The sequence below is a fragment of the Mobula birostris genome, chromosome X (genome assembly GCF_030028105.1).
Source record: "Mobula birostris isolate sMobBir1 chromosome X, sMobBir1.hap1, whole genome shotgun sequence".
Taxonomy (NCBI): Eukaryota; Metazoa; Chordata; class Chondrichthyes; order Myliobatiformes; family Myliobatidae; genus Mobula; species Mobula birostris.
In genome coordinates, this window is record NC_092402.1 from 83702914 (window position 1) to 83775002 (window position 72089).

Here is a 72089-nt window from a genome sequence, read left to right on the forward strand (position 1 = left end):
AGATATAGTCAGTGTGACTGAGCAAGATGCAGATTGATGCAGTTTGGGAGATATCGTCTGTGTGACTGAGCAAGATGCAGATTGATAAAGACTGGGAGATATAGTCTGTGTTGCTGGGCAAGATGCAGGTTAATGAAGATTGGGAGATATAGTCAGTGCGACTCAGCAAGATGCAGACAGTTGAAAATTGGGAGATATAGTCAGTGTGACTCAACAAGATGCAGACTGCTGCAGTCTCGGAGATATAGTCAGTGTGACGGAGCAAGTTGCAGATAAATGAAGATTGGGAGATATAGTCAGTTTGACAGAGTAAGATGCAGATTCATGAAGACTGGGAGATATAGTCAGTGTGACTGAGCAAGATGCAGATTAATGCAGATTGGGAGATATAGTCAGTGTGACTGAGTAAGATGCAGATTGATGAAGACTGGGAGATATAGTCAGTGAGACTGAGCATGATGCAGATTGATGAAGATTGGCAGATTTAGTCAGTGTGACTGAGCAAGATGCAGACAGATGAAAATTGGGAGATATAGTCAGGGTGAATGAGCAAAATGCAGATTGATGAAATCTGGGAGATAAGGTCAGTGTGACTGAGCAAGATGCAGAATGATGAAGATTGAGAGATTTAGTCAGTGTGACTGAGCAAGATGCACATTGATGAAATCTGGGAGATATATTCAGTGTAACAGAGCAAGATGCAGATTTGTGAAATCTTGGAGATATAGTCACTGTGACTGAGCAAGATACAGATTGATGAAGATTGGGAGATATAGTCAGTGTGACTGAGCAAGACACATCTTGATGAAGATTGGGGGATATAGTCAGTGTGACTGAGCGAGATGCAGATTGATGAAGACTGGGAGATATAGTCAGTGTTACTGAGCAAGATGCAGATTGATGAAGATTTGGAGATATAGTCAGTGTGACAGAGTAAGATGCAGATTCATGAAGACTGGGAGATATAGTCAGTGTGACTGAGCAAGATGCAGATTAATGAAGATTGGGAGATATAGTCGGTGTGACTGAGTAAGATGCAGATTAATGAAGACTGGGCGATATAGTCCGTGTTACTGAGCAAGATGCAGATTGATGAACATTGGGATATATAGACAGTGTGACTGAGCAAGACACATCTTGATGAAGATTGGGGGATATAGTCAGTGTGACTGAGCCAGAGGCAGATTGATGAAGACTGGGAGATATAGTCAGTTTGACTGAGGAAGATGCAGACAGATTAAAATTGGGAGATATAGTCAGTGCGACTCAGCAAGAAGCAGACAGATGAAAATTGGGTGATATACTCAGTGTGACTCAGCAAGATGCGGACAGATGAAAATTGGGAGATATAGTCAGTGTGACTGAGCAAGATGCAGACAGATGAAAATTGGGTGATATACTCAGTGTGACTGAGGAAGATGCAGACAGATGAACATTGGGAGATATAGTCAGTGAGACTGAGCAAGATGCAGACTGATGAAATCTGGGAGATATAGTCCGTGTGACTCAGCAAGATGCAGGTTGATGAAATCTGGGAGATACAGTCAGTGTGACTGAGCAAGATGCAGATTGATGAAGATTGGGAGATATAGTCAGTGTGACTGAACAAGATGCAGACTGAAGAAAATTGGGAGATATAGTCAGTGTGACTGAGTAAGATGCAGATTGATGAAGATTGGGAGATATAGTCAGTGCGACAGAGCAAGATGCAGATTAATGAAGATTGGGAGATATAGTCAGTGTGACTGAGCAAACACATCTTGATGAAGATTGGGAGATATAGTCAGTGAGACTGAGCAAGATGCAGACTGATGAAATCTGGGAGATATAGTCCGTGTGACTCAGCAAGATGCAGACAGATGAAAATTGGGAGATATAGTCAGTGTGACTGTGAAAGATGCAGATTGATGAATTCTGGGAGATAAGGTCATTGTGACTGAGTAAGATGCAGAATGATGAAGATTGGGAGATATATAGTCAGTTTGACTGAGTAAGATGCAGATTCATGAAGACTGGGAGATATAGTCAGTGTGACTGAGTAAGATGCAGATTCATGAAGACTGGGAGATATAGTCAGTGTGACTGAGTAAGATGCAGATTCATGAAGACTGGGAGATATAGTCAGTGTGACTGAGCAAGATGCAGATTAATGAAGATTGGGAGATATAGTCAGTGTGACAGAGCAAGATGCAGATTAATGAAGATTGGGAGATATAGTCAGTGTGACTGAGCAAGATGCAGATTGATGAAGATTGGGAGATATAGTCAGTGTGACAGAGCAAGATGCAGATTAATGAAGATTGGGAGATATAGTCAGTGTGACTGAGCAAGATGCAGATTGATGAAGACTGGGAGATATAGTCAGTGTGAAAGAATACGATGCAGATTGATGAAGATTCGGAGACACAGGCAGTGTGACTGAGCAAGATACAGATTGATGAAGACTGGGAGATATAGTCAGTGTGACTGAGCAAGATGCAGATTAATGAAGATTGGGAGATAAAGTCAGTGTGACTGAGTAAGATGCAGATTGATGAAGACTGGGAGATATAGTCAGTGAGACTGAGCATGATGCAGATTGATGAAGATTGGCAGATTTAGTCAGTGTGACATAGCAAGATGCAGACAGATGAAAATTGGGAGATATAGTCAGTGTGAATGAGCAAAATGCAGATAGATGAAATCTGGGAGATAAGGTCAGTGTGACTGAGCAAGATGCAGAATGATGAAATCTTGGAGATATAGTCAGTGTGACTGAGCAAGATGCAGATTGATGAAGATTGGGAGATATAGTCAGTGTTACTGAGCAAGACACATCTTGATGAAGATTGGGGGATATAGTCAGTGTGACTGAGCCAGATGCAGATTGATGAAGACTGGGAGATATAGTCAGTGTGACTGAGCAAGATGGAGATTGATGAAGATTGGGACATATAGTCAGTGTGACAAAGTAAGATGCAGACAGATGAAAATTGGGAGATATAGTCAGTGCGACTCAGCAAGAAGCAGACAGATGAAAATTGGGTGATATACTCAGTGAGACTCAGCAAGATGCGGACAGATGAAAATTGGGAGATATAGTCAGTGTGACTGAGCAAGATGCAGATTAATGAAGATTGGGATATATAGTCAGTGTGACTGAGTAATATGCAGATTGATGAAGACTGGAAGATATCGTCTGTGTTGCTGGGCAAGATGCAGATTAATGAAGATTGGGAGATATTGTCAGTGTGACTCAGCAAGATACACACAGAAGAAAATTGGGAGATATAGTCAGTGTAACTGAGCAAGATGCAGATTGATGAAGACTGGGAGATATAGTCAGTGTTACTGAGCAAGATGCAGATTGATGAAGATTGGGAGATATAGTCAGTGTGACAGAGTAAGATGCAGACAGATGAAAATTGGGAGATATTGTCAGTGTGACTGAGCAAGATGCAGACTGATGAAATCTGGGAGATATAGTCAGTGTGACTGAGCAAGATGCAGATTAATGAAGATTGGGAGATATAGTCAGTGTGACTGAGTAAGATGCAGATTGATGAAGACTGGAAGATATAGTCTGTGTTGCTGGGCAAGATGCAGATTAATGAAGATTGGGAGATATTGTCAGTGTGACTCAGCAAGATACACACAGAAGAAAATTGGGAGATATAGTCAGTGTAACTGAGCAAGATGCAGTCAGATGAAAATTGGGAGATATAGTCAGAGTGTCTGAGCAAGATGCAGATTGATGAAGTCTGGGCGATATAGTCAATGTCACTGAGCAAGATGCAGATTGATGAAGATTGGGAGATATAGTCAGTGTGACTGAGCAAGATGCAGATTGATGAAGTCTCGGAGAGATAGTCAGTGTGACTGAGCAAGATGCAGATTGATGAATATTGGGAGATATAGTCAGTGCAACAGAGCAAGATGCAGATTGATGAAATGTGGGAGATATCGTCAGTGTGACTGAGCAAGAAGCAGATTGATGAAGATTGGGAGATATAGTCAGTGTGACAGAGTAAGATGCAGATTGATGAAGATTGGGAGATATAGTCAGTGTGACTGAGCAATATGCAGACTGATGAAGTTTGGGAGATATAGTCAGTGTGACAGAGTAAGATGCAGACAGATGAAAATTGGGAGATACAGTCAGTGTGACTGAGCAAGATGCAGACAGATGAAAATTGGGAGATATAGTCAATGTGACTGAGCAAGATGCAGATTGATGAAGTCTCGGAGATATAGTCAGTGTGACTGAGCAAGATACAGATTGATGAATATTGGGAGATATAGTCAGTGCAACTGAGCAAGATGCAGATTGATGAAATCTGGGAGATATAGTCAATGTGACTGAGCAAGAAGCAGATTTATGAAGATTGGGCGATATAGTCAGTGCGACAGAGCAAGATGCGGACAGATGAAAATTGGGAGATATAGTCAGTGTGACTGAGCAAGATGCAGATTGATGAACATTGGGAGATATAGTCAGTGTGACTGAGCAAGATGCAGATTGATGAAGATTAGGAGATATAGTCAGAGTGAGAGCAAGATTCAGATTGAAGCAGTAACTGAAATATAGTCAGTGTGACTGAGCATGATGCAGATTGATTAAGACTGGGAAATGTAGTCAGTGTGACGGAGCAATATGCAGACAGATGAAAATTTGGAGATATAGTCAGTGTTACTGAGCAAGATGCAGACTGATGAAAGCTGGGAGATATAGTCAGTGTGACTCAGCAAGATGCAGGTTGATGAAATCTGGGAGATAAGGTCAGTGTGACCGAGCAAAATGCACAATGATGAAGATTGGGAGATTTCGTCAGTGTGACAGAGTAAGATGCAGACAGATGAAAATTGGGAGATATAGTCAATGTGAGCGAGCAAGATGCGGACAGATGAAAATTGGGAGATATATTCAGTGTGACTGAGCAAGATGCAGATTGATGAAGATTGGGAGATATAGTCAGTGTGACTGAGCATGATGCAGATTGATGAAGATTGGCAGATTTAGACAGTGTGACTGAGCAAGATGCAGACAGATGAAAACTGGGAGTTATAGTCAGTGTGAATTAGCAAGATTCAGATTGATGAAATCTGGGGAATAAGGTCAGTGTGACTGAGCAAGATGCAGAATGATGAAGATTGAGAGATTTAGTCAGTGTGACTGAGCAAGATGCAGATTGATGAAATCTGGGAGATATAGTCAGTGTGACTGAGCAAGATGCAGATTGATGAAATCTGGGAGATATAGTCAGTGTGACTGAGCAAGATGCAGATTGATGAAGATTGGGAGATATAGGCAGTGTGACTGAGCAAGGTGCAGATTGATGAAGATTGGGAGATTTAGTCAGTGTGACAGAGTAAGATGCAGACAGATGAAAATTGGGAGATATTGTCAGTGTGACTGAGCAAGATGCAGATTGATGAAGACTGGGAGATATAGTCAGTGTGAGAGCAAGTTGCAGATTGATGCAGTTTGGGAGATATAGTCAGTGTGACAGAGTAAGATGCAGATTGATGAAGATTGGGACATATAGTCAGTGTGACTGAGCAAGATGCAGTTTTATGAAATCTGGGAGATATAGTTAATGTGACTGAGCAAGATGCAGATTGATGAAATCTGGGAGATATAGTCAGTGTGAGAGCAAGATGCAGATTGATGCAGTTTGGGAGATCTTGTCAGTGTGACAGAGTAAGATGCAGATTGATGAAGATTGGGACATATAGTCAGTGTGACTGAGCAAGATGCAGTTTGATGCAATCTGGGAGATATAGTTAATGTGACTGAGCAAGATGCAGATTGATGAAGATTTGGAGATGAAGTCAGTGTGACTAAGCAAGCTCATCTTGATGAAGATTGGGAAATATAGTCAGTGTGACTGAGCAAGATGCAGATTAATGTACATTGGGATATTTAGTCAGTGTGACTGAGAAAGATGCAGATTGATGAAATCTGGGAGATATAGTCAGTCTGACTGAGCAAGATGCAGATTGATGAAGATTGGGAGATATAGTCAGTGTGACTGAGCAAGATGCAGATTGATGATGTTTGGGAGATATAGTCAGTGTGACTGAGCAAGATGCAGATTGATGAAGACTGGGAGATATAGTCAGTGTTACTGAGCAAGATGCAGATTGATGAAGATTGGGAGATATAGTCAGTGTGACAGAGTAAGATGCAGACAGATGAAAATTGGGAGATATTGTCAGTGTGACTGAGCAAGATGCAGACTGATGAAATCTGGGAGATATAATCTGTGTGACTAAGCAAGATGCAGGTTGATGAAGATTGGGAGATATTGTCAGTGTGACTGAGCAAGATGCAGATTGATGAAGACTGGGAGATATAGTCAGTGTGACAGAGTAAGATGCAGATTGATGAAGATTGGGACATATAGTCAGTGTGACTGAGCAAGATGCAGTTTGATGAAATCTGGGAGATATAGTTAATGTGACTGAGCAAGATGCAGATTGATGAAGATTTGGAGATAAAGTCAGTGTGACTAAGCAAGCTCATCTTGATGAAGATTGGGAAATATAGTCAGTGTGACTGAGCAAGATACAGATTAATGAAGATTGGGAGATTTAGTCAGTGTGACTGAGAAAGATGCAGATTGATGAAATCTGGGAGATAAGGTCAGTGTGACTGAGCAAGATGCAGAATGATGAAGATTGGGAGATTTCGTCAGTGTGACTGAGCAAGATGCAGATTGATGAAATCTGGGAGATATAGTCAGTCTGACTGAGCAAGATGCAGATTGATGAAGATTGGGAGATATAGTCAGTGTGACTGAGCAAGATGCTGATTGATGATGATTGGGAGATAAAGTCAGTGTGACTGAGCAAGATGCAGATTAATGAAGACCGGGAGATGTAGTCAGTGTGAGAACAAGATGCAGATTGATGCAGTTTGGGAGATATAGTCAGTGTGACTGAGCAAGATGCAGATTAATGAAGATTGGAAGATATAGTCAGTGTGACTGAGTAAGATGCAGATTCATGAAGACTGGGAGATATAGTCAGTGTGACTGAGTAAGATGCAGATTCATGAAGACTGGGAGATATATTCAGTGTGACTGAGCAAGATGCAGATTGATGAAGATTGGGAGATATAGTCAGTGTGACTGAGCAAGATGCAGATTGATGAAATCTGGGAGATATAGTCAGAGTGACTGAGCAAGATGCAGATTGATGAAAGTTGGGAGATATAGTCAGTGTGACTGAGAAAGATGCAGATTGATGAAATCTGGGAGATAAGGTCATTGTGACTGAGCAAGATGCAGAATGATGAAGATTGGGAGATATAGTCAGTGTGACTGAGCAAGATGCAGATTGATGAAATCTGGGAGATATAGTCAGAGTGACTGAGCAAGATGCAGATTGATGAAGATTGGGAGATATAGTCAGTGTGACTGAGCAACATGCAGATTGATGAATATTGGGAGATATAGTTAGTGTGAGAACAAGATGCAGATTGATGCAGTTTGGGAGATATAGTCAGTGTGACTGAGCAAGATGCATACAGATGAAAATTGGGAGATATAGTCACTTTGACTGAGCAAGATGCAGATTGATGAAATCTGGGAGATATAGTCAGTGGGACTGAGCAAAATGCAGATTGATGAAGATTTGGAGATATAGTCAGTGTGTCTAAGCAAGCTCATCTTGATTAAGATTGGGAGATATAGTCAGTGTGACTGAGCAAAATGCTGATTAATGAAGATTGGGAGATATAGTCAGTGTGACTGAGCAAGATGCAGATTGATGCAGTTTGGGAGATATCGTCTGTGTGACTGAGCAAGATGCAGATTGATAAAGACTGGGAGATATAGTCTGTGTTGCTGGGCAAGATGCAGGTTAATGAAGATTGGGAGATATAGTCAGTGCGACTCAGCAAGATGCAGACAGTTGAAAATTGGGAGATATAGTCAGTGTGACTCAACAAGATGCAGACTGCTGCAGTCTCGGAGATATAGTCAGTGTGACGGAGCAAGTTGCAGATAAATGAAGATTGGGAGATATAGTCAGTTTGACAGAGTAAGATGCAGATTCATGAAGACTGGGAGATATAGTCAGTGTGACTGAGCAAGATGCAGATTAATGCAGATTGGGAGATATAGTCAGTGTGACTGAGTAAGATGCAGATTGATGAAGACTGGGAGATATAGTCAGTGAGACTGAGCATGATGCAGATTGATGAAGATTGGCAGATTTAGTCAGTGTGACTGAGCAAGATGCAGACAGATGAAAATTGGGAGATATAGTCAGGGTGAATGAGCAAAATGCAGATTGATGAAATCTGGGAGATAAGGTCAGTGTGACTGAGCAAGATGCAGAATGATGAAGATTGAGAGATTTAGTCAGTGTGACTGAGCAAGATGCACATTGATGAAATCTGGGAGATATATTCAGTGTAACAGAGCAAGATGCAGATTTGTGAAATCTTGGAGATATAGTCACTGTGACTGAGCAAGATACAGATTGATGAAGATTGGGAGATATAGTCAGTGTGACTGAGCAAGACACATCTTGATGAAGATTGGGGGATATAGTCAGTGTGACTGAGCGAGATGCAGATTGATGAAGACTGGGAGATATAGTCAGTGTTACTGAGCAAGATGCAGATTGATGAAGATTTGGAGATATAGTCAGTGTGACAGAGTAAGATGCAGATTCATGAAGACTGGGAGATATAGTCAGTGTGACTGAGCAAGATGCAGATTAATGAAGATTGGGAGATATAGTCGGTGTGACTGAGTAAGATGCAGATTAATGAAGACTGGGCGATATAGTCCGTGTTACTGAGCAAGATGCAGATTGATGAACATTGGGATATATAGACAGTGTGACTGAGCAAGACACATCTTGATGAAGATTGGGGGATATAGTCAGTGTGACTGAGCCAGAGGCAGATTGATGAAGACTGGGAGATATAGTCAGTTTGACTGAGGAAGATGCAGACAGATTAAAATTGGGAGATATAGTCAGTGCGACTCAGCAAGAAGCAGACAGATGAAAATTGGGTGATATACTCAGTGTGACTCAGCAAGATGCGGACAGATGAAAATTGGGAGATATAGTCAGTGTGACTGAGCAAGATGCAGACAGATGAAAATTGGGTGATATACTCAGTGTGACTGAGGAAGATGCAGACAGATGAACATTGGGAGATATAGTCAGTGAGACTGAGCAAGATGCAGACTGATGAAATCTGGGAGATATAGTCCGTGTGACTCAGCAAGATGCAGGTTGATGAAATCTGGGAGATACAGTCAGTGTGACTGAGCAAGATGCAGATTGATGAAGATTGGGAGATATAGTCAGTGTGACTGAACAAGATGCAGACTGAAGAAAATTGGGAGATATAGTCAGTGTGACTGAGCAAACACATCTTGATGAAGATTGGGAGATATAGTCAGTGAGACTGAGCAAGATGCAGACTGATGAAATCTGGGAGATATAGTCCGTGTGACTCAGCAAGATGCAGACAGATGAAAATTGGGAGATATAGTCAGTGTGACTGTGAAAGATGCAGATTGATGAATTCTGGGAGATAAGGTCATTGTGACTGAGTAAGATGCAGAATGATGAAGATTGGGAGATATATAGTCAGTTTGACTGAGTAAGATGCAGATTCATGAAGACTGGGAGATATAGTCAGTGTGACTGAGTAAGATGCAGATTCATGAAGACTGGGAGATATAGTCAGTGTGACTGAGTAAGATGCAGATTCATGAAGACTGGGAGATATAGTCAGTGTGACTGAGCAAGATGCAGATTAATGAAGATTGGGAGATATAGTCAGTGTGACAGAGCAAGATGCAGATTAATGAAGATTGGGAGATATAGTCAGTGTGACTGAGCAAGATGCAGATTGATGAAGATTGGGAGATATAGTCAGTGTGACAGAGCAAGATGCAGATTAATGAAGATTGGGAGATATAGTCAGTGTGACTGAGCAAGATGCAGATTGATGAAGACTGGGAGATATAGTCAGTGTGAAAGAATACGATGCAGATTGATGAAGATTCGGAAACACAGGCAGTGTGACTGAGCAAGATACAGATTGATGAAGACTGGGAGATATAGTCAGTGTGACTGAGCAAGATGCAGATTAATGAAGATTGGGAGATAAAGTCAGTGTGACTGAGTAAGATGCAGATTGATGAAGACTGGGAGATATAGTCAGTGAGACTGAGCATGATGCAGATTGATGAAGATTGGCAGATTTAGTCAGTGTGACATAGCAAGATGCAGACAGATGAAAATTGGGAGATATAGTCAGTGTGAATGAGCAAAATGCAGATAGATGAAATCTGGGAGATAAGGTCAGTGTGACTGAGCAAGATGCAGAATGATGAAATCTTGGAGATATAGTCAGTGTGACTGAGCAAGATGCAGATTGATGAAGATTGGGAGATATAGTCAGTGTTACTGAGCAAGACACATCTTGATGAAGATTGGGGGATATAGTCAGTGTGACTGAGCCAGATGCAGATTGATGAAGACTGGGAGATATAGTCAGTGTGACTGAGCAAGATGGAGATTGATGAAGATTGGGACATATAGTCAGTGTGACAAAGTAAGATGCAGACAGATGAAAATTGGGAGATATAGTCAGTGCGACTCAGCAAGAAGCAGACAGATGAAAATTGGGTGATATACTCAGTGAGACTCAGCAAGATGCGGACAGATGAAAATTGGGAGATATAGTCAGTGTGACTGAGCAAGCTGCAGATTAATGAAGATTGGGATATATAGTCAGTGTGACTGAGTAATATGCAGATTGATGAAGACTGGAAGATATCGTCTGTGTTGCTGGGCAAGATGCAGATTAATGAAGATTGGGAGATATTGTCAGTGTGACTCAGCAAGATACACACAGAAGAAAATTGGGAGATATAGTCAGTGTAACTGAGCAAGATGCAGATTGATGAAGACTGGGAGATATAGTCAGTGTTACTGAGCAAGATGCAGATTGATGAAGATTGGGAGATATAGTCAGTGTGACAGAGTAAGATGCAGACAGATGAAAATTGGGAGATATTGTCAGTGTGACTGAGCAAGATGCAGACTGATGAAATCTGGGAGATATAGTCAGTGTGACTGAGCAAGATGCAGATTAATGAAGATTGGGAGATATAGTCAGTGTGACTGAGTAAGATGCAGATTGATGAAGACTGGAAGATATAGTCTGTGTTGCTGGGCAAGATGCAGATTAATGAAGATTGGGAGATATTGTCAGTGTGACTCAGCAAGATACACACAGAAGAAAATTGGGAGATATAGTCAGTGTAACTGAGCAAGATGCAGTCAGATGAAAATTGGGAGATATAGTCAGAGTGTCTGAGCAAGATGCAGATTGATGAAGTCTGGGCGATATAGTCAATGTCACTGAGCAAGATGCAGATTGATGAAGATTGGGAGATATAGTCAGTGTGACTGAGCAAGATGCAGATTGATGAAGTCTCGGAGAGATAGTCAGTGTGACTGAGCAAGATGCAGATTGATGAATATTGGGAGATATAGTCAGTGCAACAGAGCAAGATGCAGATTGATGAAATGTGGGAGATATCGTCAGTGTGACTGAGCAAGAAGCAGATTGATGAAGATTGGGAGATATAGTCAGTGTGACAGAGTAAGATGCAGATTGATGAAGATTGGGAGATATAGTCAGTGTGACTGAGCAATATGCAGACTGATGAAGTTTGGGAGATATAGTCAGTGTGACAGAGTAAGATGCAGACAGATGAAAATTGGGAGATACAGTCAGTGTGACTGAGCAAGATGCAGACAGATGAAAATTGGGAGATATAGTCAATGTGACTGAGCAAGATGCAGATTGATGAAGTCTCGGAGATATAGTCAGTGTGACTGAGCAAGATACAGATTGATGAATATTGGGAGATATAGTCAGTGCAACTGAGCAAGATGCAGATTGATGAAATCTGGGAGATATAGTCAATGTGACTGAGCAAGAAGCAGATTTATGAAGATTGGGCGATATAGTCAGTGCGACAGAGCAAGATGCGGACAGATGAAAATTGGGAGATATAGTCAGTGTGACTGAGCAAGATGCAGATTGATGAACATTGGGAGATATAGTCAGTGTGACTGAGCAAGATGCAGATTGATGAAGATTAGGAGATATAGTCAGAGTGAGAGCAAGATTCAGATTGAAGCAGTAACTGAAATATAGTCAGTGTGACTGAGCATGATGCAGATTGATTAAGACTGGGAAATGTAGTCAGTGTGACGGAGCAATATGCAGACAGATGAAAATTTGGAGATATAGTCAGTGTTACTGAGCAAGATGCAGACTGATGAAAGCTGGGAGATATAGTCAGTGTGACTCAGCAAGATGCAGGTTGATGAAATCTGGGAGATACAGTCAGTGTGACTGAGCAAGATGCAGATTGATGAAGATTGGGAGATATAGTCAGTATGACTGAGCAAGATGCAGAATGATGAAGATTGAGAGATATAGTCTGTGTGACTGAGCAAAATGCAAGTTGATGAAATCTGGGAGATATAGTCAGTGTGACTGAGCAAGATGCAGATTGATGAAGATTGGGAGATATAGTCAGTGTAACAGAGTAAGATGCAGACAGATGAAAATCGGGAGATATTGTCAGTGTGACTGAGCAAGATGCAGACTGATGAAATATGGGAGATATAGTCAGTGTGACTGAGCAAGATGCAGATTGATGAAGACTGGGAGATATAGTCAGTGTGAGAGCAAGATGCAGATTCATGCAGTTTGGGAGATATAGTCAGTGTGACAGAGTAAGATGCAGATTGATTAAGATTGGGACATATAGTCAGTGTGACTGAGCAAGATGCAGATTGATGAAGATTTGGAGATAAAGTCAGTGTGACTGAGCAAGGTGCAGATTGATGAAGATTGGCAGATATAGTCAGTGTGACTGAGCAAGATGCAGATTGATGAAAATTGGGAGATTTAGTCAGTGTGACTGAGCAAGATGCAGACAGATCAAAATTGGGAGATATAGTCAGTGTGTCTGAGAAAGATGCAGATTGATGAAATCTGGGAGATAAGGTCAGTGTGACTGAGCAAGATGCAGAATGATGAAGATTGGGAGATAAAGTCAGTGTGACTGAGCAAGATGCAGATTGATGAAGATTGGGAGATATCGTCAGTGTGACTGAGCAAGATGAAGATTGATGAAGATTGGGAGATATAGTCAGTGTGACTGAGCAAGATGCATATTGATGAGGTCTCGGAGATATAGTCAGTGTGACTGAGCAAGATGCAGATTGATGAATATTGGGAGATATAGTCAGTGCAACTGAGCAAGATGCAGATTGATGCAGTTTGGGAGATATAGTCAGTGTGACAGAGTAAGATGCAGATTGATGAAGATTGGGACATATAGTCAGTGTGACTGTGCAAGATGCAGTTTTATGAAATCTGGGAGATATAGTTAATGTGACTGAGCAAGATGCAGATTGATGAAATCTGGGAGATATAGTCAGTGTGACTGAGCAAGAAGCAGATTGATGAAGATTGGGAGATATAGTCAGTGTGACTGAGCAAGATGCAGATTAATGAAGACTGGGAGATGTAGTCAGTGTGAGAACAAGATGCAGATCGATGCAGTTTGGGAGATATAGTCAGTGCAACTGAGCAAGATGCAGATTGGTGAAATCTGGGAGATATAGTCAGTGTGACTGAGCAAGAAGCAGATTGATGAAGATTGGGAGATATAGTCAGTGTGACAGAGTAAGATGCAGATTGATGAAGATTGGGAGATATAGTCAGTGTGACTGAGCAAAATGCAGACTGATGATGATTGGGAGATATAGTCAGTGTGACAGAGTAAGATGCAGACAGATGAAAATTGGGAGATATAGTCAATGTGAGTGAGCAAGATGCAGACAGATGAAAAGTGGGAGTTATAGTCAGTGTGAATTAGCAAGATGCAGATTGATGAAATCTGGGAGATAAGTCAGTGTGACTGAGCAAGATGCAGAACGATGAAGATTGAGAGATTTAGTCAGTGTGACTGAGCAAGATGTAGATTGATGAAATCTGGGAGATATAGTCAGTGTGACTGAGCAAGATGCAGATTGATGAAATCTGGGAGATATAGTCAGTGTGACTGAGCAAGATGCAGATTGATGAAGTCTGGGAGATATAGTCAGTGTTACTGAGCAATATGCTGACTGATGAAGATTGGGAGATATAGTCAGTGTGACAGAGTAAGATGCAGATTGATGAAGATTGGGACATATAGTCAGTGTGACTGAGCAAGATGCAGTTTTATGAAATCTGGGAGATATAGTTAATGTGACTGAGCAAGATGCAGATTGATGAAATCTGGGAGATATAGTCAGTGTGACTGAGCAAGAAGCAGATTGATGAAGATTGGGAGATATAGTCAGTGTGACTGAGCAAAATGCAGACTGATGAAGATTGGGAGATATAGTCAGTGTGACAGAGTAAGATGCAGACAGATGAAAATTGGGAGATATAGTCAATGTGAGTGAGCAAGATTCGGACAGATGAAAATTTGGAGATATCGTCAGTGTGACTGAGCAAGATGCTCATTGATGAAATCTGGGAGGAAGAGTCAGTGTGACTGAGCAAGATGCAGATTGATGATAATTGGGAGATATAGTCAGTGTGACTGAGCATGATGCAGATTGATGAAGATTGGCAGATTTAGTCAGTGTTGCTGAGCAAGATGCAGACAGATGAAAACTGGGAGTTATAGTCAGTGTGAATTAGCAAGATGCAGATTGATGAAATCTGGGAGATAAGGTCAGTGTGACTGAGCAAGATGCAGAATGATGAAGATTGAGAGCTTTAGTCAGTGTGACTGAGCAAGATGCAGATTGATGAAATCTGGGAGATATAGTCAGTGTGACTGAGCAAGATGCAGATTGATGAAATCTGGGAGATATAGTCAGTGTGACTGAGCAAGATGCAGACTGATGAAATCTGGGAGATATAGTCAGTGTGAGAGCAAGATGCAGATTGATGCAGTTTGGGAGATATAGTCAGTGTGACAGAGTAAGATGCAGATTGATGAAGAATGGGACTTATAGTCAGTGTGACTGAGCAAGATGCAGTTTGATGAAATCTGGGAGATATAGTTAATGTGACTTAGCAAGATGCAGATTGATGAAGATTTGGAGATAAAGTCAGTGTGACTAAGCAAGCTCATCTTGATGCAGATTGGGAAATATAGTCAGTGTGACTGAGCAAGATGCAGATTAATGAAGATTGGGAGATTTAGTCAGTGTGACTGAGCAAGGTGCAGATTGATGAAGATTGGCAGATATAGTCAGTGTGACTGAGCAAGATGCAGATTGATGAAGATTGGGAGATTTAGTCAGTGTGACTGAGTAAGGTGCAGATTGATGAAGATTGGCAGATATAGTCAGTGTGACTGAGCAAGATGCAGATTGATGAAGATTGGGAGATTTAGTCAGTGTCACTGAGCAAGATGCAGACAGATGAAAATTGGGAGATATAGTCAGTGTGTCTGAGAAAGATGCAGATTGATGAAATCTGGGAGATAAGGTCAGTGTGACTGAGCAAGATGCACAATGATGAAGATTGGGAGATTTCGTCAGTGTGACTGAGCAAGATGCAGATTGATGAATTCTGGGAGATATAGTCAGTCTGACTGAGCAAGATGCAGATTGATGAAGATTGGGAGATATAGACAGTGTGACTGAGCAAGATGCAGATTGATGAAGATTGGGAGATATAGTCAGTGTGACTGAGCAAGATGCAGATTGATGAAGACTGGGAGATATAGTCAGTGTGAGAACAAGGTGCAGATTGATGCAGTTTGGGAGATATAGTCAGTTTGACTGAGCAAGATGCAGATTAATGAAGATTGGGAGATATAGTCAGTGTGACTGAGCAATAAGCAGATTGCTGAAGATTGGGAGATATAGTCAGTGTGACAGAGTAAGATGCAGATTGATGAAGATTGGGAGATACAGTCAGTGTGACTGAGCAAGATGCAGATTGATGAAGTCTCGGAGATATAGTCAGTGCAACTGAGCAAGATGCAGATTGATGAAATCTGGGAGATATAGTCAGTGTGACTGAGCAAGAAGCAGATTGATGAAGATTGGGAGATATAGTCAGTGTGTCTGAGAAAGATGCAGATTGATGAAATCTGGGAGATAAGGTCAGTGTGACCGAGCAAAATGCACAATGATGAAGATTGGGAGATTTCGTCAGTGTGACTGAGCAAGATGCAGATTGATGAATTCTGGGAGATATAGTCAGGCTGACTGAGCAAGATGCAGATTGATGAAGATTGGGAGATATAGACAGTGTGACTGAGCAAGATGCAGATTGATGAAGATTGGGAGATACAGTCAGTGTGACTGAGCAAGATGCAGATTGATGAAGTCTCGGAGATATAGTCAGTGCAACTGAGCAAGATGCAGATTGATGAAATCTGGGAGATATAGTCAGTGTGACTGAGCAAGAAGCAGATTGATGAAGATTGGGAGATATAGTCAGTGTGTCTGAGAAAGATGCAGATTGATGAAATCTGGGAGATAAGGTCAGTGTGACCGAGCAAAATGCACAATGATGAAGATTGGGAGATTTCGTCAGTGTGACAGAGTAAGATGCAGACAGATGAAAATTGGGAGATATAGTCAATGTGAGCGAGCAAGATGCGGACAGATGAAAATTGGGAGATATATTCAGTGTGACTGAGCAAGATGCAGATTGATGAAGATTGGGAGATATAGTCAGTGTGACTGAGCATGATGCAGATTGATGAAGATTGGCAGATTTAGACAGTGTGACTGAGCAAGATGCAGACAGATGAAAACTGGGAGTTATAGTCAGTGTGAATTCGCAAGATTCAGATTGATGAAATCTGGGGAATAAGGTCAGTGTGACTGAGCAAGATGCAGAATGATGAAGATTGAGAGATTTAGTCAGTGTGACTGAGCAAGATGCAGATTGATGAAATCTGGGAGATATAGTCAGTGTGACTGAGCAAGATGCAGATTGATGAAATCTGGGAGATATAGTCAGTGTGACTGAGCAAGATGCAGATTGATGAAGATTGGGAGATATAGGCAGTGTGACTGAGCAAGGTGCAGATTGATGAAGATTGGGAGATTTAGTCAGTGTGACAGAGTAAGATGCAGACAGATGAAAATTGGGAGATATTGTCAGTGTGACTGAGCAAGATGCAGATTGATGAAGACTGGGAGATATAGTCAGTGTGAGAGCAAGTTGCAGATTGATGCAGTTTGGGAGATATAGTCAGTGTGACAGAGTAAGATGCAGATTGATGAAGATTGGGACATATAGTCAGTGTGACTGAGCAAGATGCAGTTTTATGAAATCTGGGAGATATAGTTAATGTGACTGAGCAAGATGCAGATTGATGAAATCTGGGAGATATAGTCAGTGTGAGAGCAAGATGCAGATTGATGCAGTTTGGGAGATCTAGTCAGTGTGACAGAGTAAGATGCAGATTGATGAAGATTGGGACATATAGTCAGTGTGACTGAGCAAGATGCAGTTTGATGCAATCTGGGAGATATAGTTAATGTGACTGAGCAAGATGCAGATTGATGAAGATTTGGAGATGAAGTCAGTGTGACTAAGCAAGCTCATCTTGATGAAGATTGGGAAATATAGTCAGTGTGACTGAGCAAGATGCAGATTAATGTACATTGGGATATTTAGTCAGTGTGACTGAGAAAGATGCAGATTGATGAAATCTGGGAGATATAGTCAGTCTGACTGAGCAAGATGCAGATTGATGAAGATTGGGAGATATAGTCAGTGTGACTGAGCAAGATGCAGATTGATGATGTTTGGGAGATATAGTCAGTGTGACTGAGCAAGATGCAGATTGATGAAGACTGGGAGATATAGTCAGTGTTACTGAGCAAGATGCAGATTGATGAAGATTGGGAGATATAGTCAGTGTGACAGAGTAAGATGCAGACAGATGAAAATTGGGAGATATTGTCAGTGTGACTGAGCAAGATGCAGACTGATGAAATCTGGGAGATATAATCTGTGTGACTAAGCAAGATGCAGGTTGATGAAGATTGGGAGATATTGTCAGTGTGACTGAGCAAGATGCAGATTGATGAAGACTGGGAGATATAGTCAGTGTGACAGAGTAAGATGCAGATTGATGAAGATTGGGACATATAGTCAGTGTGACTGAGCAAGATGCAGTTTGATGAAATCTGGGAGATATAGTTAATGTGACTGAGCAAGATGCAGATTGATGAAGATTTGGAGATAAAGTCAGTGTGACTAAGCAAGCTCATCTTGATGAAGATTGGGAAATATAGTCAGTGTGACTGAGCAAGATACAGATTAATGAAGATTGGGAGATTTAGTCAGTGTGACTGAGAAAGATGCAGATTGATGAAATCTGGGAGATAAGGTCAGTGTGACTGAGCAAGATGCAGAATGATGAAGATTGGGAGATTTCGTCAGTGTGACTGAGCAAGATGCAGATTGATGAAATCTGGGAGATATAGTCAGTCTGACTGAGCAAGATGCAGATTGATGAAGATTGGGAGATATAGTCAGTGTGACTGAGCAAGATGCTGATTGATGATGATTGGGAGATAAAGTCAGTGTGACTGAGCAAGATGCAGATTAATGAAGACCGGGAGATGTAGTCAGTGTGAGAACAAGATGCAGATTGATGCAGTTTGGGAGATATAGTCAGTGTGACTGAGCAAGATGCAGATTAATGAAGATTGGAAGATATAGTCAGTGTGACTGAGTAAGATGCAGATTCATGAAGACTGGGAGATATAGTCAGTGTGACTGAGTAAGATGCAGATTCATGAAGACTGGGAGATATATTCAGTGTGACTGAGCAAGATGCAGATTGATGAAGATTGGGAGATATAGTCAGTGTGACTGAGCAAGATGCAGATTGATGATGTTTGGGAGATATAGTCAGTGTGACTGAGCAGGATGCAGATTAATGAAGACTGGGAGATGTAGTCAGTCTTAGAACAAGATGCAGATTGATGCAGTTTGGGAGATATAGTCAGTGTGACTGAGCAAGATGCAGATTAATGAACATATTGAGATATAGTCGGTGTGACTGAGTATGATGCAGATTAATGAAGACTGGGCGATATAGTCAGTGTCACTGAGCAAGATGCAGATTGATGAAGATTGGGAGATATAGTCAGTGTGACTGAGCAAGATGCAGATTGATGAAGTCTCGGAGATATAGTCAGTGTGACTGAGCAAGATGCAGATTGATGAATATTGGGAGATATAGTCAGTGCAACTGAGCAAGATGCAGATTGATGAAATCTGGGAGATATAGTCAGTCTGACTGAGCAAGAAGCAGATTGATGAAGATTGGGAGATATAGTCAGTGTGACTGAGCAAAATGCAGACTAATGAAGATTGGGAGATATAGTCAGTGTGACAGAGTAAGATGCAGACAGATGAAAATTGGGAGATATAGTCAGTGTGACTGAGCAAGATGCAGTTTGATGAAATCTGGGAGATATAGTTAATGTCACTGAGCAAGATGCAGATTGATGAAGATTAGGAGATATAGTCAGAGTGAGAGCAAGATGCAGAGTGATGCAGTTTGGGAGATATAGTCAGTGCCACATAGCAAGATGCAGATTGATGAAGATTGGGAGATATAGTCAGTGTGACTGAGTAAGACTCATTTTGATGAAGATTGGGAGATATAGTCAGTGTGACTGAGCAAGATGCAGATTAATGATGATTGGGAGATATAGTCAGTGTGACTGACCAAGATGCAGACTGATGAAGACTGGGAGATACAGTCAGTATGACTGAGCAAGATGCAGATTGATGAAGATTGCAAGATTTAATCAGTGTAACTGAGCAAGATGCAGACAGTTGAAAATTGGGAGATATAGTCAGTGTGACTGAGCAAGGTGCAGATTGGTGAAATCTGGGAGATAACGTCAGTGTGACTGAGCAAGATGCAGAATGATGAAGATTGGGAGATATGGTCAGTGTGACTGAGCAAAATGCAGATTGATGAAATCTGGGAGATATAGTCAGTGTGACTGAGCAAGATGCAGATTGATGAAGATTGGGAGATATAGTCAGTGTGACTGAGCAAGATGCAGATTGATGAAATCTGGGAGGTATAGTCAGTGTGACTGAGCATGATGCAGATTGATGAAGATTGGGAGATATGGTCAGTGTGACTGAGCAAAATGCAGATTGATGAAGATTGGGAGATATAGTCAGTGTGACAGAGTAAGATGCAGACAGATGAAAATTGGGAGATATAGTCAATGTGAGTGAGCAAGATTCGGACAGATGAAAATTGGGAGATATCGTCAGTGTGACTGAGCAAGATGCTCATTGATGAAATCTGGGAGGAAGAGTCAGTGTGACTGAGCAAGATGCAGATTGATGATAATTGGGAGATATAGTCAGTGTGACTGAGCATGATGCAGATTGATGAAGATTGGCAGATTTAGTCAGTGTTGCTGAGCAAGATGCAGACAGATGAAAACTGGGAGTTATAGTCAGTGTGAATTAGCAAGATGCAGATTGATGAAATCTGGGAGATAAGGTCAGTGTGACTGAGCAAGATGCAGAATGATGAAGATTGAGAGCTTTAGTCAGTGTGACTGAGCAAGATGCAGATTGATGAAATCTGGGAGATATAGTCAGTGTGACTGAGCAAGATGCAGATTGATGAAATCTGGGAGATATAGTCAGTGTGACTGAGCAAGATGCAGACTGATGAAATCTGGGAGATATAGTCAGTGTGAGAGCAAGATGCAGATTGATGCAGTTTGGGAGATATAGTCAGTGTGACAGAGTAAGATGCAGATTGATGAAGAATGGGACTTATAGTCAGTGTGACTGAGCAAGATGCAGTTTGATGAAATCTGGGAGATATAGTTAATGTGACTTAGCAAGATGCAGATTGATGAAGATTTGGAGATAAAGTCAGTGTGACTAAGCAAGCTCATCTTGATGCAGATTGGGAAATATAGTCAGTGTGACTGAGCAAGATGCAGATTAATGAAGATTGGGAGATTTAGTCAGTGTGACTGAGCAAGGTGCAGATTGATGAAGATTGGCAGATATAGTCAGTGTGACTGAGCAAGATGCAGATTGATGAAGATTGGGAGATTTAGTCAGTGTCACTGAGCAAGATGCAGACAGATGAAAATTGGGAGATATAGTCAGTGTGTCTGAGAAAGATGCAGATTGATGAAATCTGGGAGATAAGGTCAGTGTGACTGAGCAAGATGCACAATGATGAAGATTGGGAGATTTCGTCAGTGTGACTGAGCAAGATGCAGATTGATGAATTCTGGGAGATATAGTCAGTCTGACTGAGCAAGATGCAGATTGATGAAGATTGGGAGATATAGACAGTGTGACTGGGCAAGATGCAGATTGATGAAGATTGGGAGATATAGTCAGTGTGACTGAGCAAGATGCAGATTGATGAAGACTGGGAGATATAGTCAGTGTGAGAACAAGGTGCAGATTGATGCAGTTTGGGAGATATAGTCAGTTTGACTGAGCAAGATGCAGATTAATGAAGATTGGGAGATATAGTCAGTGTGACTGAGCAATAAGCAGATTGCTGAAGATTGGGAGATATAGTCAGTGTGACAGAGTAAGATGCAGATTGATGAAGATTGGGAGATACAGTCAGTGTGACTGAGCAAGATGCAGATTGATGAAGTCTCGGAGATATAGTCAGTGCAACTGAGCAAGATGCAGATTGATGAAATCTGGGAGATATAGTCAGTGTGACTGAGCAAGAAGCAGATTGATGAAGATTGGGAGATATAGTCAGTGTGTCTGAGAAAGATGCAGATTGATGAAATCTGGGAGATAAGGTCAGTGTGACCGAGCAAAATGCACAATGATGAAGATTGGGAGATTTCGTCAGTGTGACTGAGCAAGATGCAGATTGATGAATTCTGGGAGATATAGTCAGGCTGACTGAGCAAGATGCAGATTGATGAAGATTGGGAGATATAGACAGTGTGACTGAGCAAGATGCAGATTGATGAAGATTGGGAGATATAGTCAGTGTGACTGAGCAAGATGCAGATTGATGAAGACTGGGAGATATAGTCAGTGTGAGAACAAGGTGCAGATTGATGCAGTTTGGGAGATATAGTCAGTTTGACTGAGCAAGATGCAGATTAATGAAGATTGGGAGATATAGTCAGTGTGACTGAGCAATAAGCAGATTGCTGAAGATTGGGAGATATAGTCAGTGTGACAGAGTAAGATGCAGATTGATGAAGATTGGGAGATACAGTCAGTGTGACTGAGCAAGATGCAGATTGATGAAGTCTCGGAGATATAGTCAGTGCAACTGAGCAAGATGCAGATTGATGAAATCTGGGAGATATAGTCAGTGTGACTGAGCAAGAAGCAGATTGATGAAGATTGGGAGATATAGTCAGTATGTCTGAGAAAGATGCAGATTGATGAAATCTGGGAGATAAGGTCAGTGTGACCGAGCAAAATGCACAATGATGAAGATTGGGAGATTTCGTCAGTGTGACAGAGTAAGATGCAGACAGATGAAAATTGGGAGATATAGTCAATGTGAGCGAGCAAGATGCGGACAGATGAAAATTGGGAGATATATTCAGTGTGACTGAGCAAGATGCAGATTGATGAAGATTGGGAGATATAGTCAGTGTGACTGAGCATGATGCAGATTGATGAAGATTGGCAGATTTAGACAGTGTGACTGAGCAAGATGCAGACAGATGAAAACTGGGAGTTATAGTCAGTGTGAATTAGCAAGATTCAGATTGATGAAATCTGGGGAATAAGGTCAGTGTGACTGAGCAAGATGCAGAATGATGAAGATTGAGAGATTTAGTCAGTGTGACTGAGCAAGATGCAGATTGATGAAATCTGGGAGATATAGTCAGTGTGACTGAGCAAGATGCAGATTGATGAAATCTGGGAGATATAGTCAGTGTGACTGAGCAAGATGCAGATTGATGAAGATTGGGAGATATAGGCAGTGTGACTGAGCAAGGTGCAGATTGATGAAGATTGGGAGATTTAGTCAGTGTGACAGAGTAAGATGCAGACAGATGAAAATTGGGAGATATTGTCAGTGTGACTGAGCAAGATGCAGATTGATGAAGACTGGGAGATATAGTCAGTGTGAGAGCAAGTTGCAGATTGATGCAGTTTGGGAGATATAGTCAGTGTGACAGAGTAAGATGCAGATTGATGAAGATTGGGACATATAGTCAGTGTGACTGAGCAAGATGCAGTTTTATGAAATCTGGGAGATATAGTTAATGTGACTGAGCAAGATGCAGATTGATGAAATCTGGGAGATATAGTCAGTGTGAGAGCAAGATGCAGATTGATGCAGTTTGGGAGATCTAGTCAGTGTGACAGAGTAAGATGCAGATTGATGAAGATTGGGACATATAGTCAGTGTGACTGAGCAAGATGCAGTTTGATGCAATCTGGGAGATATAGTTAATGTGACTGAGCAAGATGCAGATTGATGAAGATTTGGAGATAAAGTCAGTGTGACTAAGCAAGCTCATCTTGATGAAGATTGGGAAATATAGTCAGTGTGACTGAGCAAGATGCAGATTAATGTACATTGGGATATTTAGTCAGTGTGACTGAGAAAGATGCAGATTGATGAAATCTGGGAGATATAGTCAGTCTGACTGAGCAAGATGCAGATTGATGAAGATTGGGAGATATAGTCAGTGTGACTGAGCAAGATGCAGATTGATGATGTTTGGGAGATATAGTCAGTGTGACTGAGCAAGATGCAGATTGATGAAGACTGGGAGATATAGTCAGTGTTACTGAGCAAGATGCAGATTGATGAAGATTGGGAGATATAGTCAGTGTGACAGAGTAAGATGCAGACAGATGAAAATTGGGAGATATTGTCAGTGTGACTGAGCAAGATGCAGACTGATGAAATCTGGGAGATATAATCTGTGTGACTAAGCAAGATGCAGGTTGATGAAGATTGGGAGATATTGTCAGTGTGACTGAGCAAGATGCAGATTGATGAAGACTGGGAGATATAGTCAGTGTGACAGAGTAAGATGCAGATTGATGAAGATTGGGACATATAGTCAGTGTGACTGAGCAAGATGCAGTTTGATGAAATCTGGGAGATATAGTTAATGTGACTGAGCAAGATGCAGATTGATGAAGATTTGGAGATAAAGTCAGTGTGACTAAGCAAGCTCATCTTGATGAAGATTGGGAAATATAGTCAGTGTGACTGAGCAAGATACAGATTAATGAAGATTGGGAGATTTAGTCAGTGTGACTGAGAAAGATGCAGATTGATGAAATCTGGGAGATAAGGTCAGTGTGACTGAGCAAGATGCAGAATGATGAAGATTGGGAGATTTCGTCAGTGTGACTGAGCAAGATGCAGATTGATGAAATCTGGGAGATATAGTCAGTCTGACTGAGCAAGATGCAGATTGATGAAGATTGGGAGATATAGTCAGTGTGACTGAGCAAGATGCTGATTGATGATGATTGGGAGATAAAGTCAGTGTGACTGAGCAAGATGCAGATTAATGAAGACCGGGAGATGTAGTCAGTGTGAGAACAAGATGCAGATTGATGCAGTTTGGGAGATATAGTCAGTGTGACTGAGCAAGATGCAGATTAATGAAGATTGGAAGATATAGTCAGTGTGACTGAGTAAGATGCAGATTCATGAAGACTGGGAGATATAGTCAGTGTGACTGAGTAAGATGCAGATTCATGAAGACTGGGAGATATATTCAGTGTGACTGAGCAAGATGCAGATTGATGAAGATTGGGAGATATAGTCAGTGTGACTGAGCAAGATGCAGATTGATGATGTTTGGGAGATATAGTCAGTGTGACTGAGCAGGATGCAGATTAATGAAGACTGGGAGATGTAGTCAGTCTTAGAACAAGATGCAGATTGATGCAGTTTGGGAGATATAGTCAGTGTGACTGAGCAAGATGCAGATTAATGAACATATTGAGATATAGTCGGTGTGACTGAGTATGATGCAGATTAATGAAGACTGGGCGATATAGTCAGTGTCACTGAGCAAGATGCAGATTGATGAAGATTGGGAGATATAGTCAGTGTGACTGAGCAAGATGCAGATTGATGAAGTCTCGGAGATATAGTCAGTGTGACTGAGCAAGATGCAGATTGATGAATATTGGGAGATATAGTCAGTGCAACTGAGCAAGATGCAGATTGATGAAATCTGGGAGATATAGTCAGTCTGACTGAGCAAGAAGCAGATTGATGAAGATTGGGAGATATAGTCAGTGTGACTGAGCAAAATGCAGACTAATGAAGATTGGGAGATATAGTCAGTGTGACAGAGTAAGGTGCAGACAGATGAAAATTGGGAGATATAGTCAGTGTGACTGAGCAAGATGCAGTTTGATGAAATCTGGGAGATATAGTTAATGTCACTGAGCAAGATGCAGATTGATGAAGATTAGGAGATATAGTCAGAGTGAGAGCAAGATGCAGAGTGATGCAGTTTGGGAGATATAGTCAGTGCCACATAGCAAGATGCAGATTGATGAAGATTGGGAGATATAGTCAGTGTGACTGAGTAAGACTCATTTTGATGAAGATTGGGAGAGATAGTCAGTGTGACTGAGCAAGATGCAGATTAATGATGATTGGGAGATATAGTCAGTGTGACTGACCAAGATGCAGACTGATGAAGACTGGGAGATACAGTCAGTATGACTGAGCAAGATGCAGATTGATGAAGATTGGCAGATTTAATCAGTGTAACTGAGCAAGATGCAGACAGTTGAAAATTGGGAGATATAGTCAGTGTGACTGAGCAAGGTGCAGATTGGTGAAATCTGGGAGATAACGTCAGTGTGACTGAGCAAGATGCAGAATGATGAAGATTGGGAGATATGGTCAGTGTGACTGAGCAAAATGCAGATTGATGAAATCTGGGAGATATAGTCAGTGTGACTGAGCAAGATGCAGATTGATGAAGATTGGGAGATATAGTCAGTGTGACTGAGCAAGATGCAGATTGATGAAATCTGGGAGGTATAGTCAGTGTGACTGAGCATGATGCAGATTGATGAAGATTGGCAGATTTAGTCAGTGTGACTGAGCAAGATGCAGATTGATGAAGATTGGGAGATATAGTCAGAGTGACTGAGCAAGATGCAGATTGATGAAATCTGGGAGATATAGTCAGTGTGACTGAGCAAGATGCAGGCTGATGAAGATTGGGAGATATAGTCAGTGTGACTGAGCAAGATGCAGATTGATGAAGACTGGGAGATATAGTCAGTGTGAGAGCAAGATGGAGATTGATGCAGTTTGGGAGATATAGTCAGTGTGACTAAGCAAGATGCAGACAGATGAACATTGGGAGTTATTGTCAGTGTGACTGAGCAAGATGCAGACAGATGAAAATTGGGAGATATTGTCAGTGTGACTGAGCAAGATGCAGATTGATGAAGATTGGGAGATATAGTCAGTGTGACAGAGTAAGATGCAGATTGATGAAGATTGGGAGATATAGTCAGTGTGACTGAGCAAAATGCAGACTGATGAAGATTGGGAGATATAGTCAGTGTGACAGAGTAAGATGCAGACAGATGAAAATTGGGAGATATAGTCAATGTGACTGAGCATGATGCAGATTGATGAAATCTGGGAGATATAGTCAGTCTGACTGAGCAAGAAGCAGATTGATGAAGATTGGGAGATATAGTCAGTGTGACTGAGCAAAATGCAGACTAATGAAGATTGGGAGATATAGTCAGTGTGACAGAGTAAGGTGCAGACAGATGAAAATTGGGAGATATAGTCAGTGTGACTGAGCAAGATGCAGTTTGATGAAATCTGGGAGATATAGTTAATGTCACTGAGCAAGATGCAGATTGATGAAGATTAGGAGATATAGTCAGAGTGAGAGCAAGATGCAGAGTGATGCAGTTTGGGAGATATAGTCAGTGCCACATAGCAAGATGCAGATTGATGAAGATTGGGAGATATAGTCAGTGTGACTGAGTAAGACTCATTTTGATGAAGATTGGGAGAGATAGTCAGTGTGACTGAGCAAGATGCAGATTAATGATGATTGGGAGATATAGTCAGTGTGACTGACCAAGATGCAGACTGATGAAGACTGGGAGATACAGTCAGTATGACTGAGCAAGATGCAGATTGATGAAGATTGGCAGATTTAATCAGTGTAACTGAGCAAGATGCAGACAGTTGAAAATTGGGAGATATAGTCAGTGTGACTGAGCAAGGTGCAGATTGGTGAAATCTGGGAGATAACGTCAGTGTGACTGAGCAAGATGCAGAATGATGAAGATTGGGAGATATGGTCAGTGTGACTGAGCAAAATGCAGATTGATGAAATCTGGGAGATATAGTCAGTGTGACTGAGCAAGATGCAGATTGATGAAGATTGGGAGATATAGTCAGTGTGACTGAGCAAGATGCAGATTGATGAAATCTGGGAGGTATAGTCAGTGTGACTGAGCATGATGCAGATTGATGAAGATTGGCAGATTTAGTCAGTGTGACTGAGCAAGATGCAGATTGATGAAGATTGGGAGATATAGTCAGAGTGACTGAGCAAGATGCAGATTGATGAAATCTGGGAGATATAGTCAGTGTGACTGAGCAAGATGCAGGCTGATGAAGATTGGGAGATATAGTCAGTGTGACTGAGCAAGATGCAGATTGATGAAGACTGGGAGATATAGTCAGTGTGAGAGCAAGATGGAGATTGATGCAGTTTGGGAGATATAGTCAGTGTGACTAAGCAAGATGCAGACAGATGAACATTGGGAGTTATTGTCAGTGTGACTGAGCAAGATGCAGACAGATGAAAATTGGGAGATATTGTCAGTGTGACTGAGCAAGATGCAGATTGATGAAGATTGGGAGATATAGTCAGTGTGACAGAGTAAGATGCAGATTGATGAAGATTGGGAGATATAGTCAGTGTGACTGAGCAAAATGCAGACTGATGAAGATTGGGAGATATAGTCAGTGTGACAGAGTAAGATGCAGACAGATGAAAATTGGGAGATATAGTCAATGTGACTGAGCATGATGCAGATTGATGAAGATTGGGAGATATAGTCAGTGTGACTGAGCATGATGCAGATTGATGAAGATTGGCAGATTTAGACAGTGTGACTGAGCAAGATGCAGACAGATGAAAACTGGGAGTTATAGTCAGTGTGAATTAGCAAGATGCAGATTGATGAAATCTGGGAGATAAGGTCAGTGTGACTGAGCAAGATGCAGAATGATGAAGATTGAGAGCTTTAGTCAGTGTGACTGAGCAAGATGCAGATTGATGAAATCTGGGAGATATAGTCAGTGTGACAGAGTAGGATGCAGACAGATGGAAATTGGGAGATATTGTCAGTGTGACTGAGCAAGATGCAGACTGATGAAATCTGGGAGATATAGTCAGTGTGACTGAGCAAGATGCAGGTTGATGAAGATTGGGAGATATAGTCAGTGTGACTGAGCAAGATGCAGATTGATGAAGACTGGGAGATATGGTCAGTGTGAGAGCAAGATGCAGATTGATGCAGTTTGGGAGATATAGTCAGTGTGACAGAGTAAGATGCAGATTGATGAAGATTGGGACATATAGTCAGTGTGACTGACCAAGATGCAGTTTGATGAAATCTGGGAGATATAGTTAATGTGACTGAGCAAGATGCAGATTGATGAAATCTGGGAGATATAGTCAGTGTGAGAGCAAGATGCAGATTGATGCAGTTTGGGAGATATAGTCAGTGTGACAGAGTAAGATGCAGATTGATGAAGATTGGGACATATAGTCAGTGTGACTGAGCAAGATGCAGTTTGATGAAATCTGGGAGATATAGTTAATGTGACTGAGCAAGATGCAGATTGATGAAGATTTGGAGATAAAGTCAGTGTGACTAAGCAAGCTCATCTTGATGAAGATTGGGAAATATAGTCAGTGTGACTGAGCAAGATGCAGATTAATGAAGATTGGGAGATTTAGTCAGTGTGACTGAGAAAGATGCAGATTGATGAAATCTGGGAGATAAGGTCAGTGTGACTGAGCAAGATGCTGAATGATGAAGATTGGGAGATATAGTCAGTGTGACTGAGCAAGATGCAGATTGATGAAATCTGGGAGATATAGTCAGTCTGACTGAGCAAGATGCAGATTGATGAAGATTGGGAGATATAGTCAGTGTGACTGAGCAAGATGCAGATTGATGATGATTGGGAGATATAGTCAGTGTGACTGAGCAAGATGCAGATTAATGAAGACTGGGAGATGTAGTCAGTGTGACTGAGCAAGGTGCAGATTAATGAAGATTGGGAGATATAGTCGGTGTGACTGAGTAAGATGCAGATTAATGAAGACTGGGCGATATAGTCAGTGTCACTGAGCAAGATGCAGATTGAGGAAGATTGGGAGATATAGTCAGTGTGACTGAGCAAGATGCGGATTGATGAAGTCTCGGAGATATAGTCAGTGTGACTGAGCAAGATGCAGATTGATGAATATTGGGAGATATAGTCAGTGCAACTGAGCAAGATGCAGATTAATGAAGATTGGGAGATATAGTCAGTGTGACTGAGCAAAATGCAGACTGATGAAGATTGGGAGATATAGTCAGTGTGACAGAGTAAGATGCAGACAGATGAAAATTGGGAGATATAGTCAGTGTGACTGAGCAAGATGCAGATTGATGAATATTGGGAGATATAGTCAGTGCAACTGAGCAAGATGCAGATTAATGAAGATTGGGAGATATAGTCAGTGTGACTGAGCAAAATGCAGACTGATGAAGATTGGGAGATATAGTCAGTGTGACAGAGTAAGATGCAGACAGATGAAAATTGGGAGATATTGTCAGTGTGACTGAGCAAGATGCAGACTGATGAAATCTGGGAGATACAGTCAGTGTGAGAGCAAGATGCAGAGTGATGCATTTTGGGAGATATCGTTAGTGTGACTGAGCAAGATGCAGATTGATGAAGACTGGTAGATATAGTCTGTGTTTCTGGGCAAGATGCAGATTAATGAAGATTGGGAGATACAGACAGCGTGACTGAGCAAGATGCAGTTGGATTAAAATTGGGATATCAATTCATATGGCAAGCCATTCAATCCTGGAATCATTTTTGCAGCTCCTTTGAGCCCTCCATTGTGTCAACTCTTCCTTTCTAAGATAAACATCCCAAAACTGCTCACTATACTCCAAGAGAGGCCTCACCAGTGCTTTCTCATGTTTCAACATTACATCCTTGTTTTTACAGTATATTCTATTCCTCTTGAAATAAATGCTAATATTGCCTTTGCTTTCCACACCATAAACTCTACCTGCAAATTAACCTTTCCGGGACTCTTCACAAGGACGCCATTTTTTGAAAATTTTCTCTGCATTTTAAAATACTCACCTATTTCCTTTCTTCCTCCTAAGTGTATAAACATTCACTTCCAGACACTGTATTCCATCTGCCATTTCTTTGACTATTCTCCTAATCTGTTTTAGTCTTTCTGTAGCCTCTCTGCCCCTCCACCTATCTTCATATCGTCTGCAAACTTTGCAACAAAGCCATCAATTCCATCATCCAAATCATTGACATATAATGTAAAAAGAATTGGTCCCATCACAGACCCCTGTGGAACATCACTAGTCTCCAGCAGCCAAATCAGAAAAGGCTCTCTTTATTCCCACTCTTTGCCTCCTGCCAATCATCTATTGCTTTATTAATACGAGAATCTTTCCTATAAAACCATGGGTTCACAGCTTGTTAAGCAGCTCTGTACACTTGCTTAATAATGCAAATATCTAATTAACCAATCACGTGGCAGCAACTCAATACATGAATGCATCCAGGCATGGTCAAGGGGTTAGGTTGTTGTTCTGACCAAGCGTCAGCATGGGGAAAATATGTGATCTAAGTGACTTTGACGGTGGAATAATTATTGGTGCCAGTATCTCAGAAACTGCTGCTCTCCTGTCTCTAGGGTTTACAGAGAATAGTGCGAAAACCAAAACAAAAAGTCTGGTGAGCGGTATGCCTGTGGGTGAAAATGTGGAGGAGACTGGCCAGACTGGAATGTGACAGTACCTCAAATAACCACGTGTTAAAACAGTGGAGTGCAGAAGAGCACCTCTGAATGCACAATGCTACAGCAGCAAAAGACCACAAACACGCACTCAGTGGCAACTTTGTTAGTAACAGGAGGTACCTAATAAAGTGGCCATTTAGTGTAGAACCATAGAGAAATACAGCACAGAAACAAGCCTTTGAACCCAACTGGTCCATGCTGACCACAGAACGTTCCCTGTTAGTCCCAAATGTCTGTGTTAGTTCCATAAGCCTCAAGCCCTCACTTCCATGTATCTATCCCAATGCCTCTTTAAATATTGCAATTGTACCCACCTGACTCTAATAGCTCATTCCAGGTAGTCAACAGCCTCTGCAGAAGGGTGAAGTGATTTACTTTGGAAGGTTGAATTTGAAGGCAGAATACAGGGTTAATGGCAAGATTTTTGACAGTGTGGAGGAACAGAGAGATTTAGGGTGCATGTCCATCGGTCCTTCAAAGTTGCCACTTAAGTTGATAGGTTAGTTAAGAAGGCATATGGAGTGTTGGCCTTCATTAGTTGGAGGACTAAGTTCAAGAGCCATGAGGTAATGTTGCAGCTCTATAAAATCCTGGTTGGTCAAACGCTTAGAGTATTGTGTTCATTTCTGGTCGCCTCATTATAGGAAGGATATGGAAGCTTTAGAGAGATATACCAGGAGGCTGCCTGGAATAGAGAGTGTGTCTTATGAGGATAGTTTGAGTGAGCCAGGTCTTTTCTCTTTGGAGAGAAGGAGAATGAGAGGTGACTTGATAGAGATGTACAAGATGCTAAGAGTCATAGATTGAGTGGACAGCCAGAGACTTTTACCAGGCAGAAATGGCTCATACAAGGGATCATAAATTGAAGGTGAGTGGGGGATGTCAGAGCAAAGTTCGTTACACAGAGCATTGAATGACCTGCCAACTGTGATGGTAGGGTCAGGTGCATTAGGGGCATTTAAAAAACTCTTTAAGATAGACACGTAGATGAAAGAAAAAAATGGTGGGCTACGTAGGAGGGAGGGGTTAGATTGATCTAAGAATAGGTTAAGGTTGGCATGACATTGTGGGCTGAAGGGCCTGTACTATGCTGTAATGCTCTATGTTCTATGTTCTTCTTTGTCTATCCTGCTTGTTATTTCTTCATAAAATTCCAGTAGATTTGTCAGACCAGATCTTCCCTTGAGGAAACCATGCTGACTACAGCCTATTTTATCATGCGCCTCCCTGTACCCCAAAACCACATCCTTAACAATCGTCTCCAACATCTTTCCAACCATTGAGATCAGACTATCTGGTCAATGAAAGAAATGGAAATGTAAATAGGCAGTTAGCACAGAGCACCCCTGTGGCCATTCCCCTCAATAATAAGAAAACCATTTTGGATACTGTTGTGGGGAATGACCTTTCAGGGGAATTCCACAGAGACTGGGTTACTAGCACTGTCCATGGGTCCATGGTGCAGAAGGGAAAAAGGGAGAAGAGGGGAGTGTTAGTGATAGGAACTCGATAGTCAGGGGAACAGACAAGAGTTTCCGTGGGTGTCAATGGGACACCTGGATGGTATGTTGCCTCCCAGGTGCCAGGGTCAAGAATGTCTTGGATCATATCCACAACATTTAGGAGAGGGAGGGAGAGCAGCTAGGTGTCTTGGTACATATTGGTACCAATGACGTAGGAAGGAAAAGCAAAGAGGTCCTGAAAAGAGAATTTAGAGAGCTAGCTAGAAAGCTGAGAAGCAGGACTTCCTGGGTAGTAATTTCTGGATTGCTGTCAGTATCAGAGGGAGAGGAAGGTGGGCAGAGGGGGTGGTGTGGCTCTGCTGGTAAAGAATGGCATCAAATCAGTAGAGAGATGTGACAAAGGATCAGAAGATGTTGAATCCTTGTGGGTTGAGTTAAGAAACTGCAAGGGTAACAGGACATTGATGACAGTTATATACAGGCCTCCCAACAGTGGCCGGGAGGTCGACTACAGATTACAACAGGAAATAGAAAAGGTGTGTCAAAAAGGCAATGTTCTGATAGTCATGGGACATTTTAACATGCAGGTCAATTGGGAAAATCAGGTTGGAAATGGATTTCAAGAGAGTGAGTTTGTTGAATGCATATGAGATGGCTTTTTAGGGCAGTTTGTAATTGAGTCTACTAGGGGATAGTCAGTTTCGACACGCACACCTTTAAGACTCAATGCTTTGCCAACCTTGTGGCATGGCAATACAAGGGTGGTGAGTAAAGCTACAAGCACTTTGTGGCTTCCTGAGGATACAGCCGCCTTAAGCAAAACGGTCCCCTGCAGTCTCTGGCCAGCACGTACAGAGTTATGCTTCAGGATCGAATTGCAGAATAGACCAGAGGGTAAATCCTCTGTTTAACAGCTCCCCCTTCCCCCCAACCCCAACCCACACTCACATTCCCTGTCAAATCACTGCCACCATTATATCAATAAGTTCATTTCTTTCTGGAAGATCTCTGCAATGTTATCAAAAGAAAGCAAATCTACAGGACCCTAGAAAGATTAAGACCAATTGTATACTCACCAGAAGGAAGGAGAGGGACATGAAAAGTACAAAATCTACCTGACTGAGGTGAGCAGGGTGTGTTCCTCAAGAGAACACCTTCCCTGCAGCACTATTACCTACTTCTATTTTAAACCCAGTGGAACTGCCTAAAACATAAGGAACAAGCTGTTGATTCATTTTGGCAACAGATTTGCAGCAGTCCTTGCAATCTGATGATCGTTGAAGGCTGGTGATATTTGTAAACAACCCACTTGAAAATAAATAAAATCTCATTGAAACCTACCGAATGTTGAGAGGACTAGATAAGGTGGATGTGGAGAGGATGCTTCCTATGGTGGGGGTATCCAGAACTGGAGGGCACAGTCTCAAAATTGAGGGGCAACCCTTCAGAACAGAGGTAAGAAGGAACTATATTAGCAAGAGAGTGGTGAATCTGTGGAATGCTATGCCACAGACTGCAGTGGAGGCCAGATCCGGGGGTATTTTTAAGGCGGAAGTTAATCATTTCCTGATTGATCAGGGTATCAGAGGATATGGCAAGAAGACAGGTGTATGGGGTTGAGTGGGATCCAAGATCAGCCTTGATGGAATGTCAGAGCTGACTCGATGGGCTGAATGGCCGAATTTTGCACCGACGTGGTTGTGGTCTTATGGCCTTTTGGGATCAGCTATACTGGATTGGGTGTAATGTAATGAACCGGAGGTAATTAGGGAGTTTGAGGTAAAAGAACCCTCAGGAGACAGTGATCACAAGATGATTGACTTCAACTTGAAATTTGATAGGGAGAAAATAAATTTTGATGAAACAGTATTTCACTAGAAAAAAGGAAATTACTGTGGTCTGAAAAAGGAGTTGGCCAAAGTAAGTTGGAAGGAGATGCTAGCAGGGATGACAGCAAAATAGCAATAGCTTGAGTTTGTAGGAAAAATGAGGAAGGTATGATAGAAGTATTCCAAAAATGAAGAATACTCAAATGGCAAAATAGTACAACCGTGGTTGACAAAGGAAGTCAAAGCAAATGTAAAAGCAGAAGAGAGGGCAGACAACAAAGCAAAAATTAGTGGGAAGACAGAGGTTTGGGAAGCTTATAAAAACCTACAGTGAGCAACTAAAAATCATTAGGAGGCAAAAGGTGAAAGAGAAGCATAGAAACATGGAAAACCTGCAGCACAATACAGGCCCTTCGTACTACAATGCTGTGACGAACATGTACTTACTTTAGAAATTATCAAGGGTTACCCATAGCCCTCTATTTTTCTAAGCTCCATGTACCTATCCAAAAGTCTCTTAAAAGACCCTATCATATCCGCCTCCACCACCGTCGCCGGCAGCCCATTCCACGCACTCACCACTCTCTGTGTAAAAAAAAACTTACCCCTGACATCTCCTCTGTACCTTCTTCCAAGCACTTTAAAACTGTGCCGCTTATGAGAGCTATCTTAGCCCTGGAAAAAAGCCTCTGACTATCCACACGATCAATGGGTCTCATCATCTTGTACACCTCTATCAGGTTACCTCTCATCCTCTGTCGCTCCAAGGAAGAAAGCCAAAGTTCACTCAACCTATTCTCATAAGACATGCTCCCCATTCCAGGCAACGTTCCTGTAAATCTCCTCTGCACCCTTTCTATGGTTTCCACATCCTTCCTGTAGTGAGGTGACCAGAACTGAGCACAGTACTCCAAGTGGGGTCTGACCAGGGTCCTATATAGCTGCAACATTACCTTTCAGCTCTTAAACTCAATCCCGCGATTGATAAAGGCCAATGCACTGTATGCCTTCTTAACTACAGAGTCAACCTGCGCAGCAGCTTTGAGTGTCCTATGGACTCGGATCCCAAGATCCCTCTGATCCTCCACACTGCCAGGAGTCTTGCCATTAATACTATATTCTGCCATCATATTTGACCTACTAAAATGAACCACTTCACACATCTGGATTGAACTCCATCTGCCACTTCTCAGCCCAGTTTTGCATCCTATCAAAGTCCCGCTGTAACCTCTGACAGCCCTCCAGAATATCCACAACACCCCCAACTTTTATGTCATCAGCAAATTGACTAACACATCCCTCCACTTCCTCATCCAGGTCATTTATAAAAATCACAAACAGAAGGGGTCCCAGAACAGATCCCTGAGGCACACCACTGGTCACTGACCTCCATGCGGAAGATGACCCATCTATAACCACTCTGTCTTCTGTGGGCAAGCCAGTTCTGGATCCACAAAGCAATGTCCCCTTGGATCCCATGCCTCCTTACTTTCTCAATAAGCCTTGCATGGGGTACCTTATCAAATGCCTTGCTGAAATTCATATACACTACATCTACTGCTCTTCCTTCATCAATGTGCTCAGTCACATCCTCAAAAAATTCAATCAGGTTCGTGAGGCATGACCTGCCTTTGACAAAGCAATGTTGCCTATTCCTAATCATATTATGCCTCTCCAAATGTTCATAAATCCTGCCTCTCAGGATCTTCTCCATCAATTTACCAACCATTGAAGTAAGACTCACTGGCCTATAATTCCCTGGGCTATCCCTACTCTCTTTCTTGAATAAAGGAGCAACATCTCCAAACCCCCCAATCCTCCGGAACCTCTCCCATCCCCATTGATGATGCAAAGATCATTTCCAGAGGCTCAACAATCTCCTCCCTCACCTCCCACAGTAGCCTGGGGTATATCTCATCCGGTTCTGGTGACTTATCCAACTTGATGCTTTCCAAAAGTTCCAGAACATCCTCCTTCTAAATGTCTATATGCTCAAGCTTTTCAGTCAGCTGAAAATCGTCCCTACAATCACCAAGATCCTTTTCTGTAGTGAATACTGAAGCAAAGTACTCATTAAGTACCTCTGCTATCTCCTCCGGTTCCATACACACTTTTCCACTGTCACAATTGATTGGTCCTATTCTCTCATGTCTTATCCTCTTGCTCTTCAAATACTTGTAGAATGCCTTGGGGTATTCCTTAGTCCTGTCCACCAAGGCCTTCTCATGACTCTTTCTGGCTCTCCTAATTTCATTCTTCAGCTCCTTCCAGTTAGCCTTACAATCTTCTAGATCTCCATCATTACCCAGTTTTCTGAACATTTCATAAGCTTTTCTTTTCTTCTTGACTAGATTTTCTACAGCCTTTGTACACTATGATTCCTGTACCCTACCATCCTTTCTGTGTCTCATTGGAATGTATCTACGCAGAACACCACACAAATACCCCCTGAACGTTTGCCACATTTGTGCCGTACATTTTCCTAAGAACATCCGTTCCCAATTTATGCTTCCAAGTTCCTGCCTGATCGCTTCATACTTCCCCTTACTCCAATTAAAGGCCTTCCTGACTTGTCTGTCCCTATCCCTCTCCAATGCTGTGTTAAAGGAGATAGAATTGAGATTGCTATCTCCAAAATGCTCTCCCACTGAGAGACCTGACACCTGACCAGGTTCATTTCCCAATACCAGATCAAGTACAGCCTCTCCTCTTGTAGGCTTATCTACATATTCTGTCAGGAAACCTTCCTGAATTCACCTTACAAACTCCACCCCATCTAAACCCCTTGCTCTAGGGAGATGCCAATGAATATTGGGGAAATTAAAATCTCCCATCACGGCAACCCTGTTATTATTATACCTTTCCAGAATCTGTCTCCCTATCTGCTCCTTGATGTCCCTGTTACTATTGGGTGGTCTATAATAAAACACCCAGTCGAATTATTGACCTTTTCCTGTTCCTAACTTCCACCCACATGACTTCCTCCTTTTCTGCAGCCATGACACTATCTCTGATCAGCAGTGCCATGCCCCCACCTCTTTTGTCTCCCTCCCTGTCCTTTCTGAAACATCTAAAGCCTGGCACTCGAAGTAACCATTCCTGCACCATCCAAGTCTCTGTAATGGCCACAACATCATAGCTCCAAGTACTGACCCATGCTCCAAGTACTGACCCGTGCTCCAAGCCCTTTCACTTTGTTCATGATACTCCTTGCATTGAAATATACGTATCTCAAACCATCAGTCTGAGTGCGTCCCTTCTCTATCACTTCCTATCCTCCGTCTCGCACTGTCTACAAGCTTTCTCTATTGCAAGCCAACCACCCCTTCTCTCGTCTCTTCAGTTCAGTTCCCACCTCCCAGCAATTCTGGTTTAAACTCTCTCCAATAGCCTTAGCAAACCTCCCTGCCAGGATATTGGTCCCCCTCAGATTCAAGTGCAACCCATCCTTTTTGTACAGGTCACACTGCCCCAGAAGAGGTCCCAATGATCCAGAAATCTGAATCCCTGCCCCTGCTCCAATCCCTCAGCCACGCATTTATCCTCCACCTCATTCTACTCCTATACTCACTGTCACGTGGCACAGGCAGTAATCCCGAGATTACTACCTTTGAGGTCCTGCTTCTCAACTTCCTTCCTAACTCCCTGTAGTCTGCTTTCAGGACCTCCTCCCTTTTCCTACCTATGCTGTTGGTACCAATATGTACCATGACCTCTGGCTGTTCACCTTCCCACTTCAGGATATCATGGACGCGATCAGAAACATCCCTGACCCTGGCACCTGGGAGGCAAACCACCATCCGTGTTTCTTTCCTGCGTCCACAGAATCACCTGTCTGACCCCCCCTAACTATCGAGTCCCCTATCATTGCTGCCATTCTCTTCCTTTCCCTGCACTTCTGAGTCACAGGGCCAGACTCTGGATTAAAACTGGATGCAATGAATAAATGGGTTAAATTAACGGTTAACGTGACTCTTACATTGAAGAGCTTTTGCAATATTGGCAGCTGGTTAGTGAAGATCACTGGCTCAAGCAAGCTATGAGTTCAATGGAGTTTATACATTTTCACAGTATAAACGTTGGCTGCCACATTCCCTACAATAGTGCCTAAATTTCTAAAGTATTTTGTTGTTTGTAAAATGCTGTCGGAAATCTTGAGGGCATGAAAGGTGTTATCAAAATGTATGTTTTTTTCATTATTGGTTGTAAAAGATGTTAAATTTATCAAATATAAGTGTGTATTTCAACTATTACATAGAGCTGAAGGGTATGCTTTTGAATAAGTATGTAGTTTATAAATTGGAGTTTCAATATTTGTCATTTTATTGTCTTTTAATTACTTTATTTGAAGATTTGTAATGGGTTTTTCTTCAAATACCCTTTCTATTGCCAGTAACTAGCTTCAACTTGCTTCAACTTGAACCAAAGTATGCTTTCATATTTTAAAACAAATAATTTCCATTTGTGAAATCTATTGCTCAGTGGAAAATCTGAACTGAAAAGTGGATTATTAACGAAAATAAGAAGTTTGGATCTGCTCTAAAGTGCAATAGAAACCATGCTCTTTTAGATTGGAATTTAAGGCTGAGATTTTTCAACATTCAATATTTGTATTTCTGAGTCTCTGAATGTCAGGCATTGTAAGAAGGTCCCTTTCTGTGTATCCATGTAGTCATAACCTAGTGTCAATCTTTCATGACATTCTATCTTAATATTAACCGAAGATGCAAACTTTTCTGCCATCTGTATCTTTTGGCATTAAAAGAGCATTCTTAAAATTATTTCAACGTGCTAATTTCTACCTTTGAAATTCTGCCTGTCTTTCTCCAATTTCCAGCCCTCCACTGTTGAAAACTATATCTGCACTTTTAACAGCCATCGAGTTTCACATCATTGGCTTGGCTCACAGCACCCTTCAACTGGATGCAAAGTGATCCCCTACACAAACTTCTGTCACCTGCCCTGTTTCATTCCCTAATAACAGATCTGGTATCGCATACTATCTCTTTGGGACTTCTATGTTCTGATGAAGGAAACTTTCCTGAACATGTTTGACAAACTCTTTCCTATCTAGTCCTTTTACAGTATGGATTCCCAGTCAGTATGTGGAAAGTTAAAATCACCTACTATAACAACCTTATGTTTTGCGCAGCAGTCTATGACTTCTGTACAAATTTGTTCCTCTAAATCTCTGGGACCATTGGGTGGTCTGTAATATAGCCCCACTGACATGATCATACCTTTCTTATTTCTCAGTTCCAACCATAACACCTCAAATCAAGTTCTCCAGTCTGTCCTATGAGAGCACTGCCATGACATTTTCCCTGACTAATAATGCCATCCATTCACCTTTAATCCCTCCTTTTCTGTCACATCTAAAACAACAGAACCCAAGAATATTGAGCTGTCAGTACCGTCTCTACTGCAACAAAGTCCCACTCATGGCTACAACATTATAATTCCAGGTGTTAATCCATGCCCTAAACTCATCTGCCTTTCCTGCAATGCACTAGTCGCACCATGATCAATCTTTTGATTCCTGACTTTGCCTGAGGTCTTACCAACATCTGCCTCCACAACCTCTCCACTAACTGTTCCGGCACTCTGGTTCCTACCCATCTGGAACTCTAGTTTAAAGCCCACTGTGCAGCATTAACAAGCCTTCCTGCTTGGATATTTGTCCTCTTTCCAGTTCAGGTGCAAACTGTCTCTTCTGTACAGGTCCCACCTTCCCTGGAAGAGAGCCCAATGATCCAAAAATCTTTTGCCCTCTTTCCTACAGCAACCCCTTATCCACATGTTAAACTGTATAATCTTCCTAGTTCTGGCCTCACTAGTACATGGCATGGGTAGCAATCCTGAGATCACAACCCTGGCGATCCTGCCCTTTAACTCAGCACCTAACACCCTGAAACCTCTTTGCAGAACCTTGTCACTCATCCTACCCATGTCATCGGTACCTACATGGATCACGATTTCTTGGTGTTCACCCTCCCACTTAAGAATGCTGAAGATTTGATCCGAGATATCCAAGACCCTGAAACCCAGGAGGCTACATACCATCTGGGAATCTCATTCTCACCCATAGAACATCCTGTCCGTTCCCCTAAATAATGAATGCCCTATCACCACAGTGTGCTCTTTTTCTCCTTCCCTTCTGAGTCACAGAGTCAGACTCAGTGCCAGAGACCCGATCACCGTGAATTTCCTCTGCTCGGTCATTCCCTCCCCCCCCCCCCTACAGTAACCTGTTGTTGAGGGGGATGGCTACAGAGATACTCTGCACTGGTTCCTTAACCCCTTTCCTCTTCCTGACAGTCACCCAGTTTCCGGTGTCCTGCACCTTGGGTATAACTACCTCTTTATATGTCCTATCTATCACCCCTTCAGCCTCCCAAATGATAAGACCATAAAACCATAAGATATAGGAGCAGAAGTAGGCCATTCAGCCCATCGAGTCTGCTCCACCATTCAATCACGGGCTGATCCAATTCTTCCAGTCATCCCCACCCCCCTGCCTTCTCCCCATACCCTTTGATGCCCTGGCTAATGAAGAACCTATCTATCTCTGCCTTAAATGCACCCAATGACTTGGCCTCCACAGCCACTCGTGGCAACAGATTCCACAGATTTACCAACCTCTGACTAAAGTAATTTCTCCACATCTCTGCTCCAAAAGGACATCCTTCAATCCTGAAGCTGTGCCCTCATGTCATAGACTCCCCTACCACGGGAAATAACTTTGCCATATCTAGTCTGTTCAGGCCTTCTAACATTCGGAATGTTTCTATAAGATCCCCCCTCATTCTCCTGAACCCCAGGGAATACAACCCAAGAGCTGCCAGACGTTCCTCGTACAGTAACCCTTTCATTCCTGGAATCATTCTCGTGAATCTTCTCTGAACCCTCTCCAATGTCAGTATATCTTTTCTAAAATAAGGAGCCCAAAACTGCACACAATACTCCAAGTGTGGTCTCACGAGTGCCTTATAGAGCCTCAACATCACATCCTTGCTTTTATATTCTATACCAGTAGAAATGAATGCCAACATTGCATTTGCCTTCTTCACAACCGACTCAACCTGGAGATTAACCTTTGGGGTATCTTGCACAAAGACTCCCAAGTCCCTTTGCGTCTCTGCATTTTGAATTCTCTCTCCATCTAAATAGTAGTCTGCCTGTTTATTTCTTCCACCGAAGTGCATGACCATACACTTTCCAACATTGTATTTCATTTGCCACTTCTTTGCCTGTTCCCCTAAACTATCTAAGTCTCTCTGCAGGCTCTCTGTTTCCTCAACACTACCCACTCCTCCAACTATCCTTGTATCGTCGGCAAATTTAGCCACAAATCCACTAATACTGTAGCCCAAACCATTGACATACATCGTAAAAAGCAACAGTTCCAACACTGACCCCTGTGGAACTCCACTGGTAACCGGCAGCCAGCCAGAATAGGATCCCTTTTTGATCTGGAGTTCATCCAGTTCCAGCCCCAACTCCTTAACGTTGCTTGTTAGAAGCTGCAGCTGGATGCACTTCTTGCAGTTGTAGTCATCAGGGACACTGGGGGTCTCTCTGCCTTTCCACATCCCGCAAGAGGAGCATTCCACTATTCTGCCTGGCACCCTTACTGTCCTAACTGAGCAGATATACAGAAAGGAAGGGAAAAAAATAATTTGACCAAGTGCCTTTCTTTCCTTTGCTTTGTCTTCAGTGAAGCCTTGAAGTGCTAAAGCCTCAAGATAACCACTCTGACTCTATCCACTCTGACGACAGCCGTAGTGCTTGCTCCTACCTTCCTTTAATTTGCTCTTACTAAATCAATCCCAAATGCAGATTGGTCACTGGTCAAAGCTCAATTACGCTACCGCAATCTGCTGCTGACTTTTACTCCTCAGGCTGTGGACCTGAGTGAAATTCTCTCCTCTCAAGCTTCCAATATCTGGATTGGTCACTGGTCAAAGAAGGTTAATGATTTATATAGAGACTGTTAAAGGACCAGTATTAATATAGTTCTAGGTTACTGCCTTCAAGCTACAGTGGTGGTGTTACTTTTTCATTAGTTTGAGTGTTTTTAGTTGGCCTAGTGTTTATTATTATTCTTTGTTCTGTACAGTATTATTAAAACTCAGTGAACTGTCCATTCCTCTTCTGTGCATCTCTCCCTCCACACTTGGGCAATCACTGAACTCCTGTCAAGAAGTATCTAGGTGAACACTTAATGTTAAGGCAGAGAAGTCTATCATTGGGATTAGTATAGTTGGGTGCCTGATGGTCAATGTGGTGAGCTACCACTCCATTTGACTCTAAGACTCGTATTTCAAAGGCTATGTTTTATATACACAGGAGTTAATAATCTGAAAAAAAATTAAAGGCAACAAAATCAATGTTGCATACCTGCAGTCTGTTGTTTAAGAGTGAGTTTTAAAAGTAATAGGCTATAATCTGCAAACAGAAAAATTTACCTGAAATTACTAAATCTAATATCACAAGATTGCAATATGATGACATACTGTTCCTCAAGCTTATATTAGACCTTTTCAAAACAGGATACCACAGACAAAAAAATCAGAACGGGACTGGAATGGAGAATTGACATGATAGGCACCTGGAAGATGAGATATACCTGAAGATCAAATTTTTATTTAGAGAGCTCACTTACTATTTGTATCAGAAGCAGTGGGTGCATTTTTTCTCAGCTGCCAAATTTGAGATGGTTGTTTTATTTTGACCTTGGACTACATCTGTCACCTGGTTCGGATCTGGCCCAAGTGTGGAGAGTGAGATACTGAAGTGGGTCAATAGTTCACAGACTTTTATGCGAACAGAGTATAGAGGGGAAGGGAAACAATAAATGCTAAGCCAAACAAGGCCATTAATTAAAACTCTCAAATGGAAAACGAAGCCAACACAGCAGGTGAAAGGAATAACTAAATATAAGACCATAAGACAAAGGAGCAGAAGTCGGCCATTTGGCCCATCGAGTCTGCTCCGCCATTTTATCATGAGCTGATCCGTTCTCCCATTTAGTCCCACTCCCCCGCCTTCTCACCATAAGGTCTTTTATCCCAATATAAAATGAATACCACTAGTCTTCAGAGCCAGTTGACTCCACAGTCCAATTGCTCAGGCAAAGTTGAATGCAAGCAGGCAGTGTAACATTGCTGTGCTTTGCTCAAGTCTCAACAAGTGCTACAATAACAAAGGATGCAGTTAAATACTGTCACAATGAAATAATAATTAGCTGACTCGTGCATATCCACGAGCGCAATTGCTGAATCTGCTGCACTGCCGAATCCATGGTTGTGACAACATCATTCAATCTGGAAATACTTGTTCAATGGTTACCATAGTGGTCACACTGTTGGCAACAATCCACTTTGACATTTTTGGTAGGTGTAACATTACAATATTGCCAGCAGCTACCACACCATCTGCTCTATAAAGCATTTAATAGCATGAAATGAGAACAATTTTCAAGAAAACCATCGTCAAGAACTCTTTGTAAAAATAGCAAATTTAAGAATATATTGGTTTTAACATTCACTAAAATAAAACACTCTTATGCGTTTCCGTGTTCACCTGTAGATCTGAGTGTCCAAATGCCAAGCAGTATATATCTCTTATGTGTGGCGAAACTAAGTAGGTCAACTTCTGCATGCTGCCCATGGCCAATTAAAGGAATGGATTAGGACTGAAGCTGAGATGAGTTGTGCTGCCTGGAATATGATTCAATACCCTCATGAGGGTGGACATCATCTTATATTGCACCTGCAAAACTAGAACTTTTCCAGAAACTGGGTAGACAACCTTGTGACACTCAAGTTATTCCACCATTGTCTCAATATGTAGAGATAGAGCTGGTGCTAGTTGACAGACCTTAGGACACATTTATTTATCTCTCCCCTTTCACCTTAAACCTGTGCCCTGTGCCCTCTAGTTCTGGACTCCCCTAGTCTGGGGAATAAAAGACCCTATATATTTACAAACAAGAGAAAATCTGCAGATGCTGGAAATCCAAGCAACACACACAAAATGCTGGAGACCCGACGTAGATTGGGAGACCACTTCGCTGAGCACCTATGCTCCATCCGTAGAAAAAGTGGAATTGCCCAGTGGCCACCCATTATAATTCCACTTCCCATTCTGAGTGACATGTCAGTCCATGGCCTCCTTACTGCTGCAATGAGGCCACACTGAGGTTGGAGGAGCTACACCTTATGTTCCATCTGGGGAGCCCCCAACCTGATGGCATGAACATTGATTTCTCAAACTTCCATTAATGGACTCCTCTCCTTCACCATTCCCTATTCCCCATTCCCATTTCTCTTTCCCACCATATCTCCTTACCTGCCCATCACCTCCCTCTGGTGTTCCTCCCCCTTCCCTTTCTTCTATGGCCTTCTGACCCTCTCAGAATTCCTCTTCTCCAGGTCTTTATCTCTTTCACTAATCAACTTCCCAGCTCTTTACTTCACCCCTCCCCCTCTCCTGGTTTCACCAATTACCTACCACCTTATATTTTTTCCTCCCTCCACCCCACCCCCCAACTTTCTTACTCTGACTTCTCATTTTTTTGACTCCAGTCCTGGTGAAAGGTCTTGGGTCAAAACATTGACTCTTGCCATAGATGCGGCCTAACCAGCTGAGTTCCTCCAGCATTTTGTGTGTGTTGCTCTATCTGTTTTATCTATGTCTGTTTGTGAATATGTAAGGGGAGGGGAGGTTTTGTGTGTGCCTGTTGGTTTTTGAGTTAATGAGAGAAGGAAAGAACAGCTTTTACCTTGGTGTACTGCTCACCTTGATGTATCCCATTAGATCATGAAATACTTCTTAGGCCTAGCTTGGTCGTGCAGGGAGTCTCCTACCTGGCTGACACTACCCCAACTATCTGCTCCCATGCAATTCTGAAGGCAGCCATAATGTGTGATCTGCAATTCCCCCACCTAATCTGCAGCTTTTTTTTTCTAGATGAAGCTTAAAGTCAATTGGCTAGAACCAGTTTTATTGGTGCTACACGTTCCATTCTGATCTATTTGGAGATAATTGGATTATGTCCCATGACTGTCACCAAACAAACAGATCATTAATACTGAAACAGCAAGAAGCATACTTGAGATATATATTTTAGTACATTGGATCTTCACAGGATATTCTTCTTGTTTCATGTTTTCAACTAGAATTTAGAAAAGGAAGCTAAAGACATTAGACCCTATTGACACTATGCTATTCACCAGATTTTTTTTTCTATTTTCAGATATGCTATTCCCACAGAGCTTTTACCAGGAGTTCCAATTTTCAGTCACTGCCTTTTGTTCTTCTGGGTTTTTTGCGGTATTTTATAATCATTTACTTTCTTTTATCTATGTTTATAAGACCATAAGACATAGGATCAGAATTAGGCTATCTAGCCCATCGAGTCTGTTCCACCATTCAATCATGGCTGATCCTTTTCTTTTTCTCCCACTCAATACCAATTCCCAGCCTTCATCACATACCCTTTGATGCCATGTCCAATTAAGAACCAATCAATCTCTCCCTTAAATACACCCAATGACCTGGTCTCCACAGCTGCATGTAGCAACAAATTCCACAAATTCACTGCCCTTTGGCTAAAGAAATTTCTCCACATCTCTGTTTTGAAAGGACACTCCCATATCCTGAGGCTGTGCTCTCTTCTCCAAGACTCTCCCACCATGGGAAACATCCTTTCCACATCTACTCTGTCTAGGCCTTTCAACATTCGAAAGGTTTCAATGAGATCCCCCCTTAACCCTCAGAATTCCAGCAAATACAGACCCAGAGCCATTGAACGTTCCTTGTATAATAACTTTTTTATTCCTGAAATCATCATTGTGAACCTCCTCTGGACCCTTTCCAATACCAGCACATTTTTTAAGACGAGGGGCCCAAACCTGTTCACAATACACAAAGTGAGACCTCACCATTGCCTTATAAAGCCTTAGAACCACACCCTTGCCCTTGTATTCTAGACCTCTTGAAATGAATGCTAACATGGCATCTGCCTTCCTCACCACCAACTCTACCTGCAAGTTAACCTTTAGGATGTTCTGCACAAGGACTCCCAAGTCCCTTTGCATCTCAGATCTTTGGATTTTCTTCCCGTTTAGAGAATAGTCCACACATTTATTTATACTACAAAAGTGTATAACCATATATTTTCCAACATTGTAATTTATTTGCCACGGTCTTGCCCATTCTTCTGATCTGTCTAAGTCCTTCTGCATCCTACCTGTTTCCTCAACACTACCTGCCCCTCCACCAGTCTTCATATCATCTGCAAACTTGGCAACAAAGCCATCTATTCCATCATCTAAATCAGTGATCTACAGCATATAAAGAAGTAGTCCCAACACCGACCCTGCGGAACACCACTAGTCACTGGCAGCCAACCAGGAAAGGGTCCTTTTATTCCCACTCGCTGCCTCCTACCAATCAGCCAATGCTCTAACCATGTTAGTAACTGTCCTGCAATACCTTGGGCTCTTAACTTGGTAAGCAGCCTCATGTGTGACACCTTGTCAAAGGCCTTCTGAAAGTCCAAATATACAACATCCACTACATCCTCCTTATCTATCCTGCTTGTAATCTCCTCAAAGAATTCCAACAGGTTTGTCAGGCAGGATTTTCCCTGAAGGAAACCATGCTGACCTTATACTATCTTGTCCTGTGTCACCAAGTACTCCATCACCTCATCCTGAACAATTAACTCCAACATCTTCCCAACCAGTGAGGTCAGGCTAACTGGTCTATAATTTCCTTTCTGCTGCCTTCCTCTCTTCTGAAAGAGTGGAGTGACATTTGCAATTTTCCAGTCCTCTGGCACCATGCCGTAGTCCAATGATTTTTTGAAAGATCATTTCTAATACCACCACAATCTCTAATGCTACCTCTTTCAGAACCCTAGGGTGCAGTTCACCTGGTCTGGATGACTTTTGTACTTTTAGGTCTTTCAGCTTTTTGAGCACCTTCTCTCTTGTAATAGTAACTGCACCCACTTCTCTTCCTTCACACACTGCAATATCAGGCATACTGCTAGTGTCTTCCACAGTGAAGACTAATGAAAAATACTCATTTAGTTCATCAGCCATCTCCTTGTCCCCCATTATTATTTCTCCTGCCTCATTATCTAGTGGTTCTATATCCACTCTCATTTCTTTAATTTTTAACAAACTTGAAAAAGCTTTTCCTATCCACTCTGATATTATTTGCCAACTTGCTTTCATATTTCATCTTCTCCCTTCTTTTGATTCTTTTAGTTGCTCTCTGTAGGTTTTTTAAAACTTCCCAATCTTCTATCTTCCCACTAATATTTGCTTTGTTGTATGCCCTTTCTTTTGCTTTTACAATAGCTTTGACTTCCCTTCTCAGCCATGGTGGTACTATTTTACCATTTGAGTATTTCTCCATTTTTGGAATACACCTGTCCTGCACCTTCTGCATTTTTTCCAGAAACTCAAGCCATTGCTGCACGGCCAGCATCTCCTTCCAATTTACTTCGGCCAACTCCTCTCTCATACCACTGTAATTCCCTTTACTCCACTGAAATACTGCTACGTCAGACTTTACTTTCTCCCTATCAAATTTCAAGTTGAACTCAATCATATCATAAGCACTGTCTCCTGAGGATTCCTTTACCTGAAGCTCGCTAATCCCTAACACACAATCCAGTATAGCTGATCCCCTAGTAGGCTCAATGACAAACTGTTCTAAAAAGCTATCTCATAAGCATTCATCAAGTTCACCCTCTTGAGATCCATTACCAACCTGATTTTCCCAGTCTACCTGCATGTTAAAATCTCCCATGACTGTCATAACATTGCCCTTTTGACACAGTTTTTCTGTTTCCTGATATAATCTGTGGTCCATATCCCAGATACTGTTGTGAGGCCTGTATATAACTGCCATCAGGGTCCTTTGACCCTCGCAATTTCTTAACTCAACCCACAAAGATTCAACATCTTTTGATCCTATGTCATATCTTCCTACTGATTTGATGCCATTCTTTACCAGTAGAGCCATGACGCCCCCTCTGCCCACCTTCCTATCCCTCCGATATAACGTGTAACCTTGGACATTCAGCTCCCAACTACAACCATCTTCCAGCCACGATTCAGTGATGGCCACAACATCATACCTAGCAATCTGTAATATTGCAAAAAGATCATCCACCTTATTTCTTATACTCAATGTATTGAGATATAACACTTTGAGTACTGTATTTGCTACCTTTTTGATTCTGCATCCCTAATGCACTGATACTCACACTGGGCTGCAATTATGTCATATCACCTGCCTGCTCTTCCTGACAGTCTGACTGCACACTATCTTTACTTTTTTTACCATCCATCCAGTCCTGAGTCCCGTCACTCCGGTTCCCATTCCCCCCCCCACCAAATTAGTTTAAACCCTCCCCAAAGACTCTAATAAACCTGCCCATGAGGAAATTGGTCCCCCTCGGGTTCAGGTGCAACCTGTCACTTTTCAACAGGTCATACCTCCCCCAGAAGAGATCCCAATGATCCAAGAACCTGAAGCCCTGCCCCCTACACCAGCTTCTCAGCCACACATTTATCTGCCAAATCATCCTGATTCTACCCTCACTGGTGCATGGCACAGGTAGCAATCCAGAAATTGCTATCCTTTCTACCTAGCTCCCTAAATTCTCTCTTCAGGACCTCTTTGCTTTTCCTTCCTATGTCATTGGTACCAATATGTACCAAGACACCTGGCTGCTCCTCCTCCCCCTCCAAAATGCTGTGGACGCGATCTGAGACATCCCTGACCCTGGTACCTGGGAGGCAACATACTATCTGGTTGTCCCGTACACGTCCACAGAATCTCCTGTCTGTTCTCCTCACTATTGAGTCCCTTATCACTACCGCTCCCTTCTTCTCTCTCTTTCCGTTCTGCACCACGGACACATGGTCAGTGCCTGTAGCCCGATCGCTGTGGCATTCCCGTGAGGTCATCCCCCACAAAAATATCCAAAACGATATACTTATTTTTGAGAGGAATGGCCACAGGGGTGCTCTGCTCTAACAGCCTATTCACATTTCCGTTTCTCCTGACAGTCACCCAGCTACTCACCTCCTGCAACTTTGGGTTTACTACTTCCCTGTAACTCTGATCAATGATCTCCTCACTCTCCTGCACAAGCTGAAGGTCATCCAGCTGCTGCTCCAGATCCCTAACAGTCTTCACGGAGCTGCAGCTGAATGCACTTCGTGCAGATGTAGTTCCCTGGAAGGCTCTGGGTCACCCAGGTGTCCAAGATAGAATTGAACTGACTTTATTTCTTACATTTTTCACATACATGAGGAGTAAAAATCTTTACGTTACATCTCTGTCTAAATGTGCAATGTGCAATGTACAATCATAGAAATTTATAATAATTTATTATAAATAGAACAGTCAATGTTAGAAATACTTTCAAATCAGTGTGAGTTCATCAGTCTGATGGCCTGGTGGAAGAAGCTGTCCCGGAGCCTGTTGGTCCTGGATTTTATGCTGCGGTACCATTTCCCGGATGGTAGCAGCTAGAGTAGATTGTGGTTGGAATGGCTTGGGTCCCCAATGATCCTACGGGTCCTTTTTACACACCTGTCTTTGTAAATGTCCTGAATCATGGGAAATTCACAACTACGGATGTGTTGGGCTTTCCACACCACTCTCTGCAGAGTCCTGCGATTGAGGGAGGTACAGTTCCCATACCAGACAGTGATGCAGCCAGTCAGGATGCTCTTAATTGTGCCCCTGTAGAAAGTTCTTAGGATTTGGAGGCCCATACCAAGCTTCCTCAACCACCTGAGGTGAAAGAGGCACTGTTGTGCATTTTTCACCACACAGCCAGTATGTACAGACCATGTGGGGTCCTCGGTGATGTGGATACCAAGGAACTTAAAGCGTTCCCCAGATCCATTGATGTCAATAAGGGTTAGCCCATCTCCATTCTTCCTGTAATCCACAACCAGCTCCTTTGTTTTTGCAACATTGAGGGACAGGTTGTTTTCTTGACACCACTGTGTCAGAGATATGACTTCTTCCCTGTAGGCCACCTCGTTATTGTTTGAGATTAGGCCAATCAATGTAGTGTTGTCGGCAAATTTAATTAACAGATTGGAGCTACGGGTGGCGATACAGTCATGGGTATACAGGGAGTAAAGGAGGGGACTCAGTACACAGCCCTGAGGAGCTCCAGCACAAAGAGCACAGCACAGCAATATAAATGGTACAGTAAGAGAGGAAAAAAACCAAAAAGGAAGCCTTAACAGACGCTTCACACAGAGCCAACGCCTCTTCCGAACCGAAGCCTCCTTTGAGCCAAAGCCTGTTGCTTCTGCTCTCGTCACTGTGCCGCTTATCCCTGCTGTACTTTTATTTAGTTCGAAGAGCTCTGTTGATGCCGCTGATAGGCCACGTACAATTTATATTACCACTTAACACCTTCATATTTGCTGTAATTATTATATTGTGATGCTCTGGGAGGAGGTGGGGGGCGTGTTCGACAGCTCACCCCTGGATTTCGAATGACCAGGACTGTTTATTGTTCTTGTGTTGAAATGCTTTTGTGGGATTATGGTGGGAAATTCCAGTTCATTTATCATTACATTTTAGCTCGGGTTATATAGTTATTTGCTTGTGTATTTCTGGGTCACCCTGACTGTAATGGGGGCGTGTGATGGTCACTTTCCCTGTCTGTGTGAGACGGGTTGGTTTCTCTCTTCGGGTCACGGTGCCCGGTCTGTTTTGTGTTTATCACAATAAAATGGTTGTCTGTCATTATGGACCAAATGCTCACCCCAATATCAAATGATTATTGATTGTCTGTTAATTAGTTACCCACCATAAATATTAATAACCTGTTTCTTTTCTTTCTGGAAATGTTATTTCCAGCATTTGAATTCAAATTTTTAACTACCTGATACATATAGAATAGAATCTACCAAATATCATGTAATTCTAGTTTTAAATATTCAACCACTTTACTGCCAATACATCACATTATCTACAGAGTGCAAAGTGACAGTTGGCCAGGGTTTCATCAGTAACACCTCCAAAACTCTCAACCTCTACCACCTCCAAAGACAAAGCAAATTTTGCACACCATTTTGATTGAGATACTGTATATCCAGTTAGTATCTAGAATCTCGCTGCCTAAGTGCACTGCAAGATTAGCTGTACCACAAGGATTACAAGGGATCACATTGTTCACCCACCACCGCTTTCCAAAGAACAGCTAGGAGGAGCAATAAATAATACACATAAATCATGCTTTAAACATAATAATGGCTTAGTCACGCTGAGCAAACAGAATGGCCAGAAGTGATGGAGCTATATCTGCACACAGGGAAGATCAACAGATTGATTTCTTCATTTATGGAATGACTTGCTGTTTTTTTTTATTTACTACTCTATGGAACCCTATATTTTGCAAATAGAAACATAGAAACACAGAAAACCCACAGCACAATACAGGTCCTTCAGCCCACAAAGCTGCGCTGAACATGACCCTACCTTAGAACTACCTAGGCTTACCCATAGCCCTCTATTTTTCCAAGCTCCATGTATCCATCCAGGAGTCTCTTAAAAGATCCTATCATATCCACCTCCACCACCGCTGCCAGCAGCCCATTCCACACACGCACCACTCTCTGGGTAAAAAAAAATACCCCTGACATCTCCTCTGTACCTACTTCCAAGCACCTTAAAACTGTGCCCTCTCATGCTAGCCATTTCAGCCCTGGGAAAAAGCCTCTGACTATCCACACGATCAATGCCTCTCATCATCTTATACACCTCTATCAGGTCACCTCTCATCCTCCGTCGCTCCAAGGAGAAAAGGCCAAGTTCACTCAACCTGTTCTCATAAGGCATGCTCCCGAATCCAGGCAATATCCTTGTAAATCTCCTCTGCACCCTTTCTATGGTTTCCACATCCTTCCTGTAGTGAGGTGACCAGAACTGAGCACAGTACTCCAAGTGGGGTCTGACCAGGGTCCTATATAGCTGCAACATTACCTCTCTGCTCTTAAACTCAATCCCACGATTGATGAAGGCCAATACACCGTATGCCTTCGTAACCACAGAGTCAACCTGCGTAGCAGCTTTGAGTGTCCTATGGACTTGGACTCCAAGATCCCTCTGATCCTCCACACTGCCAAGAGTCTTACCATTAATGCTACATTCTGCCATCATATTTGACCAACCAAAATGAACCACCTCACACGTATCTGGATTGAACTCCATCTGCCACTTCTCAACCCAGTTTTGCATCCTATCAATGTCCCGTTGTAACCTCTGACAGCCCTCCACACTATCCACAACACCTCCAACATTTGTGTCATCAGCAAATTTACTAACCCATCCCTCCACTTCCTCATCCAGGTTATTTATAAAAATCACAAAGAGTAGGGGTCCCAGAACAGATCCCTGAGGCACACCACTGGTGACCCACCTCCATGCAGAATATGACCCATCTACAACCACTCTTTGCCTTCTGTGGACAAACCAGTTCTGGATCCACAAAGCAATGTCCCCTTGGATCCCATGCCTCCTTACTTTCTTAGTAAGCTTTGTATGGGGTACCTTGTCAAATGCCTTGCTAAAATCCATATACACTACATCTATGGCTCTACCTTCGTCAATGTGTTTAGTCACATCCTCAAAAAGTTCAATCAGGCTCATAAGGCACGACCTGCCTTTCACAAAGCCATGCTGACTATTCCTAATTATATTATGCTTCTCTAAATGTTCATAAATCCTGCCTTTCAGGATTTTCTCCATCAACTTACCAACCACTGAAGTAAGACTCACTGGTCTATAATTTCCTGGGCTATTTCTACTCCCTTTCTTGAATAAGGGAACAACATCTGCAACCCTCCAATCCTCCGGAACCTCTCCCGTCCCCATTGATGATGCAAAAATCATTGCCAGAGGCTCAGTAATCTCCTCCCTCACCTCCCACAGTAGCCTGGGGTACTTCCTGTCCGGTCCCAGTGACTTATCCAACCTGATGCTTTCCAAAAGCTCCAGCACATCCTCTTCCTTAGTACCTATGCAAGTGTTTTTTCCTTTTATGTTACTGCTAAGGTGAATAAAATGGCTTCTCTGTACTGTTAACTGCCGAGACAGTGGTTCTCTATAGCAACATGTTTGAGTTATAATTAGTGATAAACGGATTTGTATTTATTTGCTAACCAATTATACTTTATACTTTATACTTTATTGTCGCCAAACAATTAATACTAGAACGTACAATCATCACAGCGATATTTGATTCTGTGCTTCCTGCTCCCTGGATTACAAATATTAATGATTAAAAATAGTTAAAATTAGTAAATATTAAAAATTTAATTTATAAATCATATATAGAAAATAGAAAAATGGAAAGTAAGGTAGTGCAAAAAAACCAAGAAACAGGTCTGGATATTTGGAGGGTACGGCCCAGATCCAGGTCAGGATCCGTTCAGCAGTCTTATCACATTTGGAAAGAAGCTGTTCCCAAATCTAGCCATACGAGTCTTCAAGCTCCTGAACCTTCTCCTGGAGAGAAGAGGGACGAAAAGTGTGTTGGCTGGATGGGTCGTGTCCTTGATTATCCTGGCAACACTGCTCCGCCAGCGTGCGGTATAAAGTGAGCCCAAGGACAGAAGATTGGTTTGTGTGCTGTGCCATGTTCACGATCTTCCGCAGCTTCTTCCGGTCTTGGACAGGACAACTTCCATACCAGGTTGTGATGCACCCCAGAAGAATGCTTTCTATGGTGCATCTATAAAAATTAGTGAGGGTTTTAGGGGACAGGTCAAATTTCTTTAGTTTTCTCAGGGAGTAAAGGTGCTGGTGGGCCTTCTTGGCTGCGAACTCTGCTTGGTTGGACCAAGTCAGGTCATTTGTGATATTGACCCTGAGGAACTTAAAGCTTTTGACCTGTTCCACTTGCGCACCACCGATGTAAATTGGGTCGTGCGGTCCGCTACACCTTCTGAAGTCAACAACCAATTCCTTCGTCTTGCTGACGTTGAGAGATAGGTTATTGTCTTTGCACCATGCCACCAGGTTCTTAACTTCCCCTCTGTACTCAAACTCATCATTACCCGAGATACGGCCTACAATTGTGGTGTCATCAGCAAACTTATATATTGAGTTTGATGGAAACTTGGCTACACAATCATGGGTGTACAATGAGTACAGCAGACGGCTGAGTCACAGCCTTGGGGGGCACTGGTGCTCAGAGTGATTGTAGAGGAGAGCTTGTCCCCTATTTTTACAGCCTGGGTCCTGTCTGTGAGGAAGTTGAAGATCCAGCTGCAGATCTGAGTGCTAAGGCCCAGGTTCCAGAGCTTAGGAATCAGTTTATTTGGAATGATGGTATTAAAGGCAGAGCTGTAGTCAATGAAAAGGAGCCTTACATATGCGTCTTTATTCTCCAGGTGTTCTAAGGAGGAATGTAGGGCCAGAGGGATGGCATCTGCCGTTGATTTATTGCTCCGGTAGGCAAATTGCAAAGCATCGAGGTTGACCGGTAGGCTGTGGTTGATGTGTGCCATAACCAATCTCTCGAAGCACTTCATAGCAATTGATGTGAGAGCCACAGGCCGATAGTCATTCAGGCATGCCACCTTGCTCTTCTTCGGCACCGGGATTATCGTTGCCTTCTTAAAACACGAGAGGATCTTAGACTGAAGCAAGGAGCAGTTGAGGATGTCAGCAAACGCTCCAGCTAATCGCTTGCACAGGCCTGGAGAACCCGTCCTGGGACGCCATCTGGGCCCGTCGCCTTCCTTGGATTTATCTTCAGGAAGGCCCTTCTAACGTCCTCCTCGGTGACGATGCATCTCGATGCCACCAGGTCCGGTTCATCCGGAGGGAGCGGGATGCTCCTCTTCTGTTCAAATCTTGCGTAGAATACGTTAAGTTTGTCAGGAAGAGAAGCGCCACAGTTATTGATATTTCCAGCCTTTTCTTTGCGTCCAGTGATCTCATTTAGACCCTGCCATAGTCTACTGGTATCCCTCTGGTTAGCCTGGGCTTCCAACTTGGCTCGATATTGCCTCTTGGCGCCCTTAATGGCTTTCCGGAGTTCACGCCTGGATTCCGTGTAGCGACTGGTATCCTCGGACCTAAAAGCCGCAGCTCTAACCTTCAAAAGGGACTTGACCTCATAATTCATCCAAGGTTTCCGACCCGGATCGTCTTGCGAGACACACAGTCCTCCGTGCATTTCCAAATAAAGTCCGTGACAGCTGAGGCATACTCATCGAGGTTAGCGACCGAGTCCTTGAATACTAACCAGTCCACCGATTCAAAGCAGTCACGGAGGGCCTCATCCGTTTCCTCTGTCCAACACAACACTACTTTTGTCACCGTGACCTCCCGCTTCGGTTTCTGTTTGTATGCCGGGAGGAGGAGTACAGCCTGATGGTCCGATTTTCCGAAGTGAGGTCGTGGGACAGAACGGTAGGCATCCTTGACTGCTGTGTAGCAGTGGTCAAGTATATTCGGGCCTCTAGTGGGGCAGGAGACATGTTGGTATATCTTTGGCAGTGCCTTTCTGAGGTTGGCCTGGTTAAAGTCCCCAGCTGTAATGAGCAAAGCCTCCGGATACCTGGTCTCAAGTTCACTGATGTTGGCATACAGTATGTTCAGAGCACACTCCACGTCTGCCTGGGGGGGGAAGGTAGACTGCTGTCAGTATGACCGAGGTGAATTCCCGTGGCAGATAGTAGGGACGACACTTCACCGACAGGTGTTCCTGGTCTGGGCTGCAGGAGCTTGTCAGTGCCACTGTGTCCGAGCACCATGCAGTGTTGATCAGTAGGCAGACACCACCTCCCCTTGTCTTGCCTGAAGACGCCGTACGGTCCATCCGATGGATCAAAAATCCCTCCGGTCAGATGGCACAGTTGGGGGTGGCAGGGGAGAGCCAGGTCTCAGTGAAACAGAATACACAGCAGTTCTGCATCTCCCTGCAGTAGGTGAGTCTCCCTTTAAGATCATCCACCTTGTTCTCTATGGCTTGCACATTAGCTGGTAGGGTGGTGGGCATAGAGACCCTAAAGCCTCTCAGCTTCAATCTGACCAGCAGCCCAGCTCTTTCCCCACGCTTCCTCGGTAAGTAGTGCACCTTTCCAGGTTTCTATTGATGCAGTGTGTTGTTGTCAGCTCTTTGAGGTTGGTGGACACATCCCGCATGAATCAATCGGCGGGCCGCATTGTCGGGTGCACTGGGTCGGGCCGAGTAACAGGGGAGGATCCGCTGCCACTTCCAGCTGCCGGGGGCCCAGGCTGTCGATTGGGTTGGGCCCCAAAGCTGACACTTAATCCCGGATGGCCGGGCTCCTGGCTGAAACAAGTCTTTAAGCCGAGTCACGGTTGCAGAGGCCTCCGCTCCAGCCGAGCCTCAGGCTTGATTTCAGAGGTCGGCGGCGGAGGCCTCACTTCCAGCAGCTGTGGATGGCCACCAATGGGGCTTTATGGTGGTCGCTCCGGAGAGGTGCTGGTCGGAATGGGCCATGTCTCCAAGTGCTCCAGCACGGTAGCAGACCGTGGGTCTCCAGGAACATGGTGGGCCTCACTGGTCGGGTCCAGGTGCGGTCCGGAGTTTAAGAAGCAATTCTGACACGGTGATCTCCAGCTGGGTCAGTAGCTTCGCCAGGGTGTTGTTGATCTTGATCTTGCTAGATTGGAGGTTTAGAAGGGTTTCTCAGGTATAGGATAGTGGAGAGGGTAGTTTGCTCGGGAGAGCACGCGCAAAGTCACTAGTTACCGGCGTCATCTTTCTTTCTGGCCAATTGGGATAGATGTTATTCTTTCTGTCTGTGTGAAAGCTGTTAGTTTGCGCGGGCTTCGGGGAGAAGGCACGAAGAGGATGAAGAGAGAAGACGTGGCTTGAGGAGATGGTTGCCGGACCCGCTGGGCCTGGGCTCGGGGCGGGAGCCCAGGGGTCGACGACAAGCAAAGGAGGATCAGCGACAGGGAATCCGTGAGGTCCAATGTTTGTGCACTGGACATGTTGATGAGATTATTGGCACCTTTTATTTGTTTTCCTTTTCTTTTGTTTCTCTACTAACCCACACTTAAATATAAAATCTTAACCATTTAACCGCACATTGTGGACTGAATGTTATTTCGGGGTACTGATGTTACACAGGAGACACAACGCGCGGCATCCACCCAAACAAGAGTGCTAAAGTTTGGTTGGGTAGGGGGCACCACCCCCGAGATCATGCCACTAGATGCAACGAGTCTTACATCTACATGCTCAAGCGTTTCGGTCCACTGCAAGTCATCCCTACAATCACCAAGATCCTTTTCTGACGTGAATACTGAAGCAAAGTATTCATTAAGAACCTCCGCTATTTCCTCTGGTTCCATACACACTTTTCCACTGTCACACTTGATTAGTCCTATTCTCTCACGTCTTATCCTCTTGCTCTTCACATACTTGTAGAATGCCTTGGGGTTTTCCTTAATCCTGTCTGCCAAGGCCTCCTCATGGCCTCGTCTGGCTCTCCTGGTTTCATTCTTAAGCTCCTTCCTGCTAGCCTTATAATCTTCTAGATCTCTATCATTACCTAGTTTTTTGAACCTTTTGTAAGCTCTTCTTTTCTTCTTGACTAGATTTTCAACAGCCTTTGTACACCACGTTCCTGTACCCTACCATCCTTTCCCTGTCTCAGTGGAACGTACCTATGCAGAACCCCACGCAAATATCCCCTGAACATTTGCTACATTTCTTCCGTAAGTCACTTCAAGTCAAGTCACTTTTTATTGTCATTTCGACCATAACTGCTGGTACAGTACACAGTAAAAACGAGACAACGTTTTTCAGGACCATGGTGCTAAATGAAACAATACAAAAACTACACTGAACTACATAAAACAACACAAAACTACACTAGACTACAGACCTACCCAGGACTGCATAAAGTGCACAAAACAGTGCAGGCATTACAATAAATAATAAACAAGACAATAGGCACAGTAGAGGGCAGTAGGTTGGTGTCAGTCCAGGCTCTGTGTATTGAGGAGTCTGATGACTTGAGGGAAGAAACTGTTACATAGTCTGGTCGTGAGAGCCTGAATGCTTCTGTGCCTTTTGCCAGATGGCAGGAGGGAGAAGAGTTTGTATGAGGGGTGTGTGGGGTCCTTCACAATGCTGTTTGCTTTACGGATGCAGCGTGTGGTGCAAATGTCTGTAATGGCGGGAAGAGAGACCCCGATGATCTTCTCAGCTGACCTCAGTATCCACTGCAGGGTCTTGCGGTCTGAGATGGTGTAATTTCCGAACCAGGTAGTGATGCAGCTGCTCAGGATGCTCTCAATACAGCCTCTGTAGAATGTGGTGAGGATGGGGGGTGGGAGATGGACTTTTCTCAACCTTCGCAGAAAGTAGAGATGCTGTTGGGCTTTCTTTGCTATGGAGCTGGTGTTGAGGGACCAGGTGAGATTCTCCGCCAGGTGAACACCAAGAAATTTGGTGCTCTTAATGATCTCTACGGAGGAGTCGTCGATGTTCAGCGGAGAGTGGTCGCTCCATGTCCTCCTGAAGTCAACAACCATCTCTTTTGTTTTGTTCACGTTCAGAGACAGGTTGTTGGCTCTGCACCAGTCCGTTAGCCGCTGCACCTCCTCTCTGTATGCTGACTCATCGTTCTTGCTGATGAGACCCACCACGGCCGTGTTGTCGGTGAACTTGATGATGTGGTTCGAGCTGTGTGTTGCAGCACAGTCGTGGGTCAGCAGAGTGAACAGCAGTGGACTGAGCACACAGCCCTGGGGGGACCCCATGCTCAGTGTGATGGTGTTGGAGATGCTGCTCCCAATCCAGACTGACTGAGGTCTCCCAGTCAGGAAGTCTAGGATCCAGTTGCAGAGGGAGCTATTCAGGCCCAGTAGGCTCAGCTTTCCGATCAGTTTCTGAGGAATGATTGTGTTGAATGCTGAACTGAAGTCCAGCATTCGAACGTACATGTCTTTTTTGTCCAGGTGGGTGAGGGCCAGGTGGAGGGTGATGGCAATGGTGTTATCTGTTGAACGGTTGGGACGATAGTTGGGTCTTGATAGTTGGGTCATGACGAGCTTCTCAAAACACTTCATGAGGATGGATGTGAGTGCGATGGGACGGTAATCATTGAGGCAGGACACTGAAGACTTCTTCGGCACGGGGACGATGGTGGCAGCCTTGAAGCATGTAGGAACAATGGCGCTGCTCAAGGAGATGTTGAAGATGTCAGTGAGAACATCTGCCAGCTGGTCTGCACATCCTCTAAGCACTCTGCCAGGAATATTGCCTGGTCCAGCAGCCTTCCGTGGGTTGACCCTGCACAGGGTTCTCCTCACATCGGCCACGGTAAGACACAGCACCTGGTCATTTGGAGGAGGGGTGGTTTTCCTCGCCACCACGTCATTATCTGCCTCAAAGCGAGCGTAGAAGTTGTTCAACGCATCTGGGAGGGAGGCATCACCAGCACAGGCAGGTGGTGTTTTCTTGTAGTTGGTGATATCCTGAATGCCCTTCCACATGCGCCGCGTGTCGCCGCTGTCCTGGAAGTGGCTGTGGATTTGCTGGGCGTGTACACGCTTTGCCTCTCTGATGGCCCGGGACAGTTTGGCCCTCGCTGTTGTTAGGGTCGCCTGCTCTGAAGGCGGAGTCACGGATCCTCAGCAGCGCACGCACCTCCGCGGTCATCCATGGCTTCTGGTTAGAGCGTGTCATGATGGTCTTGGCCACAGTGATGTCATCGATGCACTTGCTGATGTAGCTAGTCACTGCCGTGTACTTCTCGAATCTGGCAGAGTTGCCATCGGTTGCAGCCTCCCTGAACATGTGCCAGTCAGTGTGCTCAAAGCAGTCTTGAAGAGCAGGGATGGCTCCTGCTGTCCAGGTTTTCATCTGCTTCTGAACTGGTCTGGAGCGCCTGACGGGCGGTCTGTATGCTGGGATTAGTATAACAGACATGTGGTCTGAGTAACCGAGGTGGGAACAGGGCCCCGCCTGGTACGCGTTGGGAATGTTTGTGTAAACAAGGTCTAATGCATTCTCCCCTCTCCTTGCAAAGTCCACGTTCTGATGGAATCTGGGGAGTACTGACTTAAGGTTCGCGTGGTTAAAATCTCTGGCGACAATAAACAGTCCATCAGGGTGTGCATTCTGCAGTTCGCTAATAGCCCCATATAGTTCACAGAGCGCCTCCTTAGCATTAGCGCTGGGGGGAATGTACACACCGACTATAAGGACGGTGGTGAATTCCTGCATCCAACAGTCACAAACTCCACTAGCGATGAGCAGTATCTGGAAACCAGCACAGAGCTCTTGCACCACTCCGTATTGATGTAAACACACAAGCCACCACCTCGAGTCTTACCAGAGAGAGCTGCATCTCTGTCTTCCAAGTTCCGGCCTGATAGCCTCATAGTTCCCCTTACTCCAATTAAAATGTTTCCTTAACCTGTCTGTTCCTGTCCTTTTCCAATGCTGGAGAAAAGGAGAGAGAATTGTGATCACTATCTCCAAAATGCTCTCCCACAGAGAGATCTGGCACCTGCCCAGGTTAATTTCCCAATGCCAGATCAAGTAAGCCTCTCCTCTTGTAGGCTTATCTACATATTGTGTTAAGAAACTTTCCTGAACTTACCTAACAAACTCCACCCCATCTAAACCCCTCACTCTAGGGAGATGCCAATCAATATTTGGGAAATTAAAATCTCCCACCACAACAACCCTGTTATTATTACAGGTGTCCCCCTTTTTCCAAACGTTCACTTTGAGAAACCTCGCTGTTACGAAAGACTTACATTAGTTACCTGTTTTCGCTAACAGTAGGTGTTTTCACTGATACGAGAAAAGGCAGCACGCAAAAAATGGCAGCACGCGATAAAAGGCAGCGCGCGCCCCAAGCAGCCAAGCTCCTCCCCCGGAACAGCATTCGGAACGGCATTGCTTAAACACGTGCCTGTGAGCAGCCGTTAGCAAGATAAGTTCTAAGGTATTGGAAAAGCCTAAAAGAGCTCGTAAGGGTGTTACAGTTAGCGTAAAGCTAGACATAATTAAGCTTTTCCATTGTGGTGAACGAAGTGAGGACAAAGTGAATTTGGCTTGTGGAAGTTGACGAAGATGATGTTGAAGAGGTTTTGGCATCCCATGACCAAGAACTAATAGATGAGGAGCTGATGCAATTGGAGTTAGGACAAGTGACGGAAGTCTGTGTAGGGGAGCACTTTGGTTCCAGTGATCATAACACCATTAGTTTCAACTTGATCATGGACAAGGATAGATCTGGTCCTAGGATTGAGGTTCTTAACTGGAAGAAGGCCACATTTGAAGAAATGAGAAAGGATCTAAAAAGCGTGGATTGGGACAGGTTGTTCTCTGGCAAAGATGTGATTGGTAGGTGGGAAGCCTTCAAAGGAGAAATTTTGAGAGTGCAGAGTTTGTATGTTCCTGTCAGGATTAAAGGCAAAGTGAATAGGAATAAGGAACCTTGGTTCTCAAGGGATATTGCAACTCTGATAAAGAAGAAGAGGGAGTTGTATGACACGTATAGGAAGCAGGGAGTAAATAAGGTGCTTGAGGAGTATAAGAAGTGCAAGAAAATACTTAAGAAAGAAATCAGGAGGGCTAAAAGAAAACATGAGGTTGCCTTGGCAGTCAAAGTGAAGGATAATCCAAAGAGCTTTTACAAGTATATTAAGAGCAAAAGGATTGTAAGGGATAAAATTGGTCCTCTTGAAGATCAGAGTGGTCAGCTATGTGCGGAACCAAAGGAAATGGGGGAGATCTTAAATAGGTTTTTTGCATCTGTATTTACTAAGGAAACTGGCATGAAGTCTATGGAATTAAGGGAAACAAGTAGTGAGATCATGGAAACTGTACAGATCGAAAAGGAGGAGGTCCTTGCGGTCTTGAGGAAAATTAAAGTGGATAAATCCCCGGACCTGACAGGGTGTTCCCTCGGACCTTGAAGGAGACTAGTGTTGAAATTGCGGGGGCCTTGGCAGAAATATTTAAAATGTCGCTGTCTACGGGTGAGGTGCCTGAGGATTGGAGAGTGGCTCATGTTGTTCCGTTGTTTAAAAAAGGATCGAAAAGTAATCCGGGAAATTATAGGCCAGTAAGTTTAACGTCGGTAGTAGGTAAATTATTGGAGGGAGTACTAAGAGACAGAATCTACAAGCATTTGGATAGACAGGGACTTATTAGGGAGAGTCAACGTGGCTTTGTGTGTGGTAGGTCATGTTTGACCAATCTTTTGGAGTTTTTCGAGGAGGTTACCAGGAAAGTGGATGAAGGGAAGGCAGTGGATGTTGTCTACATGGACTTCAGTAAGGCCTTTGACAAGGTCCCACATGGGAGGTTAGTTAGGAAAATTCAGTCGCTAGGTATACATGGATAGGTGGTAAATTGGATTAGACATTGGCTCAATGGAAGAAGCCAAAGAGTGGTAGTAGAGAATTGCTTCTCTGAGTGGAGGCCTGTGACTAGTGGTGTGCCACAGGGATCAGTGCTGGGTCCATTGTTATTTGTCATCTATATCAATGGTCTGGATGATAATGTGGTAAATTGGATCAGCAAATTTGCTGTTGATACAAAGATTGGACAGTGAGGAAGGTTTTCAGAGCCTGCAGAGGGACTTGGACCAGCTGGAAAAATGGGCTGAAAAATGGCAGAAGGAGTTTAATACTGACAAGTGTGAGGTATTGCATGTTGGAAGGACAAACCAAGGTAGAACATACAGGGTTAATGGTAAGGCACTGAGGAGTGCAGTGGAACAGAGGGATGGGAATACAGATACAAAATTCCCTAAAAGTGGCGTCACAGGTAGATAGGGTCGTAAAGAGAGCTTTTGGTACATTGGTCTTTATTAATCAAAGTATTGAGTATAAGAGCTGGAATGTTATGATGAGGTTGTATAAGGCATTGGTGAGGCCGAATCTGGAGTATTGTGTTCAGTTTTGGTCACCAAATTACAGGAAGGATATAAATAAGGTTGAAAGAGTGCAGAGAAGGTTTACAAGGATGTTGCCGGGACTTGAGAAACCCAGTTGCAGGGAAAGGTTGAATAGGTTAGGACTTTATTCCCTGGAGCGTAGAAGAATGAGGGAAGATTTGATAGAGTTATGTAAAATTATGATGGGTATAGATAGAGTGAATGCAAGCAGACTTTTTCCACTGAGGCAAGGGGAGAAAAAAACCAGAGGACATGGGTTAAGAGTGAGGGGGGAAAAGTTTAAAAGGAACATTAGGGGGGGCTTCTTCACACAGAGAGTGGTGGGAGTATGGAATGAGCTGCTAGGCGAGGTGGTAAATGCGAGTTCTTTTTTAACATTTAAGAATAAATTGGACAGATACGTGGATGGGAGGTGTATGGAGGGATATGGTCTGTGTGCAGGTCAGTGGGACTAGGCAGAAAATGGTTCGGCACAGCCAAGAAGGGCCAAAATGCCTGTTTCTGTGCTGTAGTTTCTATGGTTTCTATAGTTTCTATGGTTTCTATGGAAGAGGAAAGGATAACAATTGAAACCGAATGCAGTAGCGAACGGACCGAAAGTGAAGTCGTCCAGGAACTGAACGTGAAGCAACTGCGTGAGATTTTCGCTGCAATGAATACAGAAAAGTACGACTTTAATTTTGAAAGGGTACGTAGGTTTAGGGTATATTTGCAAGATGGTTTGAGTGCTTACAAAGAACTGTATGATAGAAAAATGCGCGAGGCTAAGCAGTCAAACATACTGTCGTTTTTCAAGCCTTCCACATCAGCCACAGCAGACGACAAACTTCGACCTTCGACATCAAGGCAGGCAGACATAGAAGAAGATGACCCGCCTGCCCTGATGGAAACAGACGACGATGAGATGACACCTCAGTGTCCCACCATCCCAACCCCTGGGCCACAGACCGATACATTGCCGCGGAGAATGCAGCGGTAGCTGGCACGCACCCAGCGCATCTTTAAGAAAAAAAAGCCGAAATAAACAAGTTAATTAATTAGGTGCCGCCCGGCACGTAAATGTCAGCCCAGATCAGAGGTGATTGCCGATTGCTTACCAGTAGCCTATCTTTATGATATATTTGGAACTTATTTGTATACAGTATCTTGTGTACTATTTTGCATCATTGATGGTATACTTAATGCTTGCCTTGTACTTACCATAATGGGAACTTGGACACCTTTTGATTGTATGTTTTTCTTTCTGTCAGTTTTACCCTACCGCCAATTGCTACATTAAAGAAAGTCAACTCGGAATGTCTTTGTCAGTGTAGTAATTGGGGATGGAGTTTATCTGCCTGTCAATTCATGCAAGGTGTGTGAAGAGGACAGGATATTTCCTTTTTTCCCTCTATTCTCTCCTCTGTAATGATTTAAAAATCTATTTAACTTCAGTTTTTCTCCACTTGGCACGTGGACAAGTGGTTAAGGCGTTTGTCTAGTGATCTCAAGGTTGCTGGTTCGAGCCTCAGCTGTGGCAGCGTGTTTGCGTCCTTGAGCAAGGCACTTAACCACACATTGCTCTAGTCTGTGCGAGGGGTGGCGCCCCACACAGACTTCCAATCTGCGCCTTGTAAGGCATGAAGATGCCCGACACAGGCCTCTCATGGTCTGAGTCGATGTTCCCTCTTTTCTCCAATTCTGATCAATGCCTATTGCGTGGAAATTTGTCTCTCTGTCCACAGATGCTACCTAATCTGTTTCACACCTGAAAACTGTGAAACCAGTTGATGGTCCAGGTTTCAAAGTGCTTCCCAGAACCACTGAAAGGATATCTGGAAAAAGAATCATTTCTGCAAATACCGTATGTCTATGACAAATGATACCCCAGAGACTAATAGGAAATCCCATAAATGTTAAATGAATTAAAGGATAGACAAGATGAGACACGTTAAGCATAATCCTCTTTGTGTGAATCCATGACATAGCCAGCAACATTAAGCTATTCTGAAGATAGACACCAGGATTTTGTTTCTGTATTGTCTCAATACTCAATCTCAGAATTACGGACTGGGAAAGGATGTTGTGTTTTGGAAATCTTTTTTTTTAAGTTTGCTAACAAAATCAAAAGGAGTTGTGTACAATTGATACTCACAGGTAAACTATTCCATATGTAGATTCAGCAACTGAAACAAAACATCGCTGGAGCCATTATTGAGCCAGTGCAGCGCGTGTATTTTTTTCATTTGCATTCGAATATATTTGGCATGTTTTCATCTGCTTTCTTTCAAAATCTTACCGAATTCATTAAAGTATACAGATGTAGAATGATTTTTTTATAACGTCAGTAAAGGTTAAGATATTAGCAGATCAATCACTTTAATTAACTACATCTGACTTAAGTTGTCCTGGAATACTTTTACCACTGGTACACTTCCTGTGAGTTAACCCTGTTAGCACTTCTAATTCCGATAGATGTTTTAAAACAGTCATTTTTCTCTAATTTACTGTTGGCACTTCTAACTCTGTAAGTACTGGCATCAGTTTCACTGCTCTAGGTTACATCATGAGTGCAGCACTGAATTTCAACTACTATTGCTAAAGGTTTCCAATTTTTCTATCAACAGCATGTAAGCGTTCCATTTGCATCTGAGTGCTTAGAACTGGGCCTTATCTTAAGCATACGAGCTTCCTTAGCTTTCTCACCAAATGACTTTTCTCCTTTTACGGACCCAGATAATGGCCTGAAAGTTTGAATCAATGTCATCTGTTTGCCTGAAAGCAAAATGTGTGCCTGTGTACGTGTTCCTTATGTTGAACCCCAGCAATTGAGAGTATATAGCAAAAACTGGAGCTACATGGAAAGCCACCAGAACCCCTGCAGCCAGTTTGCTCATTAATCGCACTGCACAAATAAATGCATTGGCCATATGTACACATTGTTCACAACACACACTACACTGCTTCCCATCTTTGTAAGGAAGAGATCATTCAAAAATCCACATCATTTGCAGATTGAACTTACTCACTGGAACATGCCAAGAGTATTGTATCCATTTCTTGACTTGAAAAAGATGCCACTTCTTGACTCAATTGACAGAATCTTTCATCTGGCCATTTTAAACTGTGGTTGACCCGGCTGGTGGCATAGTGGCATCAGTGCCAGACTTCGGGACGAAAGGTCCCGAGTTTGAATCCAGCCAGCTCCCCTGCACGTTTTCCATCCGTGCTGGGTTACGAGCTGGAGAATGCTTCATTGTTAAACTTTGGTACCCTCATAATGCTTGAATCTTCAGTACTTCTCATTGGTCTCTCAACTGGCTTTTGATTCTGGAGAATACAGTGAAATAAATGTGTGCTTAATTGAATTTTGTTTCATGAAGTACTCAAATAAAAATGAATGAAACTAAAACTACTTTTTCTGTTGAACCATTCAAGAGAAAATGGACCTCAGCTCTTCAATAACCTGATCATTTTCAGAACAGGTTCCTCATGCAGCCATTTTGATAGACTCACAATCTATGCACAAACTTACCTTATAGTATAAGAAACCTGTACAGATTGGATGGGTTGCACCTGAACTCGAGGGGGAGCAATATCCTTGCAGGTAGGTTTGCTAGCATGGTTTGGGAAGGTTTAAACTAATTTGCAAGGGGGATGGGACCCAGATAGACCATTGAAAGAAGTGCATGGAGTAAAGCCAGATCCAACATATAAAGAGGCTTTGAGGAAAGAGAAGCAGAATAAACGGTGTAAAGACAGTAAGGTAGAAGGGCTGAAATGTGTGTACTTCAATGCAAGAAGCATCAGGAACAAAGGTGATGAACTGAGAGCTTGGATACATACATGGAATTATGATGTAGTGGCCATTACAGAGACTTGGCTGGAACCAGGGCAGGAATGGATTCTCAATATTCCTGGATTTCAGTGCTCTAAAAGGGATAGAGAGGGAAAAAAAAGGGGAGGAGGGGTGGCATTACTGGTCAGGGATACTTTTACAGCTACAGAAAGGGTGGGTAATGTAGCAGGTTCCTCTTTTGAGTCAATATGGTTGGAAGTCAGGAACTGGAAGGGAGCAGTTACTCTACTGGGGGTATTCTATAGGCCCCCTGGTAGCAGCAGAGATACAGAGGAGCAGCTTGGGAGGCAGATTTTGGAAAGGTGCAAAAATAACAGGGTTGTTATCATGGGTGACTTTAACTTCCCTAATATTGATTGGCACCTGATTAGTTCCAAGGGTTTAGATGGGGCAGAGTTTGTTAAGTGTGTCCAGGACGGATTCCTGTCACAGTATGTGGACAGGCCGACTAGCGGGAATACCATACTAGATCTAGTACTAGGTAATGAACCGGGTCAGGTCACAGATCTCTCAGTGGGTGAGCACCTGGGGGACAGTGACCACCGCTCCCTGGCCTTTAGCATTATCATGGAAAAGGATAGAATCAGAGAGGACAGGAAAAATTTTAATTGGAGAAGGGAAAATTACGAGGCTATAAGGCTGGAACTTGCGGGTGTGAATTGGGATGATGTGATTGCAGGGAAATGTACTATGGACATGTGGTCAATATTTAGAGATCTCTTGCAGGATGTTAGGGATAAATTTGTCCCAGTGAGGAAGATAAAGAATGGTAGGGTGAAGGAACCATGGGTGACAAGTGAGGTGGAAAATCTAGTCAGGTGGAAGAAGGCAGCATACATGAGGTTCAGGAAGCAAGGATCAGATGGGTCTATTGAGGAATATAGGGAAGAAAGAAAGGAGCTTAAGAAGGGGCTGAGAAGAGCAAGAAGGGGGCATGAGAAGGCCTTGGCGAGTAGAGTAAAGGAAAACCCCAAGGCATTCTTCCATTATGTGAAGAAAAAAAGGATGACAGGAGTGAAGGTGGACCGATTAGAGATAAAGGTGGGAAGATGTGCCTGGAGGCTGTGGAAGTGAGCGAGGTCCTCAATGAATACTTCTCTTCGGTATTCACCAATGAGAGGGAACTTGATAATGGTGAGGACAATATGAGTGAGGTTGATGTTCTGGAGCACGTTGATATTAAGGGAGAGGAGGTGTTCGAGATGTTAAAATACATTAGGATGGATAAGTCCCTGAGGACTGACGGAATATTCCCCAGGCTGCTCCACGAGGTGAGGGAAAAGATTGCTGAGCCTCTGGCTAGGATCTTTATGTCCTCGTTGTCTACGGGAATGGTACCAGAGGATTGGAGGGAGGTGAATGTTGTCCCCTTGTTCAAAAAAGATAGTAGGGACAGTCCGGGTAATTATAGACCAGTGAGCCTTACGTCTGTGGTGGGAAAGCTGTTGGAAAAGGTTCTTAGAGATAGGATCTCTGGGCATTTAGAGAATCATGGTCTGATCAGGGACAGTCAGCATGACTTTGTGAAGGGCAGATCATGTCTAACAAGCCTGGTAGAGTTCTTTGAGGAGGTGACCAGGCATATAGATGAGGGTAGTGCAGTGGATGTGATCTATATGGATTTTAGTAAGGCATTTGACAAGGTTCCACATGGTAGGCTTATTCAGAAAGTCAGAAGGCATGGGATCCAGGGAAGTTTAGCCAGGTGGATTCAGAATTGGCTTGCCTACAGAAGGCAGAGGGTCATGGTGGAGGGAGTACATTCAGATTGGAGGATTGTGACTAGTGGTGTCCCACAAGGCTCTGTTCTGGGACCTCTTCTTTTCGTGATTTTTATTAACGACCTGGATGTGGGGGTAGGAGGGTGGGTTGGCAAGTTTGAAGATGACACAAAGGTTGGTGGTGTTGTAGATAGTGTAGAGGATTGTCGAAGATTGCAGAGAGATATTGATAGGATGCAGAAGTGGCAGATGGATTTCAACCCGGAGAAGTGTGAAGTGGTACACTTTGGAAGGACAAACTCCAAGGCAGAGTACAAAGTAAATGGCAGGATACTTGGTAGTGTGGAGGAGCAGAGGGATCTGGGGGTACATGTCCACAGATCCTTGAAAGTTGCCTCACAGGTACATAGGGTAGTCAAGAAAGCTTATGGAGTGTTAGCTTTCATAAGTCGAGGGATAGAGTTTAAGAGTCGCGAGGTAATGATGCAGCTCTATAAAACTCTGGTGAGGCCACACTTGGAGTATTGTGTCCAGTTCTGGTCGCCTCACTATAGGAAGGATGTGGAAGCATTGGAAAGGGTACAGAGGAGATTTACCAGGATGATGCCTGGTTTAGAGAGTATGGATTATGATCAGAGATTAAGGGAGCTAGGGCTTTACTCTTTGGAGAGAAGGAGGATGATAGGAGACATGATAGAGGTATACAAGATATTAAGAGAAATAGATAGAGTGGATAGCCAGCACCTCTTCCCCAGGGCACCACTGCTCAATACAAGGGGACATGGCTTTAAGGTAAGGGGTGGGAAGTTCAAGGGGGATATTAGAGGAAGATTTTTTACTCAGAGAGTGGTTGGTGCGTGGAATGCACTGCCTGAGTCAGTGGTGGAGGCAGATACACTAGTGAAGTTTAAGAGACTACTAGACAGGTATATGGAGGAATTTAAGGTGGAGGGGTTATATGGGAGGCAGGGTTTGAGGGTCGGCACAACATTGTGGGCCGAAGGGCCTGTACTGTGCTGTACTATACTATGTTCTATGTTCATACAAAAGATCATTCAAGACTCTTTAAGATATAGATGATTGCCTATACAATCAAATGTCATTTCAGCCCAATTCTGCACTATACTCATTGGCTTCAGTATTGTACAGACTTCCTGTCTGTAGATCCTTGTGAAAATTTCTATTCAATAAAAACATTGCATTACTAGAAATGATTTGTTAGCTATGTAATGTTTTGTAAAGTAACCAAAAGAAAAACACGAATAAACACATGTTCTTCGATTGTACTTTAATGAGGCATGCACATATGGTGTGATGGTATAATGATGTGCGCTTTTCCTGTACTTTTACATATAACCCATAATGAATTATGTAACCAACAAAGAATGCTTAATCAAACAATATATTTACAGTATTACTCAAATAGTCCTGTAATATTAAATACACAACAAAATTAAATACTTTGGTCATACGACTTGCATGTTAAACATTTCCTTTTTACTGGCCATTTTAAACTGTGGTTGACCCAGCTGGAGGCATAATGGCATCAGTGCCGCACTTTGGGACGAAAGGTCCCGAGTTTGAATCCAGCCGGCTCCCCTGCATGCTTGACATCCGTGCTGGGTTACGAGCTGGTGATCTCTTTGGAAACTCAGCTGGCAGAAGGCAATGGCAAACCTCTGCTGTAACTTGCCTCGTACGCGGTTCCCCACTACATCAGAGAGGCGTGGGAGGAAATCGTCCGCTAACCGGAGAAACTCCGGATGCGACGTACCCTTTCTTTCCTTATGCTCATGACAGTTGTATTTGATTACTTTGGATTCTGCTTTGGAACTCGGGCTTTCACTATTGCTGCATGATTAAAATGTCTTATTTGTATCTCCCCTTTCTTTAGTTTTCCTTAATGCCATCTCCCTTGTCAGAAGTGCAGAGGTGAGTTTCATGACTTGAATTAAATTTGCTTATCAATTAAACCAGAAGTAAACTTGTCACACAGTTGAAGCATCCAAGCTGCCGTGCTGAGAAAGGTCCTTCAATGAAATAATTTTATTTACTGAGAGTCTTATGCAACATTTGATTCCAAATTCCAAATTTATTGTTCTTCACCATTTTTAATGGTTGAGGGTTGAAATGATCAGTTGTTCAATCAGAATTTCACTATAAGGGCTCATAAAGCAAAGTCCTGCTTTCTGAACTGATGTTTAGAATAACTCCCAGAAGACCATTCACTCCTCCACAATTTTATGCAAAAAATCAATAGATTCAATTTAGATATATTCAGGATTTTGCAAGTGTTAAGGAAAAGTACTTAAGATGTTGGTTTGGATTTCAGGCTAAATCTACGAGAACTAGAAAAGTTATTGGTTTGTTGTTGGTCATAGACAGAATAAATGATTCATTACTTACACAATATGTGTTATCACTTTGAATGGAAGGATTGATTTTCACTGTGTTATCTTTTTTGACACTCTTGCAATATTCAGTGTATAAGCACTGTTTGAAATTGGATTGAATGAGCCTAGGAATTTGTCCTTGTAATATTTTCATTGCTTGTTATTTAATGAGAATAACAGATTAACAGATTCTCTGTTTACTTCTTCACATTAAATTTCTCCTCATTTGATAATATTTGAGTGCACATGTTGGCTGACTTATTATTTGACATAATGTGGTACAGGTCCACAATCGCTTATCCGAAATCCTTGGGGCCAGTTGCATTTTGGGATTCATAATTTTGTGGATCTCAGACCCCCCCCCCCACCCCAGATATCAAAAAACATGTATGCTCAAGTCCCTTATTTAACCTGTCTCAGTGCGGTGGACTTTAGGACCCGGCGCGTACTAAACCTACGCACATCCTCCCATATACTTTAAATCATCTCTAGGTTACTTATATTACCTAATACAATGTAAATGCAATGTAATTAGTTGTTATACTGTATTGTTTAGGGAATAATGACAAGAAAAAAATTTATTTACAACAAAAATATTCAATAAAACATAAAAATACACAGCTTCAAACGAACCAAATCAAACACATGGTAAATGACTTACTGGAATAAATGTAGAACGTCACTGTCACTATAAAACTTCAGTAACTTGTCTTTCTATTGATTTAAATCATATACAGTGGTAGTTCC